This window comes from Prenolepis imparis, unplaced genomic scaffold (genome assembly GCF_030444845.1).
Source record: "Prenolepis imparis isolate NDT839.2.m4 unplaced genomic scaffold, iyPreImpa1.0 SCAF_11, whole genome shotgun sequence".
Taxonomy (NCBI): domain Eukaryota; kingdom Metazoa; phylum Arthropoda; class Insecta; order Hymenoptera; family Formicidae; genus Prenolepis; species Prenolepis imparis.
Window position 1 is genome coordinate 14,163,783 of NW_028141169.1, and position 56,801 is coordinate 14,220,583.

The 56,801-nt window shown below is 32.5% G+C and overlaps 3 protein-coding genes, 1 long non-coding RNA gene and 2 pseudogenes across 7 annotated transcripts; 3 read left to right on the forward strand and 3 right to left on the reverse strand.

The window, feature by feature from the left end:
- Positions 1-611: 611 nt before the first annotated feature.
- On the forward strand, positions 612-2,835 carry LOC145943067 (uncharacterized; annotated as a pseudogene). Its single transcript, XR_014426470.1, has 5 exons — positions 612-822; positions 1,150-1,536; positions 2,000-2,205; positions 2,341-2,492; positions 2,630-2,835. The product of XR_014426470.1 is annotated as an uncharacterized LOC145943067 (transcript).
- Positions 2,836-17,890: 15,055 nt separating this feature from the next.
- On the reverse strand, positions 17,891-19,665 carry LOC145942982 (uncharacterized; annotated as a pseudogene).
- An 11,994-nt stretch (positions 19,666-31,659) lies between these two features.
- LOC145943053 (uncharacterized) lies at positions 31,660-32,877 on the reverse strand. 2 transcript variants are annotated; one of them, XM_083050266.1, is made up of 2 exons: positions 32,293-32,877; positions 31,660-31,907 (listed from the first exon to the last, which is right to left on the reverse strand). In XM_083050266.1, exons 1-2 carry the CDS (start codon positions 32,837-32,839, stop codon positions 31,822-31,824), a joined length of 633 nt encoding a protein of 210 aa, XP_082906392.1. In that variant the 5' UTR covers positions 32,840-32,877; the 3' UTR covers positions 31,660-31,821. The 2 variants fall into 2 exon arrangements, with proteins under 2 accessions (XP_082906392.1, XP_082906391.1); XM_083050265.1 differs by having other exon boundaries at positions 32,146-32,877.
- Positions 32,878-34,781: 1,904 nt separating this feature from the next.
- LOC145942689 (uncharacterized) lies at positions 34,782-35,660 on the reverse strand. Its single transcript, XR_014426405.1, has 2 exons — positions 35,536-35,660; positions 34,782-35,359 (listed from the first exon to the last, which is right to left on the reverse strand). It is a non-coding gene; the product is annotated as an uncharacterized LOC145942689 (long non-coding RNA).
- Positions 35,661-35,739: 79 nt separating this feature from the next.
- On the forward strand, positions 35,740-40,924 carry Pix (ATP-binding cassette sub-family E member 1 pix). 2 transcript variants are annotated; one of them, XM_083049636.1, is made up of 9 exons: positions 35,740-35,890; positions 37,048-37,273; positions 37,541-37,756; positions 37,857-38,064; positions 38,143-38,329; positions 38,411-38,817; positions 39,488-39,800; positions 39,881-40,115; positions 40,400-40,923. In XM_083049636.1, the coding sequence occupies exons 2-9, from the start codon at positions 37,061-37,063 to the stop codon at positions 40,445-40,447; spliced, it is 1,827 nt and encodes a 608-aa protein (XP_082905762.1). In that variant the 5' UTR covers positions 35,740-35,890; positions 37,048-37,060; the 3' UTR covers positions 40,448-40,923. The 2 variants fall into 2 exon arrangements, with proteins under 2 accessions (XP_082905762.1, XP_082905763.1); XM_083049637.1 differs by having other exon boundaries at positions 35,756-35,890; positions 37,052-37,273; positions 40,400-40,924.
- Positions 40,925-41,176: 252 nt separating this feature from the next.
- Positions 41,177-44,772, forward strand: LOC145942852 (BTB/POZ domain-containing protein KCTD9). Its single transcript, XM_083049946.1, has 7 exons — positions 41,177-41,392; positions 41,641-41,762; positions 41,944-42,120; positions 43,232-43,392; positions 43,480-43,706; positions 43,801-44,130; positions 44,243-44,772. The coding sequence occupies exons 1-7, from the start codon at positions 41,345-41,347 to the stop codon at positions 44,357-44,359; spliced, it is 1,182 nt and encodes a 393-aa protein (XP_082906072.1). The 5' UTR covers positions 41,177-41,344; the 3' UTR covers positions 44,360-44,772.
- The last annotated feature ends 12,029 nt before the right edge of the window (positions 44,773-56,801 follow it).

The following is a 56,801-nucleotide window of genomic DNA, read 5'->3' on the forward strand; positions in this document are numbered from 1 at the left end:
TTTTTTCGCCTGATAATTGCGTTACAATAGAAGGAAATATTATTGTTCAGATTGTAAACATTTTATGCTTGGAAGATCAATTTTATTCTGTAATTTGTCGTCGATTCTTAACAATTTGTGAATTTTATGATTATCCATGTTCGTCCAAACTATTGAACATTTTTAAAGTTTCTCACATATCACCTGACATAGAAAAATTTCCTTTTACATCAGTGAAGTATAAAAACATGTTATTACCTGGATATGAAAAAGGAACTTACATTGTGTTTCCTCTTCTACATGAATTATAATTTATTCATTCTTTTTATTTTACTGTATATTTATATTGTATATTTATTGTACAATTATATTGCATATATCATTTTTTTGGAGAAGAGCAAAGTCAGTTTCTGAAACAATATGTATAGGTTAATAATTTTCTTTAAAAAGATTTTCAAACTAGATTTATCATTAGGTATATAAAAATTTCAATGTTTTATTTATTTTGTAAAAATTTAAAGTTCAATTTTAAATATTTCTGCAAGATTAATTTTGTTTAAAAAAAATTGTTGATAAAATGCAAGCACACTAAGCATATTTACTTTTGTACCTTTTATTTTTTTCAGATTATAATGTATTCGTTAATAGAATTTGAATCAGAAGATGGACAAAAACCTGAAGTGGAGGTGGTTCCTAATGTTTGGTTAGAGAAAGAGGGGAAAGTATGGTATTGTTTTTGGCCTAATACAATTACTACAAAACAAATTCGTAAGGCTATCGAGAAACACCATATACCGGACAAAGACTGGATAAAATATAAATGCAGAATATTACATACATATGGTAAATTCCTTGTCTTTGTTTTAAAAAAAAAATATTTATAATATTATCTTGTTTTAATTACGCAGTTTATTGCTAATATTTGATATATATATATATATATATATATATATATATATATACAGGATGTCCCATTTTAACTTTCGCATCGAAATATAAATATAAATATATATATATATATATATATATATATATATATATTATAAATATATATTTATTTTTCATTATATGCACTTTCAATTTTTGAATTATTAACATTTAATTTTAAACATAAAAAATTTATAGTTGACTAATTATTAATTTTATACTATTATTTTATTATTATTTTAGATTCTTATGATGCGAGAAAAAGACTAGTAGATGCTGAATTCACATCTAATCTAGAAACTGATGCAGAATTGCATGAACACCAACGGCCAAAAAGAAGACAGAGAAAACCGTTTCGACTTTATGATTCTTCAAATTCTGATAAAAGTGATAAAGAATCGAATGATGAGATTCCATCTCTTCCTACGTTAAAAACACCAACAAATAAAAGTAGTATGTCACCGAAAAGATCTATAATCACTTCCTGCAAATCATCAACATCGACAGCTGATTGTTCTTCAAAACGTACACGTTATATTTCAACTACTTCTCCACGATCAGAAAGAGCACTTACTCCTCCGCAGAATACATCCAGAACTACATTGACTAGTTCAGAATATTACAAATCAGGTAAGATGTTAATATACATTTATTTTTTATCTTTTAAAAATCTATAATCACTTCATGTAAATCATCAACATCAACAGCTGATTGTCCTTCAATACGTACATGTTATATTGCAACTAGTTCTCCACGATCAGAAAGAGCAGTTAGTCCTCCGCAGAATACACCCAGAACTACATTGACTAGTTCAGAATATTACAAATCAGGTAAGATGTTAATATAAATTTATTTTTTATCTTTTAAAGATCTATAATTACTTAATGTAAATCATCAACATCAACAGCTGATTGTTCTTCAAAACGTACACGTTATATTGCAACTAGTTCTCCACGATCAGAAAGAGCAGTTAGTCCTCCGCAATACATCCAGAACTACATTGACTAGTTCAGAATTTTACAAATTAGGTAAGATGTTAATATAAATTATTTTTTTATCTTTTAAAAGTTCTAATATAAAACATTATTTTTAGATTTTCCACGTATGATTCTAACAAAATTAGTGAGCTTAGAAAATTCTATGAACTTACTTCTTTCGATGGTCAAACAACTTCTAGCACATTTTAAACTATCAAAAATACTTCCTGTGGAGGACGTTCCTGAAATGCCAGTTGACACCAATGAAAATTTGGAAAATATTGAAAGATTTTTAAATGGAAAACAACATTTTGATTATATGGTAATTATAATTCATTAAATCTCTTTTGTGTATTTTTGTTTATCTGTATATTTTATATATTTCTGTTTATTTTTCTTTTTATAATTATATTTTTTTTAAATTAATTTAATACGTATTATTATTTATCTCTTTAAGGTAAATATCTTAGCTATATCAGGTGGTACGACAATTGTACAAATGACAAGAAGAAAAAATAATAACCAACAAATACGCTAAGAACTTTAACTGGGCTGGAAGAGCACCTAAAAGAGCATTTAAAGTTTTGAAAATAAAAGATTTGATCATAGGTTTGTTTTTTTCTCTTCTTTTTCTGAAGCTAGTCAATATAATATTTAGCTCTAATGTGTATAATTATTATATGCATTAATACAAATATTATGTTCAACAATCATATATATATGATTTATATAATCTTTTCTTACAGCTACTGTAAAAAGTGTTGAACCAAACGCATCAGTGGACAAAATCGAAAATTCTATCAAAGACTGGTTGAAGTTAGCATCTCTTCGTGTTGCCCTAGCTGAAGATAGGGCACAAAAAAATCGTCCAGCGACGACAATTCAGATTGATTAGATTAAGATAATCCAACTATGTTATGCTATTTGTGATTTAATTGTTTTTTAAAATACAAAGTGCAGATATTAATATATAAGATACAATATAAGTAAGTATAAGTACAGAGAACAAAATTTATAATTTTATATAAAAAACTAGAGATGTATTATTTTTTATTTTATTTAATTAAAAAAATTTTTAAGTAATAATTAAATAATTAAATAAGCTATAATAATGTTCAAAATTTTTTTAAAATTTTATGTGTGTGTGCAATATAATTATTGAAAATTATTTACTTTAAGACATTTTTTTCTATATTACTTATGTAATATATTTCACTTTACATCCACAACATTTTATTTAATATAGCAGAAAATAAAGATGAACTTAGTGCATTTATATAAATATATATATTTTTAAAATAAATTTGAATAAATTATTTAAGAAACATAAATGTAAATGCATTATTTTATTAATTTTGTGAAAAAATAAACTTTTTTATGAATAAAGAAAAAAAGGGTAAAAAAATGGTATTTTGATCATTTCTAAAACGTTTCTTAAACTTAAAAATAAACGTTTCTCTTAACGTTCTTTGGAGTGGACATTTTAACCAATTAAAAACGTTTCCGAGAGCCGGTTATGAAACGTTTCAAAGAAACATTCGTGAAACGTTTCTAAAACGAATATGTGCTACCTGGGGATAGTTAATTCAGATCCATGATAAAAGAACCCCGCACTAATTCAATGGAAAATGACTTTCCGTCGAATTGATTGAATTTTTTATATATTGTAGTTTAAAGCAGTCTGATCAAAAGATGTAATAGCCTCAAAGCTAAATAATGGACAGTTACTGGAGTTACAACCAGTCAAACATCTCGCAGAGCTCGAGTTTTTCGTGTTTGATTGGTTGTAATATCGGGTCTAAATCGTTTTGATTATACAGATAATAACATCATTCTTAAGAATACAAAGTTGATTTGGTGTAGTAAATTTTATAAAACTTACCTTTCCAAAAAAACTAAAAAAGGCGCCAAGCTACACGCGCCAGTGAAAATTTTATCCTACAAAAATAATAATATTAAAAAATTGCGCCAAGTGAAAGTAGGAACTTGTACAATATATTATTTTAACAAAAAGTTTTAATTTCCTACATATATTCTATAAAAATAATGATATAAAAAATACTATAAGGAACCTAATTACAAAACTCAATTTGCACTAGAAGTGGCAAATATAGAATAATATTTTTAAAAAAGATAATGTAAAACACAAAAAAAAACAAAATAAAAAATGTATACAAATAAAGAAAATTTTTAAATAAAAAACCTGGCGCAGCTAAATTAAAGAATATGCTAAAGTTAATTTTGAAGCGTGCATGCAAATACGCATATATAGACTTTACCTTTCATTATAAACAGAAAAATTAATTTATGTAAAAAAAAATATACAACTTTATTTAAAAAATACATTAAAATAAAATTGCAACTGTAAAAAAATTTTGAAAATTCTTGTTATCTTCATACATAATATATTTTCCTATCATTAAAGATAATGGTGTTGGTTATAGTTATTCTGATAAAGACTTTATCAGAATAACTATAATCAACACCATTATCTTTAATGATAGGAAAATATATCATGTATGTATGTAGATAACAAGAATTACATAAAGACTTTGTATAATAATATAGATAAAAGTAATTTCAAGTAAGAGATAAATAAAAGATAAAATTTATTAAAAAGCTATTTACAAAATAAATTACTTGTATCTATATTGTTATACATAGTCTTATTTATCATCAAAAATAATTGTAATAACAGCATTTAAAAATTTTAAATTACTATTAAAAATAGAACACAAGAACAAATTCAGAATATTTTAATCTTTAATTCGTATTTCTAATCTTAATATAAATCTTTCTGAAAATAGTAACATTAAATTATATTAGGGTTTCCTGGGTGAGTAAAGCGCAAAATATGGCTGATTTTTGAAGAATTAGTCACTAGCCTCTCCTCACCAACTCCACTCCCACCTACCCGAGGTGAACCTTGTTAAGTTGAGTATCTTGCTTCGAGATTGTGGTGAAAATCCCTTTGGAGATGTGAGACGACAAACGGACGGGAGCTAGGGGGCTCGGGGAGCTCCTACCTGATCTTCTCAAATGACCATATCAACCTGGACTCACGGGGACATTCTTGAATCCCCTTTTATACCGTAACCCTGTGGTCATGTTTCACAGGACCAGGGATACTGGCTTAATCGTATGAGTATATATAATAATCTGTACTGCGAGGAAGAAAACCTCTATAAAAAATAACTCCAATCCTACGGTGATGAACGTGCCAATGGGATGTATGGTTGGAGGACATCCAGTCGCTAGCGTCAAATCTCTACGGATCTGGCAAACGTAGCTGTATGCGCCTTCTTGTGGGAATGGGCGTCACCCCACATGTGATTAGTTTTTTTATTGACCTTACTCGTGGGAACATTGTGATGAATTTAAATACTTTGAAAACTAACGAACTCACCTTTGGACAAAAGAGTTCAATACAGCACAAACAGCTAGCAATATTCAGTTTACAAATAGACTGCGCTCTCTCTCAATCTCTGGACCATTAATAACAAGTCAGCAAAGTCTTGCAAACCAAAATAACTCAGGAACTACATTTAACATAGAAGGTAACACTGATAAAGAAACTTCCTAGAAAACCGTACAGGACAAGAGAAAGAGATCGCCTAATAGTCCTGAAACTATCTTTAAGCAACAATTAAAGCAAACTAAACTCAATAATTATTGGCTAGGCAAATCAGTGCCTACATCAAACAGTTTCTCTCCTCTCGACAGTGAAGATAAATTAGATATAAATCCTGAACATATAAAGATAAACCAAACAAACCACCACCATTATTCGTAGATGGCGTTAGTAATATACAGCCCCTAATCTCTTTACTAAACAAACATGTAAAAAAATCATTATGAAATCAAAGTCCTCCGGAACGAACAAGTCAAAATTCAACCGAAATCATCTGAGGCATATTAATTGTTAAACAACTCGAAATCAAACAAACTGAATTCTACACTTACAAGCCAAAACAAGACAGAAGCTTCAAGGTTGTATTGAAAAATATGCACCCCTCAACTGATATAAACGAAATAAAGAGTGCATTATCTGACCTGGGCCATAATGTTACAAACATATGGAATATTAAGCAAGAAACCGCTATCTATTTTCATTGTGGAATTAAATCAAAATGACAACAATAAACTTATCTATGAGATAAAGACTCTTCTACATTATCGAATATTCTTCGAGCCACCTAGACCCAAACGCGAGATACCTCAATGCGCCAAATGCCAACAATATGGCCACATCAAAACATACTGCCGACGTAGTCTTAGATGCATTAAATGCGTAGGCAATCACATCTCTGCCGACTGTGTCATCATAATACTAAGCAGGGGAATCCACCAAGCAACTAAGCCATGTAGGCTTCATAATCACAAAACCGATTGGGAGAAATTTCGACTGCTAGTGGAATCCTCACTCAACGCCAATCTGCCATTAAAGAACAACAGCGATATTGAAGAAGCACTTAAACATTTTAACAACTGCATTCAAAAATCTGCTTGAGATGCGACACCTGAGATCGTCAATATCAACTCAACTCGATGTTCCCTAACAATTAGGGAAAAATTGGCGGAAAATGTAGGGTAAGAAAATTATGGCAAAAGACAAGATATCCTGGTGACAAAACTCGACTGAACAAAATCACTGCTGACCTCAAACTCCTGTTAAGTGAAGAGAGAAATGAAGAAATGCAAGCATATCTTATAAATCTGGATGCAACAGTAGACACAGACTATTCACTCTGGAAGGTCACAAAAAAGTTAAAGCGACCTATCTGCCACCACCCTCCGATACGTAATTCTGATAATACGTGGGCTAAAAGCGATGCCGACAAAGCTGCTGCTTTCGCAAACTACTTAAAAGGAGTTTTTACACCAAATCCGGACCTAGGTTCTCAAAAAAATAGGGAGATATGTGATTCACTTAGCCAACTTCATCAATTAGATCTCCCCATCAAAAAATTTTCTAAGAATGAAATATTTACCACTATACACAAACTTAACTCTCGCAAAGCCCCAGGATATGACCTCATTACGGCGTTAATCCTTAAGAAGTTGTCTGAAGTTGGCATTACCTTTTTAACGAAGCTGTACAACGCCATACTGTGGAGAAGTTTCGTACCTCCGCAGTGGAAGACTACCTAAATTATTACGATACTCAAACCCGGTAAAAGTACCGAGGATGTTAGATTATACCGACCAATCAGCCTGCTATCAATCCCTTCAAAAGTTATGGAAATCTTGTTCCTCAGAAGACTCATGCCGATAGTTCATCAGCTTAAACTGTTATCGGACCATCAATTCGGTTTTAGACAAAAACATGGTACAATTGAACAAATACACAGACTAGTTAGAAGAATACACTCAACCTTAGAACATAAACTTTACTGTCCAGCAGTCTTCCTGGATATATCTCAGGCTTTCGACCGTGTCTGGCACAAAGATCTTTTGTTCAAGATCAAAACTCTACTCCTCATCAACTATTACACCTTCATCAACTCTTACTTAGAGAATAGATATTTGTAAAGCATGGAGAGGCTATAACAAGTCTCCATAAAATTCAAGCTGGCGTTCCACAAGGCAGTGTATTGGGTCCTACCTTATATATCTTCTATATACTACAGATCTTCCAGTGATTGTAAGTATAGTCACTGGGACATTTGCTGACGACACAGCAATTTTGGCTGTTTTTCGGTGTCGCTTCTTAGCCTCACTCAAGCTACAAAATAGTCTTGATAAAATCTCAGCTTGGCTCAGGAACTGGCGAATCAAAGCTAACGAATCTAAATCAGTTCACGTCGCTTGTCGCTTCTTAGCCTCGCTCAAGCTACAAAATAGTCTTGATAAAATCTCAGCTTGGCTCAGGGACTGGCGAATCAAAGCTAACGAATCTAAATCAGTTCAAGTTACTTTTACCACTAAACGTGATTTATGTCCCCCGGTCATACTAAATGGAACTCAAATCCCTCAAGCCGAGGAAGCTAAATACTTAGGCCTTTATCTAGATCGCCGCCTCACATGGAGGAAACATATATTCACAAAGCGCAAAGCCTTAGGACTAAAACTACGCAAGATATACTAGCTTATTAATAGAAATTATCAGTTATCACTAAACAACAAACTTTTCCTATACAAATGCATTCTCAAACCAATATGGACCTATGGACTCCAGCTATGGGGTTTTTCAGCAAATTCAAATATTAAAATCCTCCAAAGATTTCAATCAAAAATTCTTCGTATGATTGTTGATGTACCCTGGTATATCACAAATTCGAGACTTCATCATGAACTAGACATACTGCTCGTAAGAGATGAAATTAAAGTCCGTACTGCAATTTACAAAGAACGTCTATAAACGCACCCTAATCGTCTGGCTTGTGGATTGATGGACGAAAGAACTATTTTTAGAAAACTAAAGAGAAGAGCACCGCAAGATTTACTCAAATAAATTGTTTCTAAAGTATTAATACGGGTGTGTCACTGGATCCATACCGTGCATGTCTTTGTCTTCACTTACTTAACCTATTGCTGAATGTACCTGACAGATTGCAGTTTCCACATACCAAAAAAAAAAAAAAAAAATTATATTAAAAAATTTTATATTATTATTTATTTGTTTTGCAATATATTTATTATATTAATATAATCTGATAAATCAATCTAGACTTTTATAAGATAATATATGTATATGTATATATGTATTATATTTCTTAGTTTGAATATACGCTGGCCTTACAATGCGTTATATGAACCTCCCTTTTAGGAATCATCGTTTTAATTTCAATTTTATATATCATTCCTTCGGCGAACGAACAGTGAATTTTGTGAAATCATGGCTAGACGCCAATTATATCATAATAAAAACATTAACGAAGCTACAGTATTTGAAACAATGTAAATATCATAACTTATTTCCTAAACATTTAGAACATTTTTGTAAGAACAAGTTCAACATTCATCATTATAAATCGGTGCGGAAATTAGGCAGGGTACTGCATAAATTGAAAACCGAAATTTTAAACATAGAAATTTTTGACTTACACAGATTGGTTGAATCCTCACTAAGGAGTCTTACTAAATTTTCACGGAAACTTATTATCATTCTTCCTCCTTACATCTGGAATGAAATTATAAACCATCACACAATTTCCTTTAACAGCTATCGTACTAAATTACATCATATTCATAAGAAAAAATTCTTATGGCTAACTAAGGTAAAAAAATCCGAGTATATCAATAACATCAAACCAATTGAATTTAGTTGCATTATAGAAAAAAGAGAAAACTCACAGACTAATAAATACACGCTATTAACACCAACAGGGAATCTAAATAACAACATTATCAAGAATTCTATCACACCGAATGATTTTAAAGAAAAAGAAGTTAATCCGTTAGATCAAACGAATAGTAAATGATTTATTAATTTAACTGAGACACAAATTCCACCGAAGGTTGTTAATCTGTTGCAAATGGGCAGTAAATTTAGCCTCCCAATAAACATAGACAAAAAAACAGCCATTCATGAGTTTATCAAAGATATTGAGTGCAACACGAAAAGAAATAAGAATATGAATTTTACTACGTTACGCAATATAGCAATTTCTCAATTTTCCCACTTTCTACACACACACAATCGTTCTAAAATCACGCAGACACAATTCAAATTAGTTTCTATGGTTAAGGCCACGGGTTTTTTCAAAAAACAAAATCCGGATATTTTATTCACACGAGCAGATAAGGGGAACGCGACGGTAGCGATGGAGAGAAAATATTAAATAAAGTTGAAAATTTACTCAACGATAAGGATACCTATAAAAAAAATTAACAGCAATCCAGCGCTAAAAATAGAAAAAGACTTAAACACTATTTTAAAGAAATGGCAGAAAAACGAATACATCACAAAAACAGAATACTACTTTCTACATTCTAGTGACAGTCTCTTTCCCAAAGCTTACGGCTTGCCTAAAATCCACAAAAAAGACATCCCATTTAGGATCATAGTATCGTCAGTTAACACAGCCCTACATCATTTGGCATTATTCATCCATAAAATATTAATAAAAAGCATTCCTAAAGGGAAGAGCTTCGTGAATAACAGCTTTGATTTATGCAGTACACTGTCTGGAAAAACTTTAAACAGTGAAGACATAATAGTTTCACTTGATGTGGTCTCATTGTTTACAAATGTCCCTTTAGATCTAGCTATGGAAAGCATCAATAACAGATGGCATTATATCGACACACAGACTAGCATTCCTAAAAATAAATTTTTAAACGCAATTAAATTCATACTAACATCCACATTCTTTAGATTCAACAACAATACATACAAACAAATATATGGAGCTCCTATGGGATCTCCCCTATCCCCAATAATTGCTGATTTAGTTATGCAAGATTTAGAAACATCAATCATTAACACACCACAGTGGAATTTAACTTTTTACTACCGTTACGTCGATGACATTTTATTAGCAACACACGCAGAAAACATACCGCATATCATAGATAAATTTAATAAATATCACGAAAGATTGAAATTTACAATGGAACAGGAAGTGCACCGCAACATAAGTTTCTTAGATATATCAATTAGTGTGATAGATGATGAATTATACACTGGTTCCATAAAAAAACTTTTTCGGGTAGATTTCTATCTTTCTACTCGAATCACCCGAAATGCCACAAAATAGGCACTATTTATAATTTAGTGGACAGAGCTATTGTTGTCACATCCTGGATTTCATAAGAAAAATTTGCATATTGTTATAAATGTATTATTATCAAACGGCTATCCTCTGGATCTCATTTTTAAAGAAATAAATTATAGAATAAAGAACCTTATCATTATCAAATTAAATGTGACAGACAAAGAAGTTGAGGGCTGTCTGCATGAGAATGATGACAAGAAAAACAATTTTGTCGTTATTCCATATGTTGAATCAATTTCAGAATTGATATCAGCAAAAATTAAAAAATCTGATGTAAAAGTGGGATATCGCTGTTTAAAAAAATTAGATACAGTGATCAAAACACACAAAGATAAGAACGAGGGCCCCAGCAATTCAAACGTAGTATATAAAATAAATTGCAATGACTGCGACGCCACTTATATAGGACAAACAAAAAGACAATTACGCACCAGACTTAAAGAACATAGAAGTAATATCAAATTGGATTCATCAAGACATTCGGTGATCTCTGAACATATTTTAAATCATTGCCACACATTCGATTGGGAAAAAACTGAAATATTAGATCATGAAATAAATTATAATAAAAGACTCATATCAGAAATGTTATGTATAAAAGAGCATAAAAATAGTATTAACTTAAACAAAGACACCGAGTTACTTGAAAGTGGCTATTTTGATATTCTAGAAGAATTAAGTGAAACACATGTTTAAATAGGGCTAACCTTGATTGAATGACAAGCGTTTTGACTATATAAACAGTTTATATTTAACTTTGACACGCATTAAACCATCGAATTGCTGAGACTCAACAACGAATTTGACATGTAAGTTATTTCAAATAAGACTTTCCGTGGAAGTAGTGAGAGATTCCTTTTAACATATTCAATTTGGTCAGAAGGGTTGAAAAATGGACTCGTCTCGAGGAGAGTCGGATCTGAACGTTCGCGCAAACCAACGACGAACTAGGATTCGATACTTTTTTAAGAGAGGGCTCCATTAAACATATGTTATGACAACCAAACGCGCGAGTATTGTTTCAAACATTGTAATTAACAGCGTAGAGCGATGTTCGACATCAAGTTTTGTATGCGATTTCAATTTTTAAACCGTCCGTCATATTATATTTATGTTTAAGTTTATTTTATTCTTGTTTTTTATTTGGTTCTCAAATTGTATTGAAAAAGACCGAGTACGGTCGAAACGTTTACGCTCACTTTATCATAATAAAAACAAAATTATTCCAACATCCTATTGCTTTTGTGCTCGTTTAGTTGGCCTATTATTCACGTTATTAATTTATGTATTATATATTATTTTTTAAATGTTAATAAAAAATTAGGTTAAACATTCAAAATTTACATTTTTTAACGATTTAAAAAATTTTGTATATTAAATGTAACAATAAGACCAATATAATTTGATAATATTTTGATAATGACAAAATTAAGCCGAACAAAAAGAACTCAATACAAACATGCAAGAACTGATATCAAAAAGACAAAGACAGTAAAAAGATTTAGTAAGTCTTAATTGAAAAAGACGATATGCATTCTTCGAGTTATTAACCCAACGAAAAACTTTTAAATCGTTTGATTATAATAGAAATTTACAATCATTGAAGACTTTTTTAATATCATTAATAATAAACTAATAATAAATTAATTAAATAAAAGTGAGCTCTAAGTATATAAAGAGATACACCTGAGATAGCGCATTTATGATTCTAGAAAAACAATTATTAAGAACTTGTGATCCGTTTATGATAAGCCCGATATCCATTTTAACAAATTGATTTGTTGATATCAAATGCATTTATTCAATAACAGAGTGTGATCAATATATCGAAAACTTTTTTGAAGTGATAGCATCAATTTTAGAATTTTCTCAATAACCGTAATTAAAAATCATGATAAAAGAAGACTAGTTGATAGAACGATCAGATATAAAACTAGGCTGCTCATTAAATATTATATTTTTGAACAATGACGAAAGTTTACTAGCAATAATTAAAAAATTTTTTTAAGTATTAAATTCTTGTTTGTGCCTAAAAAGTTAGAAACTAAAGTCTTATCATCATCTTTAAATATAAGAGTCATTATAGATAATTTCCAAGACTCCAGCAAAACGTCACACAATAATGACTCTTTTAAGACTTTGCGCATAATAGAGCAAATATTAGAAATAATAATAAATATTAAATATTAGGAATAAAATTTAGGAATTATTTTATTTTAGAACAAGGAAATAAAATGGACGCACAATGCATTAAAAATTAGAAATAAAAAATAAAAATAACGGAATATTAAATATTAAATATACATAACTTATATAGTCATGACGACCGAATATGTACACAAAATCTAGATATTATATTAAGAATGTGAATAATATAGCAAATACAAATAATATTTAGGCATAGTGGAGAACTATATGAGCATAAATATAAGTAAAGAAAAATATTTATTATAAAATTATATATATTATTATTCAAAACATTTATTATTCAAAAATAATATGATTTTTACAAATACACTAGTTTATAAAAGACAGCAGAACATTCTCGAGAGAAAATTTTAAAAAATACGTAGTTTTGAACTTTTCTAAAAAGTATTTTCTATTTTCTTTGTAGAGATTGTTGTAATTTAAAAAATTTTAATAAATACCTTAGCGTCATTAATAAATATTACTTTGGAGGTTTAAAAGATTTTCTTAAACTGTTTCTATTAGAAATAGAAAAATTTTTTCTGTAATATTATTATATATTTCTGATGTTATTCTGGTATAGCGAAAAAAGAAACCTGCATTATTTTTAAGCTATTATACAAAAGTTAAAAAATTATCTAAATTATCTCTTTGTAAATTGATAAGACGAATTTAAGATAAGCGTCTATATATATATATTTCTTCAAAGTTTTTATATTTTTTTTTCCTCTTTAATTTTCCCTCCTTAATTTTTTCCTTTATAAATAATATTTCATTTTGAAAAACTAAACATGATAATAAAACTGTGTTGCTCCAGAATAAAAAATTTTTCTTTATACAGTATATATTAGTTAACAATGTCTAAAAGTCTAAATCCATATGATTTAATTAAACTTATAAACTAAAATTTAAGTATTTTTGGTTATGGTTATGTTATGTTATATTCAGAGACCCGGACCGAACCAGAATCAAAACCAATAATCGTTTCATAACCGCTTTTTAGTAGAATTGACACCGTAAACCGTATTAAAATTCTATTAAAATAACCGTTAAATTATTTTCGGTTTACGATTCTTTTCGGTATTTTTTTCTATTTTTGCGCAAATGACAGAAATGTCATGATAACTGCCTTCTCAAAGTGCAATACAATTATAATTATTTTTTAAATGTTCTGAAACGTATGTATTATCGCAATAACGATAAGCTGTGAGGGGATAATATGTTTTCCGTTATATATAATACATGTATTTCAGGACATTTTTTAAATAATTTAAAAATAATTTTAAAAATTAAAAATATTGGAATTTTCTTTTTTCTTGACCCTTAAAACCCTTAAAACTTCAAAATACGTGCCTGTTAATTTTGTTAATACTTACTTTTTAAACCGGAATGGTGTAAAACACCAAAAAGTGCGATTTAAAAAAAAAATTGAAAAAAAATCAAAAAATAGTCTTAAAAAATCGAAAATATTTGAATCCCCTCTTCGCCAATAGCTCAAAAATTTTGTTTTTAAATCTAAAATGATATACATTTTTTTGAAAAAAATCGAAGGGGTCTCATTGAGGAAAGAAAATAATTTCAGTTAAAATTGACTAAAACACTATTAAATTTTCTTTTCTTAATTTTTTCAATATTTTTTTCGAAAAATGCATTCAAAGACAAAAAAAATGATTACTTTATTAATGACAATATTTTTATTTTTCTTCAAGTTATTAGGTGTTTGCAAAAGTTCGTATGATTAAAAAATTTTTATTTATTAATAACAAATAAAATAACAATATTTTAATCAAAATATATATTAGTTGTTGCTATTGACAATTATTTGCGACTTTTCGGGCAATAATTTAATCTCACGTCGATAAAATGACTTATCTTTTGAAGCAATCCATTATTCGATCCATTTTTGCACTTTTTCAAAATTTTGAAATCGTGTATTGGATAGACCGTGTTGTATCGATTTATGGTTATGGATATATATATAAATAAATGAAAATCAGTTGGGACGATGTCTGGAGAGTACGCTGGTAGAACTTCCCAATCCAATTCGAACAACGTCTCTTTAGTTGCAACAGCAACATGCGGTCTGACGTTATCGTGTAGCAAAATGGTTCCATTTTCAATCACATTAAATATGAAGTTATATTCGGAATTATGATTTATCAACCCTTAGGGCCTGAGCAGAATGGCTGACTTATAACCTTAAGACAATGTTTTATGCCTTAAGTCTTTGTCTTAGGTAACGCACAATAACTGTGTTACGTCTTTAGTCTTTACGTATTCGCTTCACGTTGTAGGAAGGAATAATATGTATGTATAAACGCAAATAATTCTATTATACAATTAATAATAATAAATGAGTATTTTATAAATAGTTATGACATAATACATTTTTAACTCAGAAATATGTAATAATAATATTTAATACTTTGAAATATAATTCAATAAAAGTGAATATAACCTAACCTAACTTTTTTGTTCAAAGAAATTCATTTAATATACTTATAAATAAAATGTTCTACCAAATCAAATATTATTTGATTTTATAGTATTATACAGGGTGTCCGGTAATAGTCGCATCAACCGTCGTGTGCAGGTAGAGCTAGTTAAACCGAGTAGAAAAGTCCTCTACCATTTTGTGATATTCTCAATAATAAGAGAGAAATAAATTAAAGAAAATCAGCCAATTCGCGCGATGATAAGCGTGCGGCGAGAAGAGACAGCCCACTCGGGGGTCCAGAGTTAGCGCTACTCGTATGGAGTTACTGTCTTTTGTAAAGCGCTCCTCCCCGCTTCATCGCGCGCTTAGCAACCGTGTAACATTATACTGTTTCTTTTCGCCGCATGCTTAGTAACGACATAAAACTGGGCTGTCTCTTCTCGCCGTCGTTACGCGAATTGGCCGATCTTTATTAATTAATATCTCTCTTATTATTGAGAATATCGCAAAATGATAGAGGACTTTTCTACTCGGTTTAACTAGCTCTACCTGCACACGACGGTTGATGCGACTATTACCGGACACCCTGTATATGTTTAAAAATCTTGCTAATTATTAAAGTTGTATAATATTTAATTTAATTTATTTTATAGAAAACAATTCTAATTTCAAGTGTATTAAAATGGTGCAAAGAAATAAGTAATTTTTATTGCTTGTTTTATATTGGATGCTTTTATATAAATTATTAAAACGAAAAAAAAACATATTAGATGGTATAAAAGAAAATGGACCGTACGACCCATAAACCAATTAAGATATAAATATGGAGATTATGAAACACTTTTTCAAGATTTAAAAGATGATGAAAATTTATTTTTTTGTTATACAAGAATGAATTTATTATTATTTAACCAATTACTTCAATTAACTGAACCTTATTTAACAAAAAATAGTTATCGAGCATTTCCTGCAGAACAAATAAGATTGATAATAGTATTAAGGTAATTATAAAAAATGATAATAGTATTAAGGTAATTATAAAAAATTCTTTTATTATTTTTTCAAAATAATTTGATCTTGTACAAATTACAATAAAATACAAATTTTATTAAAGTAACAAAGACAGATTCTGATAGATAGACTAAAATAATTATACACCAAGTGTAAATGTTGAATAGTATTTATCTTTTGTCAGATATATGTTTGTCAAAAATATGAATAATAATTTAAGAATTGCCTAAAATAATTATTGTTACTCAAAACATGCTTTAATAGAGAATGAAAGAGAGAGAGAAAGAGAAAATTAGTAATCTTTTTATAATAAATAATATTAATAATATGGATTTTGTAATAAAAAAATGTATTTCAGATATCTTGTCACTGGAGATCTTCCTTTGTTTATCGCTCTAGCATTTCGAATTGGCGAATCAACGCGTATGCTAATTAAAGAAGTATATCAGGTTTTAATAAATGTATTACAACTAATATATCTATCACAACCAAGTGAAGAAAAATGGAAGTCTTATACTGAAGGTTTTTGGAAAAGATGGAATGTGCCAAATTGTGTGGGGGCAGTAGACGGAAAACACATTACCTTACAATGTCCCCCTAATTCAGGAAGTCTTTTTTTTAATTATAAAAAATATTATAGTATCATTTTGATGGCAGTGGCGAATCATGTATACAGATTCACGTTAGTTGATGTTGGTGCATACGGTGGTAACAGCGATGGCGGGATTTTTAATGATTCATTAATTGGAGAAAATCTGAAAAACGAAAATTTAAATCTACCAAAAGGGACTTTTGAATTACCTGGAAGTCAGGCCCGTACACCAACTTTTTTATTGGCAGACGATGCATTTTCATTAAATACGAGAATTATGAAGCCATATACTGGAAGAAATTTAGATGAAAAACAAAAAATATGTAATTACAGATTTTCTCGAGCTAGGCGAACAGTCGAAAGCGCCTTTGGAATATTTTCCAATAGATGGACAATATTTCGACAATCCATTTGCATGCTGTCAAAAACAGCTGATACGATAACAACAGCATCGCTCTGCTTACATAATTTTGTAATGTTTGAAGAAGAACGATGTAAACTAAAGTCATACAGCACAAATGAATTTCTTGAAAACGATGCAAATGAACAGGTAAAAAGAACATTTAAATATTTTTATTTTGCAGTTAATAATAATATATAACTTAATTTTTAGTGTGTATTTAAAATTTTGATAAATTTGAAAATTTTTAATATTAAAAATTAATATAATAAAATAGTTCAATAAATGCAAATAAATGATATATGTATATTGTAAATTATGTGTAATATTGTTATTAAAACATTAATTACTGCATATTTTTATATAATCTGATTAACCATACTATTTTTTTTATAAAGGAAATGCAGTGGTTGTCTTTACCGGAAAACCTATGTTATGATAAAACCGTATCTTCTGCTTCGAAACAAAGAGATACATTGTGTAAATATTTTGTATCGCCAGAAGGAGAAGTTCCATGGCAATACGATTACGTACGAAGAGGTGCATATGGTGAAAACGTTTAATAATGAAAATAATGGTTTATACACATGGTTTTATACACACACATATACACACATAATTTTTAATTATTTATTTAATCTTATTTTTTCTAATAAAGTATTAGTATGAAAAAAGAAAATATAATAAGTGTTCAAAAATTATAATGTTACATTTACAACAGAGCTTTAAAGTTGATGATCTGTATGCAGGAATAAATATTTATGTAAATAAAAAACAATTACAACAAATCGAGTTTTTACAATAATTATATAATTGACAAGATATACATTACAAATGTATACAAATTAAGCAATTGAATTAAATAATAAAAACATAGCTAATAAGGAAAGTGCTTCAGAACTATAATGCACATTCAAATTAATAAGTAAATAAAAATAATAAATACATAAAACATCTTAAAGAAAAAATATTTCTTTGAAAATAATAAACAATTATATCATAACGTCTTACTTTAAGAAAAACTTAATATATTAAAAACATTATTTTCTTATTACCTATTATAATCTTATATTATATGTTATATGTAAGTCTTTTAGTAATATCACTTAATATCACATAAATAAAAAATCTTAAACAAAAATATTTTTTTAAGCATATTAAAAATAAAATTCTAACGTATTTAAAAAAACAATGTAATTGAAAACATTATTTTTAACTCTTAAAATCTTACTTATATATAACTATAAGATATAACAGTCTTTTTTATAATATCACATATTACTGTAATAAAAAATAATACTTTACTAACAAAAAATAAAAAATTGAAACATTTTATGAAAAAAATTAAAAATCATTAAAAATATTAAAAGTATTACATTTTTTGCAGTGGAGAAAATAAATCATCTATTATCATTTTCTTTCTGATATTTTTCTCAGATTGTGGAAGACTTGTCAAGTGAGCAACAATAAATTTAGCAAATGCTTCGTCTTCATTGTTTTCATGTTTGTCATCTAAAACATTGATGATTTTCTGGCTAACCGATGAAAATATATTTTCTAATTCCTTTGTTTCATCAACTTTACTTTTTTTATATTTAACAGGTTTTGTATGTAATACATCTGATTCTTTATCAATGTTCCGTTTATGTGTTACATGTGCTTGAAGAGTATTTTCTAAAATATTTTTTTTATTCTTTTCACTATTAAAATTATTATCTCCTGTTTCTTAACTTGATTTTTCTTTGGTATCAGATACTTCATTTGAACTAGATTTTCGAGTTTCTATTGATAGCTCTAAAGATGTAGAAGATGTTAGTTTTATTTGCTTGTATATTATTGAATGTTCTGAAAATATAAGAATATATAAGTGTACATATATTATTAATAAAATACGGATTTTTAAGCAATTATCATTATAAACCTTCGTCTCTTGACATAATTGTTAAGGAAAGATAATTGAGTATAAAATGCGAATGGTTTATGAGTTGAAGCACCACTTCCACTCTTATATTGACTCTCTATGATTCGTTTCTCACGATTATATTGATTCCTTAAAGATGTGCATCTAGTTTGACAGTAATCAGGTGTATAAAAATTACCTATAAAAATGTTGAGATAAATTCATCATTATATATATATAATATAATTATATAGCAATAAGACATATAAGAAATATTAATTAAAAATGATATATGATATTTACCATAATTTTTATTTTGCATTATTTTAGAAATTTCTTGCCAAGCATTGTCTTTAATTATTTTATTTTTAAAATCATTGTGTCCTTTATTGTACAGAAATGGACGTTCTCTATATAATTCAATTAGAAAAGCATCATCGTCTTTTTCTTCTATTGAAATATTATTTTCAATTTCATTTGACACTTCATTGTCTGTACAATATGCATTAGATTCATAATATTGATGATCTTCCATTTTAATTGACTAAAAAAATTAATAAAAGGATATAGACAACATGTGTATTAGATAATATATATAGATTACCCAGGTAGAACATAAAACTCATAATGACGTCATTATGACGTCACTAAAATGTCATTTTGAAAAAATCATAATGATCTCATTTAATACATTTTTAGCAACGTTTTGATGACTTATTTTTGATTTCATATCCCGTGTAGAAATTTTATATAGGCTATAACCGGGCCCTATAAAGGTTTCCTAACTTTATTTGAGGCCCGAGTTAGGACGCCCATCTTGGCCCAATCTCGAAATGTCACGCTCTTTTATCTAGGGCCCTTATTGCTTTCCAAACTTGGGCCAATATGGGCGTACAAATTTTGGCTTGGGCCAAAAAAGATATATTCATATATCCATTTCGAAATTTTTTAACTTGTTTTTAACTACATGCAACTTATATAATGATTCTATCTGAAAATTAGGCGTTTTATAATGGATTAAATGTTTTTTCGTATTTGAAAAACACACTTACCTTGGTGGGACTCGAACTCGGGACCTCTGGATCGTGAGCCAAGTGCCTTACGTGGTAGACTACTTTTTAATTTGATATAAGTGTTATATCTGCATATGTCATAACCAGCACAAATATATAATTTTTCAAAAATTATCTTAAGAAACAAATTCAGTTTAAAAAAAGTAATAAAATTTCGAAATGGATATACAAATATTTTTTTTTAAATGTCAGGTCAATGTCGGAAACCAGTGTCGGCTGGACACTGGCACGTAGCATTGGATCGATCACATGTATAAGTTAATTATTTAATATCACAAAAAGTAAACAGTTTGAATAAACTTTAGATAATTGAGTCATTTCTTTATGTGTATTTTAAAAAATGTATTGATTGCATCGTTTACATCAAAAGTAGAGTAAAAGAACTTTTCATTTTTTCTTCCACTTCTTACGAACACATGTACTTTTTTATACAAAATATTAATACATATCCCAGGTAGAACATAAAACTCATAATGACATCATGATGACGTCATTTAAAAGTGATTTTGGAAAAAATTTTTTATACATATATTACAGTTATTTATTTATTGTTCACACATATTCTAACAATTATTCAAGCAACATAAACTTTTTAAAAGTCATATAATGCAATTATTTTATATTAAGGGGATTTAAATCTAATGATTACTTTTGTCATCTTTAAATCATTTTTGAATCATTTTTGTCCAGATAACTTTTAAGTGATGAATAAAATCATGATGATGTCATTATGACGTCATTATGAGTTTTATGTTCTACCTGGGTATAGTTAGAGGTACTTCCCAGTGAGCAATATGTTACGTCCAGACTCAAGGAAGGAAGAGTCGAAAGGAAGGACGTAACTAAATTTATATTTCGAACGACGGCAGACTATCCGTCGTTCGACCCGAACGAACGTCTGGGCCCAAATAGGTCAACGACCGCAAGGGTCGCTCTTACTCTCTTTAAAGGGCAGTTCGCTCGGTGGTCCCTTTTCGGCAAGAGAATTTAATCTCTTTTGCGCAGGATGGAACCTTGTGCGATCTTGGTTTGCGGGAATGAGTGGGAACGGGTTATAAATTAAAGAGTATTAGGCTTCATATTAAACAATTAATTTATTTTACTCTTAAAGAACGAGAAAAGAAGAATTAAATTCATAAGAATCATATTATACTTATTGTACATTATTATACATTATTATTCTTAAGAAAAATCATTTTATCGGCTCTCAGTATTTAATAACTAAAATGTGATTCTTAAAATCGGCCACAGAGCCAAGCCCGAAAATTAATTCTAATTTTTCGGCACGGTATGTGCCGAATCTCAAATACTGAGAGCCGATAAAAAGATTTTTCTTAATTTATAATGCGTCTCGGCCTAACTCATGGCGCTATTTACTAACATTCATTAGAAGGCAAATGAAAAATATAGGATCGAAAGGGTCTGAATAGCTTAGTGGTAAGAGCAGTCGCCCGGCAAGCGAAAGACGCGGGTTCAATTCCCGCTTCAGCGACTTTTCGGACCAATATTTTTCTCGCCTATGTTCCCGTTGTAATAAGTCGAGGATTATTAATTTGATGGAACGTTGTAATCTCAATTCGAGATACCGTGCCGAAAAATTAGAATTAATTTTCGGGCTTGGCTCTGTGGCCGATTTTAAGAATCACATTTTAGTTATTATTATTCTTATTATTATTTGTTCTAATTTTGTGTACTTATCTTAGTCGAGGAGAGAAAAAAATGATTTGATGCTCGTGTGTATGAGTGAATGATTGTGTATAAATCGCAGGTGATACATAGATACGGAGATCGTCAATTGAGACAACGAGGGAAAGTGTTATTGTTTAAATTTTAGGGTCCCGATTGGTGGTTACAATAATCTAAACGCTAATAGATATATAATTTTGTGTCCATGTTTATGCGTGTGAGAGAGAATGCTAGGTTATGAGAGTTCGGTAATTATGGCGGTGGAGGGGGATAGGTTCGCAGGAGAAGGTGTGCAGGGACGGCTAAAGGATATCTGCGCCCGGGAACATACCAGGGGATGATGTTATTCCTATCAGTGGTCTCTAGAAATTCGCGTAAGGCCTCGTGGTCTACGGGGCCTGGACCAATTGTGAAAGCTCCCTCAGGGACTTCTCGTATCCCTGGGAGCTGGTTTATCAGCCAAGCTCTAAATTGCTCGTATGAGAGCTTGGCAGGCGATTCTGATTCCTCGGAATCGTCGTCGCCGATATCTATTACCTCAAACCCTTCCGGATGTTCCCTATTTACAGAGGACGTTGGGGATGAGGGAGGAGAATTCTCGAGGATGATTGTTGAGGGAGCCGGAGACGGAGATCTAGGTGGGTCAGGGCGTTCGGGAGAAGCAGGGGGAAGAAAGGGAGAAGGGCTCCGAGGAGAATCGGCGTCCTCAGAGGAAACAGAGGAGTGAGGGGAAGGGGCCCACTGAGGTATAGCGGGTTCGGGAGAAAGAGGAAAAGGAGTTCGGGGGGAATCGAAAAGTTCTGCAGAAGCAGAGGTAGCGGGAGACGGCGTCAGCGGGGTTGCTATATGTTCGGGTGAGGAAATAGGAGAGACCGTAGGATGATATGTGTTAGTTGTCTCTGTGTGAATCGGTGTGTTAATTTTTCCTAGGGAGCCGAAGGTTTCGCCCGCAGCCAGACTCCGTGCCAACGCTTTCCTTAACCGCCTATTACGCCGGTTTCGCGCCAATTTAGCAGCGGTTCGCGAGGGTCGTCTCCTTGGATTTTCCACTACGAGAGCGAACAATAAAATAACCGGACAAGAAGAGTTCTTACTGGAAAATAACTCTGGGAGTTCTTGTAAGAGAAAAAAAAAGGGATATATATATATTTATTTTTATATAATTTTGATATTTTAATTATTTAATAATTTAGTTAGTTATTGTATTACTTATTTGTTCGTTCAAGAGAGAGAGAGAGAGAGAGAGAGAGAGAGAGAGAGAGAGAGAGAGAGAGAGAGAGAGAGAGAGAGAGAGAGAGAGAGAGAGAGAGAGAGAGAGAGAGAGAGAGAGAGAGAGAGAGAGAGAAAGCTACATTTATTGAGCGCTCTGGGACAGAATTCCCTCAAGCGCTAAAACCATACAATATCAATAACAATGAATAACAATATTTACAAATTGTACGTACAAAGGTGCGAGTCTACATATGAAGTGCATATCTGTGTGGTAGCAATTTGTGTGCGATATCGATGTGGGTGAGTTTATATATTAAAATAAGCCGTAGTAGAAAAGAGAAGAAAGAAAAAATGACCACAGGCCGACATTTTGAAGGTTTTCCGAACATTGCTAAAAATTCACGATAGATTCTCAGGATTTCCATTCAATAAATACTCGTATAGTTTATGTTTGAAAACCGTAAACTTCTTCACATTCCTAATTGTTAGAGGAATATCATTCCATATCCTCGTCGATGTAAGTCTAAAAGACCTTTTATACAGCTCAGTCCTGCAGTGTGGCAGAGATATGACCTCTTTTGAATTCCGTGTGACTCGTTCAGGTGGAGTAACCCTTTGGTTGAAGTTGACATGGAGGAGGCTTGGTTGTCCAGTCTCCAAGATCCTGTACAGCAGGCATCCCACAAAATATGTCCTGCGCGGGCCGACCTTGAGCCAACGTAGTCTTTCGTAATATGACGTGATGTGTATATTTGCTCTTAGGTTGTAGATAAATCTTATGCAGGAATTTACAGCTCTATAGAGCTTTAAGTTGTGTCCAGCCGTCATGTCGGTATATGCCCCACAGCAGTAGTCTATGTGTGGGAATATCAAGGATACCACAAGTCTTGTTTTCAGCACCTCAGGTAACAAGTGCTTACATAGCTTGAGCTGGTACAGTATGGAATGGATCTTTTTCGTCATACTATTTACCTGCGTTTCCCACGTCAAGGTGTTTGCGACTGTCACGCCAAGGTACTTGATAGTGTTTGCATACTGAATTCTTGATCCGTCGACTAGGATGCCCGGTAGAGTAGCAAAATCTATAGCTCTTACAAATCTTGAAGTGCCCAAGATTATAGCCTGCGTCTTCTCCGAGTTTAATAAAAGCTTATTTTCTGTGGACCATCTAATAATATTCTCGACATTCTCATTGACCTTCTGAATATTTTCCGAAAGCTCCCTAGGCTCACCATGGATCCATATTTGAAGGTCGTCGGCGTAAAGGTTGTACTTACAGTGCCTGAGCACCGTACCAAAATCCGATAAGTAGAGCGTGAAAAGTAATGGTCCCAGAACCGAGCCCTGCGGTACCCCAGCGCTCACAAGAGAAGAGGATGATACTGTGCCCTCGAAACTGTCCTTGACAGCCTGTGTGCGCCCCGTCAGGTAGGAAAGCATCCATCTCAAGACACTATTTGAAAAGCCTAGATTCTTCAGCTTCTTGATGAGTTGTAGGTGATTTACTCTGTCAAAGGCCTTCGAGAAGTCGAAGAGCACCGCCACTGTGACCTTCCTTTGATCTGCTGCATGCCTAACGTCGTCCAATATCCGAATCAGACATGTCTGTGTGGAATGGCAACTCCTGTAGGCAAATTGACAGGGGTCAAAAAGACCCTTAAGTTCAAGATAGGCCCGAATCTGCTCGCAGACGATCCTCTCAAGCACTTTAGAAATGGTCGGAAGGATCGAGATCGGGCGGTAATGCTGCACCGAGGTGGGATTCCTGTTCTTAGGAATGGGACATATTAGTGCCGATTTCCACAACACAGGAAAAACACCCATCGACAATGAGAAATTGAACATGTGTTCAATTATAGGCGCAGTCCAGTGAACCGTGAGCCTCAGCAGTGCCGAGGAGATGCCGTCCACTCCAACTGCATTTGATTTCGATCTTGTAAACGCCCTTCCGATCATCAATGGCGTGATGTAGCTCCAATGGAAATCCTGATCACAAAAATCCCCAGCGAATATGTCCTCTTCAGAATGTCCACCTCCTGGAACCAGACTCTCCCCACTCTGTCCAAAAAACTCATTCATATCCTCGATCGAGTGCAAGAGACGAACAGGGCTGCTCCTAGACTTGATTAATCCCAGATGTCTCAATTCCCTCCAGATTTCATTAGTGTTGCCTGCGCACCTGAAAGTCCTATCATAGTAAGATTGTTTAGCAGACCTGACTAGACTCTGCGCCTTGTTCCGTAATTTCTTGAAATGATCATAAAGCATGTCACATTTATGTTTACGCCATACCCTCCTGGCCAGATCTCTGTTTCTCATCACCCGACGGATGTCCTCCGTTAACCAAGGAGCAGGCAAGTTCTTGAAAAGTCTTCTCCTTAACGGCACATGCTTGTTAAAGATGTTAAGTAAATTAGTATTGAATACTTCAACTTTTTCATCTAGGTCATGAGATGTTAGTAGTCCCGTCCAGTCAATGCCACCGACATCGGCCTGGAAGGCATCAGCGTCATAGTTACTCCAGTCTCTGCAGATGATAGTTCTGCTATGTCGACGCTGGATCTTAAGCCCATACTTGATGTAAATCAGGTCGTGTGCAGACAGAAACGCCGCTCCATGTTGACCAAATTCTCTTACCTTATCCATGTCATCGACTATGCATAGATCTAAGAGAGTGCTGGAGTTCCTCAGATGATGTGTAGATTTGAAAGGCACCAGGTATAGGCTAGACGTGCCAATAAATGTATTTAACTGTTGACTATCGAATGTGATCTGATTCATATCAGCATTGAAATCGCCGGTAATGACAGAATGTCTGTAGTTAGCTTGGAGTTCCAGGAAGGTCTCAAAAAACTCCCCCAGGTAGCCCGAGTTCGGAGGACGATACATCACCGCGAGCAGGAGCTTTGACATGTCCTTGAAGACGATCTCCGCGATCATAAATTCCGGCCTAACATTGAGAGATCCCGCAGCACTGCACAGAATAGAGGCACAAAGATACTCAGAGAGATAAAATGCGACCCCACCCCCAGATCTACCAACCCTGTCACATCTAAAGAGAGCATAGCCAGGCAGCCTTATCATGGTATCGGCAATTCCTGGTCGCAGCCATGTTTCTGACATACATATTATGTGGAAGTTGGCGTTCCCAAAAAATTGATAAAACTCGTCAAAATGTGCGTACAGGGATTGGCAGTTAACGTGGCATATCCTAAGGTCCTCGTAGTCCTTAAGCTTGTTAGTCATAATTGATATCAGCGATCCTGTCCTTGATTCTCCGACCGAGCACCGGACATCTCACCGCATCCGTCGCAGAATGCGTCAGATCATTCTTTGGTCCGTTTTTTCCGCAGTTATGACATTTCGGTGGTTGATCTCTCTTCATGCAATCCTTAGCCTCATGCGCTCCAGCACAATGCTCACAAGCAGGTTCCCTACTGCAATCCTTTGCAATGTGACCAAAAGACAGACACCGATAACACTGTAATATTCTTACGTGATCGGCGTACGAGCACGCTGCATAACGCAGGTAGATTCGTCCGCATCTTTGTATGTCCCTGCGTACTCCCGGTGAAACCTCCAGAATACAGCTGGTTGTGTTCCTATCAGGTTTCGGCTTGAAAATGTAAATGACCTTCATTTCTGACTCAGGTACACCATTTAGATTCTGGGCCATGAGCTCCTCCTTGATCTCCTTAGTCGTCATATCAGAAGGTACGCCATGTACGATGAGCCTAGGATTCAGCTTTACATTTTCTCGTATTTCAAGGCCTGCCTCTGCAAGGCCTGGATGCGCCTTTATTTTCTCAAGGTCAGGAGAAATGGCTTCAATTCTGACTCCATTATCGCGTGCGAGCGACAATCCTCTGACCTTCAGGGCACAGTCAGCAGGTCTCAGAACTCTGCGAAGTGTCTCCTTGGTGACCTGAGATGAGACGTATTTGTTCTTCTTGTCCTCTTTAGGTACGACCAGAAAGCTAGTGGTGTTCGGCAGCTCCACCGTGGGACCCCGCGAGACCCGCACCTCCGACCCTGAAGAGCCTGCAGCGGACGCATACGTTTGATCTTTTTCACACCTGCAGTTCCGACAGTCTTCCTTCCTCTTTCCATAGTACAATGCCCCCTCACCTCCATGGTCCTCCAGCGCCTCCGCCACCGCTCTCCTAACGCCCCCCTCTGTTAAGATCATGCCCGACGACCGCTCCTCAAGCAGCTCAGCACCGCCGATACCTCCAAAAATGCATCCTTGCATGCCCTGAAGGCAGACTCAATATTTGACCTTTTTTCGAGCGATTCCTTGCTGGATAAAAGCAGCTTGGATACAGTATCACAATGCCTGTTTACCGTAGCCCTCAATGTATTTACACGGGAGGAGTTTACAGCTTCAAAAGATCTCTCCGATGTCGAGGTATTCAAAAACGCCGCGCTCGAAGTCCTTGTGAGCCCCCTCCTTCCTGCGCCGCCGTCATTCTGCCCACTCGTTCCCGCGCCCGCATCCATCACCCGCCAGCGCGCTATTGTTTGTAAACAGATATAAGTCAAAAGACTATACCGAAATAATGGAATCCGGGAGTGAGTCGAAAACACCAGCAGAAAACCGCGAAGATCTTCAAGATGTCAGGCTGCACCACTGACCAGTTCCCGACTGTACCTCGCGGCCATGCACTCACAGTCACTAATCACAGCTCTTCCGTGCGAAGGATTATGTCAATCCGGAATACAACTCTGGCAGTAACGAAAAATAACAGGAGAGAAAACGCACCGTGCGATCCGAAAGTCGTACGCGAAAGAGAGAGAGAGAGAGAGAGAGAGAGAGAGAGAGAGAGAGAGAGAGAGAGAGAGAGAGAGAGAGAGAGAATAAATCATGGATTGCTCCGCTATCGCGGGAAATCCGGAGTGATTTCAAAAGATAAGGGGATGATAGAAATCACGGATTGCTCCGCTATTGCGGGAAATCCAGAGTGATTTCGAGAGAAAGAGAAGATGGAAGAAATCACGGATTGCTCCGCTATCGCGGGAAATCCGGAGTGATTTCAAAAGATAAGGGGATGATAGAAATCACGGATTGCTCCGCTATTGCGGGAAATCCAGAGTGATTTCGAGAGAAAGAGAAGATGAAAGAAATCACGGATTGCTCCGCTATCGCGGGAAATCCGGAGTGATTTCAAAAGATAAGGGGATGATAGAAATCACGGATTGCTCCGCTATTGCGGGAAATCCAGAGTGATTTCGAGAGATAGAGAAGATGGAAGAAATCACGGATTGCTCCGCTATCGCGGGAAATCCGGAGTGATTTCAAAAGATAAGGGGATGATAGAAATCACGGATTGCTCCGCTATTGCGGGAAATCCAGAGTGATTTCGAGAGAAAGAGAAGATGGAAGAAATCACGGATTGCTCCGCTATCGCGGGAAATCCGGAGTGATTTCAAAAGATAAGGGGATGATAGAAATCACGGATTGCTCCGCTATTGCGGGAAATCCAGAGTGATTTCGAGAGATAGAGAAAATGGAAGAAATCACGGATTGCTCCGCTATCGCGGGAAATCCAGAATGATTTCGAGAGAGAGAGAAGATGGAAGAAATCACGGATTGCTCCGCTATCGCGGGAAATCCGGAGTGATTTCAAAGATAAGGGGATGATAAAAATCACGGATTGCTCCGCTATCGCGGGAAATCCAGAGTGATTTCGAGAGAGAGAGAGAGAGAGAGAGAGAGAGAGAGAGAGAGAGAGAGAAGATGGAAGAAATCACGGATTGCTCCGCTATAGCGGGAAATCCAGAGTGATTTCGAGGGAGAGAGAGAGATAAGGATGGGGGAAGAAAGGACAGTTTTTCGAAGTTAGAATTAAACAAGGATAATAAATTAATAAATCAAAAAGGAAAACAATTATAATTTAATCGAAGTCCCAGAATTATTTTTAAGTATAAGGGTGGAGATGTAGCATGCTTGATAAACTTACTACTTATGGAGTGCGCAGGTAGGTGTTAACTATTCCAGGTGTGAATCTGGCTAAGGACTCCTCCGTGAGGATGGTGTTCCACTCACAGTTGTTCACTCGCGAAAATCGTCGTACTCGGTGAGCACTGGGCACTCGATGATTTCATAAGTGTCACTGCGAATGCTCACGAGTTCGAGATTCAAACAATTTACTCGAAGGATGGTGATACAACTTTTCGCGAATGATCCGCGTGCGTAGGTTTGAGAAAAGATTGATATTCTCTGAGAGATGTCACGGGTATATATATCTTCTTGCTCCTCCTTCCCGTTAGTTTGTTAATATTTCCTGACGGAATAGGGAATTTTTCAATAACGCCCTTTCAGTCCCGGAGGCGTCTCTTGATTTTAAAAGTTTACCGGGATTGGTCAGGGCTTTTGTTTAAGGTCCTAGGTTTTGACCAATGGAGAATTTGTTGAGGTTTATATTTTTATTATCCTCTCGAGATTATCTCGGTGATCTGTCAGGCGGCATTTGTTTCGATTCGGTTATCGTTGTTAGTCTGGTAAAATTTTATTCGTTTTCAAGTGGAAGTTTTCTTCTAAATTTTTATTGATTTTCAAGTGGAGATTTCCTTCTAAAAAGTTTTTATTACTTTTTAAGTAAAATTTTCCTTTAAAAGAAAGATTTTTATTGCTTTTCAAGCGCGAGTTGTCAACTAGTCAAAGCGAGAATTTCAGACCTCGCGAGTTACATCTGGTATGTATCTCTCCTTTTTTTATTTTTATTTTTACGATTAACCGTCTCCGGTTAGCTGCTTCGCCTGCCAGATCATAGTCTTATTCCCACGCCTGTGATTTTTCAATCATCGTCTTGCATTCTTTGAAAGAAAAGAATCGTGGAGTCCACAGGACGTAACAAATATGTTATCAAAAGAAATTCATAAAGTACTCAAGTTTAAGAGTCGGACTTCCGATAACTCCATCAAAATGATAATATTATGATATCAATAAGTCCTCCAATGCGTCGATTTTAGAGGAAAGAAAGACATCACATAAACGACATCTAAAAGAATTCCACAATCTGACTTCTTTTAAATATCAAAAAAGGTTACCGTTAAGAATTGCTATTTGTAGTATTATATTTTTACATATTTTTATATTTAAAAAAAATATAAAAAATATCTTAGTATACATTTCTTTTATAACATTTTATTAAAATTAAAACAGGTTTCAAAATGCCCATAGACTTTGAATAAAAAAAACTTTATGATTGCAATGTACTTTTTGCAGACATAACCCAACTTCTTTGGTTGGATATAGAGGCAACATAGAACAAATAACAAAAATATATATGAAAATATATAATCTCTATTTTATGCTCAAATACATATTTAATAATATTTATAATTTAAGAAAGAAAGATTAAACGTTAATATCGAAGAACGTAAATGCTATCTCCTTGAAATTCAACTCGGAGCACGCAGTTCACACACGTATATATGTGGCTTGCCCATGTGCGGCGTTCGTAAAATAACACGCTTGCTAGAGACTCTACAGACATCTATGAATAGACAACATAAAGAGCTCTTCTGAAAGATATCTTACAAAAAGATAACTTACTGATATCATTTTTAAGAGAAATTAATAAGGTCTTCAAAAGTTCTCTTAAAGAGCTCTTCTGAAAGATATCTTACAAAAAGATAACTTACTAATATCATTTTTGAGAAAAATTAATGAAGTTTTCAAAAAGTTCTCTTAAAGAACTCTTCCTCTCAATAATGCTCACTGGGTTGGTACTTATATGATACTTTTAATTTTAATAGCAGTTGTTTGCTAGCTTTATGTAATTCCATGACTAAAACTTAAATACGAGATAGATAGTGCATCGCGCGTCGCATAGCGATAAATGAAAGAACTAAATTTGTACGAATTTAAGACTTCTTAAGACGTCTTCAAAATAACGTCTTTAGTTGATCTAAAAAATAACGTCTTATAAACGTCCATTATTAGTCGCTGACGTCATGGAACAAAAATGACTAAAAATAGACGTCATAATGTCGTCTTCTGACGTCACTTTGCTACATACTCTACTCCAAGAAGTAAATTTTGGAACGTAGCCCAGGAGGGAGTGTATAAAACCTTTTAAGAAGGGTGGGGGTGTAACAACACCAAATGTGATTGGTTGGCTACAGTAATATCCCAGGTAGCAAAATGACATTAAAAAGAACCCAAAAAAGATACGGATGACTTTTTAGTTGGCAAAAAAGATACCTTTTTGTGGCATAAATAGTATAACTATACAACAGTTATATTTAATTGTGTTGATTGAGAAATTAAAACTTTTGGTATTATAACTATTACTTTGTGTTTGCTGAGCGTCAATCATCATAGTAATAAATATATATACATGGAATAAATGGAATAGATTAATAATTTTAGTTAACAATTAATCATATTATGTACATTTGTATTTCAAATAAATTTTTATTACTATCTGCTCACTCAAGATTATTTAGAATCAATATATTTTATTCATAATAAGCCTAGCAAAAACAGAGTACATTAGGAACTTTGATTATTAATAAACTACAAAACTAGAATACACAAATGATATAGAATGATATAGAAATATTACTCGTTATCCTTTAAAAAAATGTATGTGTTATAATTCTTATACGAGCAAAATTTATATTGCAAGATTTATATTAATATTAAGTATATGTATAATATAGTAAATATTTTTACTGGTGTTGGAGACGTTCTCGTCGTTTGTCAGCAGCTTTTATTCGATCGCCTCCACGGCGAAGCCAATCGGCAAATCCTCGACAGTTTTTATTGTTGTTCCCGAAAATATGTTACGTATTACATCTGAAAAAATTAATGATCAGATTATAAATATTATCAGTATAATATCATGAGACGTAGTAATTTCTTCACGACGAAGAACTAGATAAGGCCTCAATAAGGGGTTTGTTCTTTATTGTTGCACTGGTGAACTAGTGCAGACTGTTGCAGTAAGTTAGAATGAAACAAAATATATTTCTCTCACTCTAACTTATTGCACTATCAGTTCATCAGTGCAGCAATAATATAGGCCACAACTGACTTTTTGAACTCTTTGATAGAGGTAATCCATCGATGTTAATGTTAATTTGGAGAGTCACAGGAATTCTCATGTCAGAAGTACATTGCAGCAATACATATCGCAATTGTTCTTTCAGTGCTTTCTCTAAGCCATAATGAGCATAAGTACTTCCAGCGAGAGCCTGTATATTGATTCTATTTGGCGTGCTACATAATGTTCTGCTATCAGATGGAAGCTCAGGATCACCAAATTTCCGCAATCCTATTAAAAGATCATTTACAACAGATTGAAGTACTTTGTTTTGGATTGCCCAATGAGCTAGAAAAGCTCGAAGATCAGTGAGACGATTGACAGTTGATTGAGTCTGAATCATTTCTACATAAGAAGAAGGTTGAGCCTGAACTTCTACTTGAACATCATCTTTGTCAGGCAATGCTGTAGATCTTTCATCGACTGGCGCATTGAGGTTTTCTGCATCATTAAAGCTCTCAAGAACAAGATTATCAAAAAAATGACTAGTTTCATGAGGAACATCATTAAGAATAGGATCACGAGCTGTTGATAATGAGAGAGAAGGACATGTAGAATTAGTAGAAACAATATTATTTGCAAGACATAATGAATTGTTATCAATTTGCAAAAGGGCGCGTATTCGTCGTCTTTGCTGTCTTCGCGAAAGCTCAAGAAATGGTTTCAATGGAGGACCCATAATCATATATATATTCACCCTTCAACCATTAAATAAAGTACACAGAATATATCGAAAAAAATTTACTCACTTAAATTTTCAAAGCAAAATTGTACAGCTCCAAAAAATTGCTCCAATATAACCTAAAAAGTACGTACACTTTATGAATTTTCGAAAATATATACGTAATAAAAAATGCGAATTATAATAAAATAATAATAAATTGATGTACATACTTACGTAATAATATAACGTATAATATACTTACGTAATAATATAAACGTATAATATAATATTAGAAATATTTTTACATTTATTCTATTTTATATTGTTCTCGTTTCTTTAATGCAGCTATAGAATTGGAGGCAAAAAAAGGCGGCAGAATATATGATATTTTTCGGACTACAATATGATATCTAACTGATGACATCTTTCGGACTGCAATAAAGATATCTTCTGGATAACTTTCATAGAAATACTTTGGATAACAATAAATTGATATCTTTTCGATGTCTTAGGCCGGTATTCATAGTCGGTTCTTATATTTAAGACTGTCTTAAGTACAATCTTAAGATGTGATTAACCAATCACAGAACCGTATTTGCATCTTAAGACATTACTTAAGACGGTCTTGAAATAAGAACGGACTATGAATACCGGCCTTAAAATGAACATCTATAAGGTCAAAAAATTTGATATCTTTTAGACAACAGTTTCTCTTTTTTGTAAGATATCATAAAAAAGACACCTTTAAGATTACACTAAAATTGATATCGATTTAAAGACATACATTGGTTATCTTATAGTAAGATCCTAAAGGCAACTTTAAAACGATAACTTCTTGATTGCAAATGGACATTAATGCTACCTGGGATGGCGTTTTGTATTTTTTTTCATCTTATCTAACCTAACTGAACCAAGTAAGTGAGAAACACGTTTGGCGAATAAATCGGATCTTACATTAATTTTATTTTAAAAAGATAAAGTTATAAAAAAGTTATAAAATATTATAAAACAAAATGCCTATGCTACTATAAATACATATAGATTTGTTTACAATAGGCTTGTTTTCTATTCCTGCACTGATGAACTGATCCAATAAGTTAAAAAAATGAGACAATAAAGTATATTTTGTCTCATTCTAATTTATTGCATCAGTGTGCACAGTTCAGCCAGTGCAGGCATAGAAAACAAGCCTTATATATATGGCATAACACAATATATTTATTATTATCATACATACAATATATATATATATATATATCATATTTATAAATATTATTTATGAATTTTTCCTTTTTTTGTGTGTGCTTTCATCACTATTTCAAATGTCGCGCTTCGATAAACCACACCAATATGGCGCTTAGTGTTCCCCCCTTACGTCTGCTTGCCAGGCAAGGGGGATATATCCTCCCTCCTGTTATTTCTTACCTCCATGCCTCCATGGGATGGACCAATCGGATACGTTGGCTAGTTGAAAATAGGTCTCTAATTAGTCAATCGCGCTAGTTATCCTAGGCACCGGTCAATATGAATGGTTAAGGTCAGAGCACAGACTTTTGCATAACGCATATGCATAAGAAATTTGATTGGTCCATAAACGTACGCATAAGAAATTCAACCAATCGAATTTCTTATGCATATGCGTTATGCGTTAAGGTACCTTTTCATGTATCGCTCATCGCTCGTTTTCAGCGATAAAAAAGTCACATGACTGGATTGTCGCTAGCGACTAGCTATTGAATATGAAAAGTGTTTCAGCGACGCGATTGAAAAGAATTTCGTTGCTACAAGTGCTATAAAATAAATATAAGCAAAATGTCACAAGCAAAAAATATTATAATTGGATGATTGAGTGTGCAAAAATTATAAATGAAAACAATATAAAGGAAAAGAGGAGAAAACTAGCGTTAGCGGCAGTTTTTTATTATTTAGAGGGAAAAAAGAAACGACATTACAAGAAAAAACGTTTTTGGGTTAATCCATTACTCCAAATAAGACATACATGTGGATTTTATAATGCAATTTTACCTACAGTGACACAACAAATAAGTACGTTTAGAAATTACTTTCGCATGAATGCAACTCAACTTGAAGAATTATTATGCAAAGTAGCACCTCTAATTTCAAAACAAACATTATGTCGAAAATCAATATCTGCAAGTGAAAGATTATGCATGACATTGAGGTAAGTTAAAAGACAAAAAATTATAAAATTAAGTTATATGATATATATATTTAAAAAATTTATGAAAATATTTTTATAGATTTCTTGCTTCTGGTGATTCAATGACTTCCATGAGCTATCAATATCTCCTAAAACAGGATAAAAATACAAATTCTCATCCGTAGTATAATTGGAATATTCTTCGAGACATTGATGTGTTGATATTTCATCTGCATCACATATACCCCATGTTCCGATATTACTGCCAGTACTGAAAATATATAATATACGTAACGTAAACTATAGCTTTTCAGTACTGGCAGTGTATATCGGAACATGCCCATAGTCTCACATATTTCGCATGTGTAAACATACTCAATCTACAAAAAATATTTAATTTAATTAAATGCTTTCTTGCTGTTATACAAAAGATTGTTATATTTTTGACATAACCTATATCAACAGATTTATATTTACATTTTTATTACATATAAAATAACATTATAAAATATTATTATTATTCTATATGTTTAATATTCATTATAAAATTACTTACACTTTGATTATCCATTTGATTCATAAATTTCAAAGTTGTCTTTCACATTTGTTAATATCGCTTGTAGTTAGAAAAATCCAACTACAAAATCATGTCGCTAGCGATTACGTGACGTCATTATATCGCCGAAAACGAGCGATGAGCGACACATGAAAAGGTATCTTTACGCAAAAGTTTGTGCTCGGGCCTTTAGTATCCAAACTCTTCCGCATGCGTACAAAAGTCCTGCCTAGAAAGATTCGATTTCCTCCATCTCACATTACGTGCGAACGCGGAAACAGCAAATATTCCTTTGGAAAGGTCAGAAAATATTGGGCAGAAACGCTTCTTTTATTAATTTTGAGAGTTGTGATAGGTATGCATTGATATATTATATTACGTTGTTTCTATTGTAACGTATTATGTACTATTTGTTATTTCTAATAACTTTCTTTCTTTTCAAGATTTACTTTCGTTACGAAATATGGTTTAGCATTTAGAAAATGTTAGGTTAGGTTAAAGCCGCATGGCATTAACAGCTTTTACGTTTACAATAGTTAAAAACCAATTAAATTAACAATTCAATGCATTTGCATGTTATTTTTTTACTTAATATAAAATATAAGGTATACAATATGTTCATAATATAGAGTATTATCTTAACAGCTCTTGCATTAATTGACATATTCATAAATTGTTTTACAATAATTTATTTAATTTATATTTTTATCATTTATTTGGTACTTTGTTATACGCTTCATTATAATTTATGATACATTCTTAATATATTCTTTATTTTGCTATATGTCTGTATTATTGTATATAACTTCTTTTCATTGGTCGCTATTTTTCTACCTACAAATGGATTATAAAACATATTCTCAATCATGGAAATATAACAGATTCTGTGCAAACAACAAAACAATTTTCTTTTTGAGAAAAGAGAAAGGCAACAAAAATTTTATTTATTTTTTACTGCAAATTTTATTTAATATATAATATTCATATAAAAAATTTATAGTTTTTAATTTGGAAATATAAGAAAGATATGTGTATATATATATATAGCAATTTCTATTAAATAAAAAAAATATATATATGTATATATATAAAATTTAAGAATATTCTAGTATCTCTTGTTTATGGCCTAGTTTACACCGATCATTTGATACTCGTATCTAATAGTGCATTTGAGCTGATCAGCCAATGAATAAACGAATTTAATAGTTATTTACTATTTGATACACGTATCAAATAATCGGTGTAAACTAGGCCTATATGTATGTTGTCTAATATATATCTAATATAAAGTCACTAGGCATATAATCATATATTTGGACAATTGTGTATTTCAATTATTTAACTTTATATTAAATTCATACGTATGCTTTACAATATATTAAAAAGTGTAGAAATAATTTTGATATGTATCATTTTATATTACACATTATATTTATAATATATAAGATAACTATTTTAGTATATATTATATTTATTATGATTGTACAATTAAAATTCTCTTTTTTTTTTAAGTTAGCATTTCATCATGCCGCCAAAAAGATCAATGGAAGAGACAGATCGATTGACTCGTATAGCAATTGTGAACTCCGATAAATGTAAACCGAAACGATGTAGACAAGAATGTAAGAGATCATGTCCTGTAGTACGAATGGGAAAACTTTGTATAGAAGTCAGTCCGAATAGTAAAATAGCAGCCATTTCAGAGGAGCTATGTATTGGTTGTGGCATTTGCGTGAAGGTAATAATTATATAAATCATAATTATATCATAATATACTTAAAATAGAATATAATTAATATATAAAATTAATATATATATATATATATATATATATATATATATATAAAGCTCTTCATTATCTATCCAGACATTCTTTAGAATTAAATTATCGTCAAAGAAAATTTATAAAACTTCAGGTATCTTCTATATATGCAGTGTATTTATTTGTAAATATTATACAGTAATAATTTTTAACGATGACGATAACAAAGACACGTTCTTGCAGAAATGTCCGTTTGAAGCAATATCCATCATTAATCTTCCTAGTAATTTAGAGAAGGAAACAACGCATCGCTACTCGAAAAATTCATTTAAACTACATAGACTTCCTATTCCACGTCCTGGCGAAGTTCTAGGACTGGTAGGAACTAATGGAATTGGTAAATCTACTGCCCTTAAAATTTTAGCTGGCAAGCAAAAACCGAACTTGGGAAGATATTCTGTATGTATTCATATGAAGTTTATATAAAATATGTACATATATATGCATACATTTCTGACAATAAAATGGATAATAAAATCTCTTTTATTTTTGGGGATAGGATCCACCAGATTGGACAGAGATTTTGAGTCACTTTAGGGGAAGTGAATTGCAAAATTATTTTACTAAAATTCTGGAGGATGATTTAAAAGCACTTATTAAGCCTCAATATGTTGACCAAATTCCAAAAGCTGTAAAAGGCACTGTGCAGCAGCTTTTAGATAAAAAAGATGAATGCAAAAATCAAATGGAAATTTGCAGAATGCTTGGTATGTAATAATGTTAATCTTTATTGATAATCTTGTACAATATTTTATGCTTCTATTAAGATAAAAGTTTTCTTTCAGATTTATTGCATATACGTGATCGAGGTATTGAAGCTCTTTCAGGTGGTGAGCTTCAACGATTTGCTTGTGCAATGGTATGCATCCAAGATGGAGATATCTTTATGTTCGATGAACCTTCTTCATATCTAGATGTCAAACAACGTCTTAATGCTGCTAAAACTATTAGATCTCTTATTCATCCAGACAAGTAAAGACTTACTATATAAAAGAATTAATTAATTTTTATTCAATTTTTAATGCATTTATTATATTTATTTTAATATATCAGGTTTATAATCGTGGTGGAGCATGATCTGTCTGTTTTGGATTATTTATCAGACTTTATTTGTTGTCTATATGGTGTCCCTGGGGCATATGGTGTCGTTACTATGCCCTTTTCTGTAAGAGAAGGAATAAACATTTTCCTTGATGGATTTGTTCCCACGGAAAATTTACGATTTCGTGAGGAATCTCTTGTGTTTAAAGTGGCAGAAAGTGCAACTGAAGAAGAAGTAAAACGCATGAATCATTATGAGTATCCTGCAATGACAAAAACAATGGGAAGTTTTAAATTGGCTGTCGAAAAAGGACAATTTACCGATTCAGAAATACTTGTTCTGTTAGGAGAAAACGGAACTGGTAAAACAACATTTATCAGAATGTTGGCAGGCAACTTGGCACTGGATGATGGATCAGGTAAATTTTAATGTACAAGATTGTAGTCCATTAATAATATAATCACTAAAAAAAGTAAGTTCTATCTTAGATTGGAGTAAAAAATTAATGAGAGAAAAAGATTAAAATAACATTTATGATATAATAATATTTTAATATGTACAATAATATACATCCTAACTTGATAACAGAATTGTGTAACAGATTTATATATAATATATGATTTTTTTGCTGAGAATATTTCTCGAATACATTCTTGAAGTTTATCGATTTCTTAAGGAAGTATTTTGTAAAGTTATAAATTTTTAATTAGTAATATTAAAATGATTACATTATTGGCTTCTATATATCTTTCTCTTGAAATGTGATAGTTATACATTTCATCTAAATATGTCATACTATGTATTTTTGTTTAACAATTAAAAATCAATACTTTTATTTAAATAACAGGATTTATATAACAAAAGTGACAAATTGTTTGAATTCCTAATATGTGAAAAAATAGTTAAAAATATAAAATAAAATAAAATTTGCTTTTGAGAATGAATTAAAAAATTAATATCTATAATATTTAATCTCTGTTTCATTCTTGGGTAACTTTTACAAAATGTTTTGCATAAAATACTGAGTTTATAGTGTAAATTATATAATATTTTACATAAAATAAAACGATAAAATTATTGATTTACAGAAAGTATTCCTCAACTTCATATCAGTTATAAACCACAAAAGATAAGTCCTAAATCCCAAGGTGTCGTTAGACAACTATTACATGAGAAGGTCCGAGATGCATATGTGCATCCACAATTTGTAACTGATGTAATGAAGCCATTGAAAATTGATGACATTATGGATCAAGAAGTGCAGAATCTTTCTGGAGGAGAATTGCAACGAGTTGCGCTGGCCCTTTGTCTGGGAAAGCCAGCTGATGTTTATCTAATTGATGAACCATCTGCATATTTGGATTCTGAACAGCGTTTGGTTGCTGCAAAAGTAATTAAAAGGTATTTGATAAATATTCTTTTATTATAGAAATGCGCGATACGCATAAATAAATATTATGAAAATTTCATTCATATTTTAGATTTATATTACACGCAAAGAAAACAGGATTTGTAGTAGAACACGATTTCATTATGGCTACATACTTAGCTGATCGTGTGATAGTCTTCTCTGGTACGCCGTCTCTATCAACTGTTGCCCATAGTCCTCAGTCTTTATACAACGGTATGAATAGATTTTTGAAATTATTGGGCATTACTTTCAGAAGAGATCCTAACAATTTTAGACCAAGAATTAATAAAAATCAATCAGTGAAGGTATGTATAAGTTTTGCTAATGTGTATACATTTTTTGTTTAATGTATATATTTCTCCGATTATATATTTGCAAAGAATTTATTCAAAATTGTAGTGTATATATGTGTGTGTGTGTGTATATAAATATATACATATATAAATTTAAAAAATTGCATATACATATATATATATATATATATTTGTAAAATGTATTTTTTATTATAAATGCGGATATCATGTTTCTAAGTGTTGTATTTGTTTTAAAAAATAACGAACAAGGTTTCAATTTTCTTTTTCTTTTACAGGACTTAGATCAAAAAAGAGCTGGACAATATTTCTTCCTAGAAGAATAAATACATGGTATTTTCTACAAGTTGAATGGATGGCATATATAAAATATTGTTTAAGAAGTTTTTTAATCTTTATACTTTTTAAAATGACAAACAGGAATGAACATATAATGTATATCATAAAATATTGTTATTATATGTTTTATGATAATCTGGAATTTATTATTTAATAGAAATATTACTCTCTTATGCAAATAATTATTTTATTCTGCACATAATGCAGAATACAATTATACAAAATATAGTAAAAGAAAATAAAATGAGTTATATATATGGAAAATATTGGAAACAAACTGCAAATATTGATTTTGTAGAAGTATATTTATTGAGCCATGTAATTTGTATGTAATCTGACATATAGAAATAAAAATTAACAGTAGTATATTAATAAATTTACATATATATACATTATCGAATATATTGATTCGTTCCGGTGCAGGGAAATAGAAGTATACTTACGGTGTATAATTATAAATATATATTATATATATAATATTAATATTTATATTATATGTTAATATGATCGTGAATTTAAAATTATGTATATGCAATAAAAGAGAAAAAAAATTTACGTAAAATGGAATAATATTTTTAGTTATTATTCATTAATTTATTAATCATTTATATAAATATTATTTCTAGTGAATTTAAGCTCCTATTCCTAATATTTTTTTCTGTTGAGCGCAGGGCCTAAGAATTTATTTCTCAGTGTTGGTAACCCTGAAAATTTCAGGCTGAAATCGGAGTTTCGTCACAAATTTCGCAGTTTGTGGTGATATCAATTTGGAGCAATCCGTCATTTTTGAGCGTCTAAATTTTTTGATAACTATTTTTTTAACTTTTTCTTCGAAATATTTATAAAGATTTTAATTGATTTATGATCTATTATACGATACAATTATGAAGAGAGTAATCATTTTTGTCAATGGAACCGATGTTAATGGCAAGGTAATATATTTTTGTTTATAGTTATTATTATATTTTTGTTTCCCCATTTCTCTCTCTCTTTCCTTTTCTATTTGTATATTTTTTATAAGTTGAATATTTAATGTAATATTATTGTCTCGAATTAAAAAGATTATCTCTTTGACTAAAACTCTTGTTTAATACATATTTTATTTAAAATGATTTAATTTAAAAATAATATAGATGTATATTATATTTTTTTTTCATTATATGGAATTTATTTATAATAGGTATTAGTGGTGACTCATTCATTAGACGAATTATTAGCAGCAGCTAGTGCAAAATTTGAAATAAATGCGAAAAGAATTTTTACATCACAAGGTGGAGAAATTGACGATATCAAGCTAATTAGGTAAGATGCTTATTTATATTTCATTATTTTTTAATATTAAAATTTTATATATACTTCTAAATTTAAATGTGTGTCATATTTTTTTCTTATAGCAGATATATCATGTATGTTTTTTTTTATAAATACTTGATATTATTTATAACATAAATTATTAAATAATAAAAGCAATTTTTTTTTATAGAGATGATGACATTTTATATGTTTCAAATGGAGAAAATTTTATACACATAAATAAAGTATGTAGTCACAATCGAGTGAATACGAATTCAGAATGGATTACACTGAATGTCGGAGGAAAATGTTTTACCACAACTAGGAACACTTTGACAAAGAAAGAGCCTATGAGTATGTTAGCGAGGTACTTTATTTGTTTCTAATTATTAGCTTAATTATTATCATAAACTTATATATATTTTTTATTTTAAATATTAAAAAAATTAAGCATTTTCTTTTGTATATGCCTGTAAATTTCTTTGTACTATTGCAATCAAGATATTTTCTCTCTTTTTTTCATATACTCATACAAATATACACACATTTTCATAATTACCTTTTTTTACAAATTTTAATGATATACAACTATGATAATTGAAATTAAGTGAATTGAGAATATTTATTGAAGAATAAAATGTATATTATTTAAGAAAAAAACATCACAGAGTAAGTATTAAACAGAATGAGTATTTTATTGAGAGATATACTTTATTTTGATGTTTTTTTAAATAAAAATGTCTTATTGATTATAATTATACATATTTTAAAGATATATAAGATAATTATACATTTAACATTTTAAGTTCCAGTAATGTACAATATTTTTTATATACAAAAATATAATTGGAAAAAACCGAACATTTTGCATTCGGAGAAATATGTAAGAAAGAGAGAGATAGCGGAAATGTTTTTTTATTAAGAAACTAAGCGGCAACATAAACTCGCAGAGAGAGAGAGAGAGATACGGAGAGTTTAAACGATATATACAATAAAATAATTAAGGTCACATAAATTCTCAGACCAAAAATATTAGAAGGTGACGATCCTCAGACGAGATATGTTGTTGCTAGACTGTCTCTCATTTTCAAATAAGTGACTTGTCATTCTTCGAGAATAGACAATTTTTAATTGTGTCATGCTGCTTAAATAAATCTAATTAAATGTGTAAGTAAATTCAAACCTCTATATCAATCGTTGATTTGTAAGATTACGTTGATCGTGATAATTTCTATGTATATAATATAAATTACAGTGTAACCACTTGATAAGGACCACAACCACATGGTCGAAACGTCGTGATTTGAATAAAATTTCTTATAGCCAGTTTGGTCGATTGATTTCACAACTCCGCTATTTATTGACTAGTGACTGATATTAATATTAATTTGGGAATTTATATACAAAAAATTTTTTAATAAAACATGTTTTATAGTTGTATTAAAATAATATAATTATAATTTAATGTTTTTATATAGAATGTTTACAGAAACTACAGATGCTGAACATGCAATACAGCCAAGTAGACAAGATCATAATGGAGCATATTTAATTGACAGAAGTCCTACATATTTTGAGCCATTATTAAATTATTTGAGGCATGGTCAAATAATACTTGATTCAAATGTTAATATAGCCGGTATATATCCTCCAATTTAATTTAAGTTAATACAATATATATATATATATATATATTTATCAATTAAAACAAAATAATTATCTTTAGGAGTATTGGCAGAGGCTTGTTTTTATGGTATTGAAGGTGCTATTCGAATCCTTACTACAATAGTTGAAAAGGAAGAACTACAGAAAGAGGGTCTTATATCTCTAACTCGTAAAGACATACTTAAAGCCATCATGTCAACACCAACTAATGCAGAACTTAGATTTCAGGGAGTTGATTTTGTAAGAGCTGATCTTTCAAAACTAGATCTTAGGAATATTAACTTCAAGGTACATTTATTTTATGCATTGCAAAAGTTAAATTAATTAATGTAATGTAGAAATGATGTTAACAGGAAATCATATCTATATTTATGCTTTACAGTACGCTATCATGCACCATTGTAGTCTGGCAGGTGCTAATTTGTCAGGATGTTGTTTTGAGCGTGCTGATTTATCTCACGCTAATTTACAAGGTGCACAACTTGTATGTGTCAAAATGTCATGTGCAAACTTAGCTGCAGCCAATCTGCATTCATGCAATTTTGAAGATCCTGGTGGTTTACCAGCAAACATGGAAGGCGTAAATTTGAAAGGTGCTAATCTCGAGGGCAGTAACATGGCAGCTGTCAATCTCCGAGTAGCCACATTAAAAAATGCTATTCTTAAAAACTGCGTTTTGAGATCTGCTGTTTTAGCTGGTGCTGATTTGGAGGTGCAGTAATATTACATATATTATGTATACCTTTATTTCTATTAGTATATTTTTATCTATTACTCTGCTAATATGCGTATTTATATTCACATGTTTGTGTTATTTTTTTTAGTGCTGTGATTTATCTGGCTCTGACTTGCAGGATGCAAATCTGCGCGGTGCAAATTTAAAGGACACTGCTTTTGAGTTAATGTTAACGCCACTGCATATGTCTCAAACAATTCGATAACAATGAATGTTATATTGCATATTATTGCAGATTGAATCTTATAATAATGTGTGTGTGTATGTGTGCGTGTGTGCGTGTGTGCGTGTGTGCGTGTGTGTGTGTGTATGCGCGCGCGCGGTAATATGTTTGATATAATCTATAAAATAATTTAAATCAGTAATATTAAAATATAAATATTTTTTTGCATTATAAAACATAAGAATAAGTAATTATTTTCTGGTATGACTGTTAGGTATTAATTAACTTACAATAATACTTGCATTATTATTTTATTTATAATATTACTGTGTAATAGTTGAGCCGTTAATTAATATGTAAAATCTGATGGTTTTTTAAGTGACTTATGTTAAGTTCATACAAAATTTCAATTTTTTCATTATAACAAAAATTTCAGAATATTTTTAATATATTTGTGTTATATATTTGTGTGTGCATATACTTATATATGTATGTGCATTTTTTTTGTTTTTTATAATTTGTGAATTATTTATGTAAATTTTATATTATCTATATTTCTGTTTATCTTTAATAGCATCTTATTGTTTAATACATTATTCAAATAGTTTAAAAAATATGCAATTATTAATAGTTTTAAAAATTATGCAATTTATGCAAAATTTTAAATAGTAACCCAGGTAGCAAAATAAGTCATTTTGACGTCATTTTAACATCAAATTACGTCAAAATGACGTCAAAGTGACTAATTTTGCTACCTGGGAAGAAAAGTTGAAAAAAAGTTAAAATATTATTTGCAATAAAAATTAAATTTAAAGTTAGCCAACGTGATTCCAAATTTTATTTTTCATGCTTTTTTTTTAAAACGTAAACATTTTGTATTGTTTTTTTTATGTATATTTCTATATTTATATGGCATACTTTTTACAACTAATATAAAAATAAATTGTTAAATAAATGCAAATCTTTAATTTTGTTCTTAAATATTTTGAGAGAATTGCGTGAATTTTATAATTTTTTAAAACAATTTTTTAATTTTTATTAATAAAATTGAATTTTTGAAGATATTAAAAATAACATCACGCATAGGTTAAATACAAAAGATTATTTACAATAATCTCAAGATTTTATAACTATTATATTAAAAGTGTTTTATTGTAAATAATAATCACAGATAATACAAAAATAAAAAAAAAAAAATTTTTTTTAATTTTTCAATCGGTTTTAGTAAAAAATTAATTTTCATAGGAAATGATGGCGCACTACCATTCGCGTTTGGCTCTTACTATCTGGAAATTTTTTATTATTTTTGTTAATGTTTAAAGTTTTGAATTATGTATATATTGTGATAATCAGAAAAATTTTGTATGCTTTAAGTATTGTTGCAAAAATTTTATAATTTTTTAATAATTAAGAAACATTTTTAATTCTTTATTAATTGAATTTACATTTTTGAAGATATTAAAAATAATGATATGAGAAACAATATTTGTACCAAAATTTTTTGCATGAATAATGAAAGATAAATATGAAGTAAATTCCATGTCAAATGAGCCACCTTTATTGCAAAAAAACGGACATTTTTTCATTTTTAATAGCTAAATTTTATTCTTAACATCCCTACACTAAACCTAGAAGTTACAGAATGGTATCTTTTATGGTTTAAAAATGGTACCTTATTCTATCTAATTGTAAGAATAAAATTTAGCTGTTAAAAATGAAAAAAAAAGATCCGTTTTTTTGCAATAATAAAAGTACAATCACGTATTTTATATTTGGAGAAATAATATATATTTGAACAATATATATTTGGAGAAATTCATATTTTATTTGATAATTATATAATTTGTTTCACACGTATTGGAATAGAGAATTTCGCTATTCTTTTATATAGAATAGAATTTCTTGGCAGTACAAGTTGTGATTACGAATTTTTGTTGATACACATTTATATATCAAATTTTTTAATAAGCATTTCTAAACTAACAATAAGACGAATGAGAATAATATATGTATATTCGGAACGACTGTTTTTTTTCACGGTCGTAAGACATACAGGTCCGGAAATTACTTCAATTTTTGATGGTGGGGGTAGATGCTCTATAATGAGGCAAGCTAGAGTTTATCGGCAAAGATTTGAAGCGTTTGAAATGCTGAGATCGAAAAGTGTTCTCTATATACAGATAAAGAGAAAGAGAGAGATAAAAAAAAGTCGCTATCTGTCTTCATTTTTTCATACAAACTCTCCGATAACGAGCCCTATGATAGAATAACTACAAAACGGTTACAATAGCTGTAACAAAGCCTCACCATAAAAGTTTCCAGACCTGTATGTAAGATCGTGATTTTTTCGTTGTAACGAGGCATTAGGCGATCGTTACTACTAGCTTTCTGAGCTGACCATTCGCCCGGAAAATGAGACTCAGCACCCTTGGCGCTTCTACATCTACATGCCAACACCAGTGCGATCTCCTTCATAGGGTCGCCCTACTGCTGGACCGCGCGAGTATAAGAAAACTTGACGCCTCTGGCGAGTGCTTCGGCACTAATTTCAATTTCCGATTCCGATCTCTATCTGTGACCGACTCTCCGCAGATCGGACTCTGTTTCTACCAGGCAGAGAGTGCTATCGGTACTGACTTGGATTCTTTATTTTCGTCAGATTGGGCAGAAGACATTACCTCTGTTCGTTGGGTTCTACTGGTACTCTTGCTAGCATAGTTTCTCTGCTCGTACTCTGCGTATCTCCATAACTATAAAGTTTGCGTAGCGCGTTTGTACGATCCATGCCACCTTGTAAAATATACCTGCATAGTCTATAAGATCCGCTCAGTAGGATAAATATGCCAGTTACTGTGGATCGACCGGTTACTGTGCTCGTATTTATTTTTCCACATCCCAGATAGCAAGTTGCCGATCAATTTACTTGAAATTGCTTTGATTAAGTTGTTTTCAATATTGAGGAAAGCGGCTTCCGATTTTATCTATTAAATTGTCGATTGTTATTGCTATCGACAATTGTGAGCAACTTGAGAGCAACAATTGCTTTCTTAATACAAAGTTATTGGAAATCACAGAGCAACATGACGAAAACAATTTCCACCTAAAATTTTAACAACTAGTGTAGGCAACTATTGTTCGTATAATGCCTTTATGTTAACCTAAACGAAATTCTATTATCTCGATGATAGCAACATAATGACAACTGAATGAAAACTTGTGTCAAGCAACGATTTTCTTTCTTATGCCAAGGAACGCTTGGCTATCTGGGATAGTAAAATTTAGAATTATGAAATTCAGGATATTAATTTTTTTATAAAATTCAATTTTTTATGTACATATCAAAATTAAATGTATAACATATATTTATATTTTTTTTAAATAATGAAAATAATTTTCAAAATTTTTGATACTTGATTTAGCTTGTTTTTTATGTTAATTTGTCAAAAAGCTTAAGAAACAGCGAATATTTACACATCTATGAGTAACGTACATCACTATACATAAAAAGTGTAAACTGTATTATTAAAACCCGCGTATATAGATTACAAAAAAACAATATTTTAAACAATTTTTGAAATATATTTTTTTATTTTTAATAAATCCAATAATCGGTTAAGAATTCCGTGCTTGTTTCTATTACTGTGTGTGTCTAATAACTGCACTAGTTTTTGTCATTTTTTTGTCGACGTGGCAGTTACTGTGTCCTCTTATGCTATACAGTATATATGTTATAATCAATAGTATTTAGGACACATGAACTGAGTACAGTATTTGGAGCATCATAATTGAGAAAAAGTACAGTAAATGAGATACACTAACTCATTTTTGTGATTTCTCGTTATCCAGTAACTGGCTTGAATTTTATTTTATTTTATTTTAATTATTTAAAAAATTTTATTATTTAATAGTTTAAACAGTTTTTTAAATATTTTATTTACAAAAAAATTCCTTCTATTGCAAAAAACATTGAATTATAATTTTAATACTTTAAGAAGTAAAAAAAAAAAAATAGGAAAACTCTTTAAATTAACAAACACATGGAGGTGCAGCTAAAAGGACACAGTAATTGGCACATTTACCCTATATTGTATGATCCACGCCAACTTGTAAATACCTCCGCAGCCCGCAGCCTATAAGATCTGTGCAGCATTGTACGCTCTGTGCTATATCTTGTATACGAAGAGGTTCCAGTTGCGTACAGAATAAATCGGACTATCTCATCTATAAAGACTTATTACGTTTTTCGTACACAGAATTATTATATATTAAAAAAAATTAAAAAAGTAATGAGTCCACTAAGTTTGTGTGTGTGTGTGTTTGCAACCGCCGTATCATTTATTCTTATTTTATTGCGTTCGATTGTCACTGTGTTCGATTCTAATCGCCATCCCTGATAAAAAAAATCGATAGAAAACAATAGGAACCGATACGATCTGTAGAAAATCTTATCGTTTCTTATCGTATCTTATTGTTTTATTTTTTAGATTTCGAAAGAAATGTTATCGTTTTTTATCGTTTTCTTTCATTCTCTGTTAAAAGCGGATTTAGTCGTTAGAATACGATAAAATTCTTATTGTGATATATTGTTTTTTATTGTTTTATTGGAATTTATCAAGAAAAAATGATTAAAAATCTATTCGTAATCAATTGTATATTTACAATAAAAAAAGTTTTAAGTTTTTTAACGTACAATTACGAAAAAACCTATAATTTTTAATCATGCATCAACCATAAACAATTGAAAACGTATTTTATAAATGTATTATCGTAAAGTTACAACAGAAAACATCCCTGATAAAAAATCGATAGAAAACAATAGGAACCGATACGATTTGCAAAAACAGTACATTGCAATTACATTGCAGTAATATTACAATCTTAATATCAACTTGCAAGTTGCATTGTAATACTGTAGGGACATTATAGAAACATATAACTGTAATATTTTATGAAAAATCTTACAGCAACCAAAAATATTATAAAAAAATAGTATTCAGTCAAATCGTTAGTTCCTTCATTTACCGCTACGCGATGCGCGATTCACTATCTATCTCGTACTTAAATTTTAGTCAGGAGAATTATATAAAGTTGATGAAATTAGCTCTAAGACTAAAGGTACAATTGTCTCTTAACTTTAAAATGTTGAGTAAATGCTAGATTTAACGCTTGATGTTATAACATCAATTATGTGTTAAAACATCAGCATAAACTAGAATTTACTTAATTTAAAGTTAATAATTATAGAAATATATATATTTTACTACATTAAATTACTATAAGCACCGACGAGATACTATTAAAGACCGATGGTCTTACGGGAGTTTGTGTCGCTCGAAAAAGATTGCTGCGCGCTAGCGCCATCTCAGTAATATTGCGGTCGCAGTGAGAAACAGTAATTGAAAATAAGAGATTATATGATAACACGCGAAATGCAATTATTCGAAAAAAATATATTATATCGAGTACATACGAGATAATTATATATATATATATATATATATATATATATATATGTATATATATGTATATATATAGGTATATACACACATGTATGTGTATATACAATATATCTTTTTTTTTAAACTACTACTTTGAATAAAAATATTATACATAAAAAATAAAGAATGCTTTTTTTTCAATTTTTGAAGAATTCTAGTATAATATTTCAAGAGTCCTCCGTTATAATATTTGGCAAATTAGAAACATCGAGCAGTGTGTATAATTTCTCTCTCTCTTTCTCTCTTTTTCTCCTCTCTCCTTCTCTCTTCCTTTCTTCTTTTTTCTCTTGTATGCAAGCATTGAATCTCTCTCGAGGCTTATTATTTTTTATTTTACTTTTCTAACTTGTTTTATTTATGCGACAAATGCGGCTTTTTTGCATTTTTTATTTTTATTTTATATATTTTTGAATGTAATTTTACTAGATTAATGAGATTTTTTACGATTAAAATGACACCAATCACAACATAAATCAGATAATTTTTTATTAGACAAGTAATTAAAATTGCATATTTTAACTAAAAATATAAATTATTTTCAAACCGATAAATGCAAATTAAAAGTTTTAGTTTTTATGTATAAGATGTTTACAATCGTGATTATTGTAGATAAGGAAAGATTCTCGATGTCGTCGAAGCGAGAGCGAGAACGAATAAAGAACAAGCGAGATGACGTATCATCAGAGTTCCGAAGTCTCTCTCGCGAGGTTCCCTTTAAATATAATCTTTCATATCATATGTCATGTTACTATAGAAAATACAATTTTTGTATTTCGCATTTTATCGAGTTGAAAATAATTTTAATGGATTATTGAGATTTTTGCGATTAAAATGACACCAAACACGCAAAAAATCGGTAATTTTTAATTAAATAAGTGATTAAAATTTTGATTACATATATATAATTAAAAATTACCGATTTTTGGAGTGTTTGGTGTCATTTTAATCGCAAAAATCTCAATAATCCATTAAAATTATTTTCAACTCGATAAAATGCGAAATACAAAAATTTTATTTTCCATAGTAACATGACATATGATATGAAAGATTATATTTAAAGGGAACCTCGCGAGAGAGATTTCGGAACTCTTTGATGTGTAAGTCATGAACTTTAATGATTTGCCGAACGGACGGGAAGCACGTGGCCGCAGGTATCAAAACTCAGGAATATATAAAGGAGTAGAGGATCGGAGCAGAGAGAATAAAGCACTTATATAAATTGAACACGTGGAATCTTTTATTCCAGCACCTTCTAGATGATACAATTGTTACCGAAAAAACTCTCGCACTTAACACGTCTTAATGCTAGCGCTTCTCGAGAGAGAGTCCCCTCTCGAGACCTCGGCCTACCTTGCTCCGCTCTCGCGCTTCGGAGCGCGCGTGCGCATCGGAGTGGTGGCAGCAGGTGCCGGTATCGCCCCTTAAGTATGCGCGCATGCTTACAGCTCGGCCCTCCTGACCTATAGCACCGACCCGGTGCGTATGTCAGTGGTCTTCCTTACCGACTATCCGCTTTAACAATTCAATCTTTTGTTGTTACACAATATAGTAGTGTCCTGTTATAAACGATGTTACAACGATGTGATTACAATGGTTTTGCGCGTAAGTATTTGACATTATACATTGTACATGTAATTCTTAGTGGTAATCTAATCTTTGGATGGACTTTCAGGTACATCTAATTTGATCCAAGGCTTGATGCGATCGGAAGACAATATAGTGTCCAGCGGTCTGGCTGTTATATTGAAACCTGGTATGTCACGCACAACATATCTATTATTCCCTAGACTTTTGTGGATAACATAAGGACCTTTGTACTTAGGTTTAAGTTTACTACTAACACCTGGTGTCGCTCGAGTATCTCTAATTAAAATATAGTCACCCTCTCTGTAGAGTGTCGGTTTTCTCGCATGCTTATCTGTGTACATTTTATTATAATTACGCACCGCATCTGTCGCTTGGCTTGCCTTAATCCTATTTAATTTTCTTTCTCTTTCCAGGTTCACATCTATGCCTGCTAACTGCTGGGTGAACTGGGCAAAGGTACTATCTACGTGACAGCGCTGATCGAAGCCTAATAGGACTTTTGCTGGGCTCGCTTTAATAGAGGAATGGTGAGAATTATTTATTATGTATTGTAAAGTGCCAATCTGTTCCTTCCACTCAGCTGGGGTGTGAATTAATTTAGTGAGGGAGGATTTTATGAATCTATTGACTCGCTCTACTAATCCGTTAGCCCAGGGTGCCGCTACTGCCACTTTTCTATGTTTTATATTATATTTGAGTGTAAATTCTACAAAGTCTTGAGAGGTAAAGGCCGTACCTCTATCCGTAACTAGTTCTTGAGGCCTTCCAAAAGTGTTAAATAGATTTTCTAAATTATTTATTACTTCAATAGACCCTGTCGACTTGGTTGGATACACCCATGTAAACCTTGTATATGCATCTACAATAACTAGGATATGTTTGAAATTTTCAGGAGTCTCTTGCAATGGACCGAAGTGGTCTGTATGCAGTACTTGCAGCGGAACAGTGGCCAATGGATATAGAGAGGTTTCTCTTTCAGCGCTATTCGAGGAAGAGTTCGCCATTAAGCAAGTAAGACAATTTTCTATATATTCGTAAACCTTTTTCCTCATTGATGAGAACCAATAATGTTGCCTGATTCCTTCTAGGGTCTTTTCTGCCCCGCAGTGGGCCATTTCATCATGGTGAGCCCTAAGGATAGCGATTACCATTGTCTCAGGTATTACAAATTTTGTTTGTTTGTTCTCATATCGATATACTAGACCATCTATCAATTTGAAACGATCATTATCACGCATTTCTAACTCTTTTGCTATTTCTTGAATTTTAGGATCCGCAAGCTGCCGGAATTCAAGCTCGCGTTCGAGGGGAAGCTGATTAACATATGCTACGCAGCGACTTAATCGCGTCGACATGAGCCATCCGAGTACTTGGCCGGTGAGTAATATTAAATCTATAATTCTGAAGCGCGAGCGTCCACCTAGCTATCCGCGGATTCAAATTGGCTTTGTTCACCGCATATACAATCGCATTACAGTCTGTTACGATTGTGAAATCTAGTCCGTATAAATATAAATGAAACCTTTCTATCGCGCGGACTATCGCTAGCATTTCGAGCTCATAACTATGATATTTATTTTCAGACGAATTCGTAGCGTGACTATAATACGCTATTGGCGCCCAGGACAGGTCGGATTGCTTCTGCAGCAGGATTGCACCATACCCGGAACTAGACGCGTCGGTGTGGAGTTGCGTTTCCGCTGCCGGATCATAAAGGCGCAATACCGGGGCTGACATAAGCTCTGATTTTAATAGGTTAAAAGATTTTATACATTTTTCGTTAAATTCATACGTAACGCTTTTTTTAAATAAGTTCTGAAGCGGTTTGGCTTTCGACGCGTAATCTTTTATGAACCTACGAAAGTAGTTAACGAGGCCCAAAAATCTTTGCAATTGCAGCCGGTCTTTTGGTCGTTTATAATTTTTAATCGCTTCGGTATGTCGCGGACTTAATTTTATTCCATTTCCAGAAACGATGTATCCGAGAAATTCAACTTCTTTTCTCAAAAATTTACATTTCGGCAGATTCAATTCAAAGCCGTATTTATTAAACATGATCAATACTTCTTTCAATATTTGTAAATTATCCTCAACGGTTTCTGTCGCGATCAAAACGTCATCAATATAGACTATTACTTTATCTTCGCGTATAAACGGATTCAAAATCTGCATTAATCTCTTTTGGAATTCGGCCGGAACCTCACAGTAACCAAATGGAAGTCTTTTAAATTCGTATTGCCCGTCCGGAGTCGCGAACGAAAAATACTTTGTTGAATTCTCGTGTACTTTAATAAGATGAAAACTGTCTTTTAGATCTAACAATGTAAATACTTTACGTTTCCCGAGTCGCGAAAGACATTCTTCTATGACCGGAAACGGATACTTTTGTTTCTCCACCCGACTATTTAATGGTCGCAAGTCTACGCATAACCTCATTTCTCCACTTTTCTTTTTTACAGGTACCACCCTGGCGCAATAGGGTGATACACTGGGCTGGATGATGCCGCGCTTAATTAGATCATCGGTGATCCGTCGCATTTCAAGGCGCTCCACGTGGGCGAAACGCCTCGGGGCATACGCATAAACGGAATCGTCCTTGAGTTTCACTTCGACCACATAATCATCTAAAGTACGTATTACCTGAGTATTATTTATTTCACTTATCACAGATTTCAGTCTATCGAGTATATCGTTTGCAAAATCTACCTGAAGGTTATTCATTGTTTCTTCTAGCGAACTGTTATTCACCGTGGCGCAGAGAGGCAAACACGCAAACAGCTCGACTCTGTTTTTTTGTCCTTGCGAGGACGGCTCGAATATTAGAGTAAGTTTTTCTTTCGACATAAAGTCACGACCTATTATTATGTCAGCCTGGAATGTATCGTTTTTCATAATATGTAGAATAATCGAGAACGACGATTTTGGAATTTCACGTATTGTTATTTGAACCGTTACGGTTCCCAAAATTTCCAGGGTTTGATTACTTAAGTTTTTTAACATTCTATTACACGGTTTTATATTGATGCATTCCGGTCTGACATAATTTACAAAAGTACTAAATTTCATGAAAGAAACCGGGTGTCAATCAACGCAACTAACTGGGTGGGCTTTTTCTGCAGGGAGTCCACGTTGACCATGGGGTCGGTGATGATGAGGCGATTCCCCTGGTTCCCTCCTTCCTGGATGCAGGCCACCACATCAGCTGGCTGATCCTCTACTGCACCCGCCGCAATATTCGCCGTCGCCGTCGACTTGGGTGCTGATTTCGCCTCTTTCTTTTTAAGGAGGGAGCAATCGAAGCGTCGATGCCCTTTCTCCTTACAATAAAAGCATTGCAACTCACCTTTGCAGTCTTTATGCTGATGCCCTGTCTTACCGCAGTTCCGGCATCCACCATTCTTCCCTTTGATGGCTGCGCTTGTCGGTGGGCCCCTCTTCTCCTGCTCAGCAACCCCGTGCGTGATCCGCCGCATCTGCTCTAGGAAGACGTCCACCGAGTCAGCCGTCACGGATAGGGCGATGCCTCGCAGAGAGCCTTGGGTGATGCCGCCTGCCAGCAGCTGGATTTTGTCCGTCTCCGCGAGATCTGCTTGGTGCATCAATGCCAGTTTGTCGATGGCGTATTCGTCATACGTCTCTTTATTCCAGAGCCATTTTCTGGATTCGATCTTCTGCATCACTTTGAAGAAGGGGACTTTCCTCTCAAAGATCCGCATCAGGTCAACGCGTAGGCCTGTCCAGGACTCCACCGCGGCGCCGCTTTGAATGTCGAACCATCGCCGCGCGGTACCGGTGAGCTTGCTCGATGCCGCCAGCAAGGTCACTCCGTCGCTGACGCCGTGTACCTGGGCCACTTTTTCCACCCGCCTGACCCATGACTGGACGTTATCGCCGTCCTTCCCGGCGAATTCTGGAATCTGTGAAGACAAGGCCTGTATCGCTTGTCCCGGGGACCATCCTACCTGCCGAGGATGTGCCACCTCGTCGACTGGAGTCGACCTCGGAGACCTCGCTGTGTAGCCCGACGGAGCTGAGTCAGCCGTGCTTCCTTCTGGAATCCTGTGGCTGCCTCCCGTCGGTGCCTGACCAGAGGTGCCTGGTTCTGTCGCTCCTTGGCTGCTCGTCGTCCCCTCGTTCCTCTGCGAGAAGATTTCCAGGAGACTGGAAAACTGCCTGTTCTGCTCCTGAAAGAAGCGGCGTTGTTCCTCTCTGTCCTGCGTCTGCCTCTGGACGATGGTTTGGAGAGCCCCAACCATCTGGAGAAGGGCGTCTTGTGAACCTGATGGATCCGTGGGCACGGGGTCCGCCGGTGGTCTCGAGCCCTCTCCAATGTCGGCGTGCACAGCCGGTGCGACCCGCGTGGTCGTTGGGTTCATCATCTCCAGCAGCGGGGCATTTTTCTCCAGGTGCTCCATAATTGTTTCTATTAACTCGAGCTTCTTGCCCGCTGTTGAGATCCCGTATCTCGTTGCCTCGGCTCTCAGTTGCTCCAATGTGTATTTCTCTAACGACGGTCGATCCATGATACGGCCTGTAGTAATGTTCGTTTCTTTCGTTTCAGATACCTGGGTGATCCCACTTCTGAGGTTGTAAGTCATGAACTTTAATGATTTGCCGAACGGACGGGAAGCACGTGGCCGCAGGTATCAAAACTCAGGAATATATAAAGGAGTAGAGGATCGGAGCAGAGAGAATAAAACACTTATATAAATTGAACACGTGGAATCTTTTATTCCAGCACCTTCTAGATGATACAATTGTTACCGAAAAAACTCTCGCACTTAACACGTCTTAATGCTAGCGCTTCTCGAGAGAGAGTCCCCTCTCGAGACCTCGGCCTACCTTGCTCCGCTCTCGCGCTTCGGAGCGCGCGTGCGCATCGGAGTGGTGGCAGCAGGTGCTGGTATTGCCCCTTAAGCATGCGCGCATGCTTACAGATGATACGTCATCTCGCTTGTTCTTTATTCGTTCTCGCTCTCGCTTCGACGACAACGGGAATCTTTCCTTATCTACAATAATCACGATTGAAAACATCTTATACATAAAAACTAAAACTTTTAATTTACATTTTATCGGTTTGAAAATAATTTTAATGGATTAATAAAATTTTAGCGATTAAAATGACACCAAACACGACATATATCGGATAATTTTTCATTAGTTAGTAATTAAAATTTTAATTACATTTTTAATAAAATTCATCCAATTTATATCATGTTTGGTGTCATTCTAATTAGAAAAATCTCATCAATTCATTAAAATTATTTTCGAACCAATAAAATGTAAAATAAAAGTTATAGTTTTTATTTCATAAGATGTTTATCTTTTCGACGTGCTAGAACAGCTCAGAAAGATAAACTGATTCGAAAATCGCAGTACTCTGCGTTGATACCACTGCT

What these genes read in the sequence shown, in the direction of transcription:
- LOC145942852 (XM_083049946.1), top strand. Translation starts at nt 41,345, where the DNA reads ATGAAGAGAGTAATCATTTTTGTCAATGGAACCGATGTTAATGGCAAG. An exon ending in TTCAAATGTTAATATAGCCG is followed by an intron (nt 43,393 to 43,479) that starts GTATATATCCTC and finishes AATTATCTTTAG; the next exon opens with GAGTATTGGCAGAGGCTTGT. An exon ending in TAGCTGGTGCTGATTTGGAG is followed by an intron (nt 44,131 to 44,242) that starts GTGCAGTAATAT and finishes TATTTTTTTTAG; the next exon opens with TGCTGTGATTTATCTGGCTC.
- Pix (XM_083049636.1), top strand. Translation starts at nt 37,061, where the DNA reads ATGCCGCCAAAAAGATCAATGGAAGAGACAGATCGATTGACTCGTATA. An exon ending in CGAACTTGGGAAGATATTCT is followed by an intron (nt 37,757 to 37,856) that starts GTATGTATTCAT and finishes TTTTGGGGATAG; the next exon opens with GATCCACCAGATTGGACAGA. An exon ending in ATAAAAATCAATCAGTGAAG is followed by an intron (nt 40,116 to 40,399) that starts GTATGTATAAGT and finishes TTTCTTTTACAG; the next exon opens with GACTTAGATCAAAAAAGAGC.
- LOC145943053 (XM_083050265.1), bottom strand. Translation starts at nt 32,839, where the DNA reads ATGATTATGGGTCCTCCATTGAAACCATTTCTTGAGCTTTCGCGAAGA. An exon ending in TCTATCAAAGAGTTCAAAAA is followed by an intron (nt 31,908 to 32,145) that starts GTCAGTTGTGGC and finishes TAATTTTTTCAG; the next exon opens with ATGTAATACGTAACATATTT.